Below are 72089 nucleotides of genomic sequence, written 5' to 3'. Positions count from 1 at the left end.
TGGTCCTGCCTCAAAGTGATGTGTCAGACTTTGTTGACTCCCCATGAGATGCCTTACCCTCTCTGAGGAGCGGGTGGGGTTGGGGGTGGGAAATGTAGGGAAAGTGGGAGGAGGAGAGGGAGTGGGAGTGGGATAGGTATGTAAAATGAGAAAAGATCATTTTTAAAAAATAAATTATTAATTTAATAAATGTATTGATTTAACTTAGTCTCTCAGCAGTTAGCTCATTAACAGTCAAAAATTCAAAGAAAACACAATAGTATACATAATCCAGACTCTCTGTGCATTTTCCATCTTTACATAGTTTATTTCTTTTATATTACTTTTACTGTCTCTTTAAAGACTTTGTTTTATTTTTTTAAAACTATGTGTTTTTTCTATAACTACCTATACCCATTTTCCTCCTTTCTTAAGCTTACATACATTTTTTTAACACACTGAGACTCGTTTAGAGGTTGATTTTTGTCTGAATCTGTCTTTATTGTGTATCTGTAATCTCTTTCTAATCACTGCTTTAAATTGTTAAGTGGGCACGGCTAGGAACAAAGTGGCAGCTTTGGCGGTGGACTCTGCCCCTGCTTGGCTTTCCATCATGGTGCGGTACCTGAGAGTCTCTCACGTCCCCCGTCCCCCCTCCCCCCCCCCCCCCCCCCCCCCCGCCCCGCAGCCCCGCCGATTTCAAGGGTTCGTGCGGCCCATCATGTAGTGTGCATCCAGCCCACACGTGTGAATAAAAGCTAAATACGCCACACAGCGTGCGGGTGATTAGTCTCTCTGTGTGAGACTGCCGAGACCACCACGCTGCTTAGCTCATGGCCGCTGCCAGCTGGCTCCATCTTGCAGGGAGCTGATGGGAGGAGACACGTCTCTGCGCTGCTGCTGGCAAGAGACTGTGAGTCTAGGAAGCACAGTCCAGCTCTGTTTCTGTGCATTTAGAGCCTTTTTTTTTTTTAAGCTTTCTCAGGCTCTATGGAAATTCAAGAGCCTCACGTTACTGCACTATTTGTAACTGGAGGTTTCTCTCCCGCCCGCCAGTTCCCGAATAACCGGTGTGAAGATTAATATTCATTACAGTTTGGCTAATGGCTCAGGCTTCTTATTAACTAGGTGTTACTACTTAAATTAACCCATTTCTATTCTATATTTTACCATGTGGCTTTGACTTGCTACTTCACAACTTGCTTTTCCAGCGGATGCTGGCGCCTCCCTGGTCTCTGCCTTTTTTTTCTCCCTGTATTTGGTTTGGCTTTCCCACCTAACTATATTCTGCCCTGTCATAGGCCAAAACACTTTTATTCATCAGCCAATAAAAGCAACACATACTCGCGTGCCCAGAAGGACATCTCCCATCATAGTGCCACTCCCTATAGGCCAAGAATACAAGCACATGAGTCTGTGGGAGCCATTCCTATCCTATCACCACAGTGCCTCAATTTGACACTCTTTTGTCAGACTTTACCTATTTTAAGTTAATAAAAACAATGAATGCAAAAGACCCTTGTTTCACTACCAGACCATTTTTTTCAGGTTCACTGGCCTTTGTGTGTCTTCTTTACCTTTTTTATTCCCTGTCTGTCTATTTCTGTTCTTATCAGTGGATTCCTATCTATTCTATCTCCCCTCACTCTGTGTGTGTGTGTGTGTGTGTGTGTGTGTGTGTGTGTGTGTGTGTGTGTAGACTAGAGCTCAACCATGGGTGTTGTTCTTCTGGACACACCCACTGTCTTTGAGCCTTCCTGACCTGAAACTGCCCATTAAGACAGGCTGGATAGACTGGAAGCCACAGGCAGCAGCTTGTCTCCACTTCTACAACACTGGGATTACGAGCTTATACCACCATGTTGGACTCTTGACACAAGGTCTGGGGTAGGACACAGCTCATGCTTGCACAACAAGCACCTCACCAACTGAGCTAATACCCTGTATGAACTCCACTAGAGAGATAGTTTGATATTGTCTGCCACTTCTCAAACAGCTTACTGAGACATAATGTATAGTATGGCATGCTGGAAAAAATATTATAATAGTGAGATTAGAAGATAAAATTTCACTCATGTCCTCCTCAAAGAGCATCAGGAATCTGGATCTTAAAAGTCATAGTGTTTTTTTTTTTTAAAGTCATAGTGTTTTGCCCTGATCAATGGAAGGAGTATATTCTACCCAGCACTGTATCCAGACAACTACAATTACAGTCCCTAGGCAACAATGTCCCTTCTCAGCACTCTCTTCAGAGCCTTGGCCACATCCTTATTCCTGAGAGTATAAATCAAGGGATTCAGGGTGGGAGTAATGATGCTATAGAAAACAGAACCAACTTTGTCTTGGAATGGAGTGCGCTGGGATCGGGGACTCATATAGGAGAACATGCAGGCACCATACCAAAGAGAAACCACAATGAGATGAGAGCTGCAGGTGGCAAAGGCATTTCTCTTACTCCCAGCTGAGCGCATCTGCATGACACTGTGCAGAATGAATCCATAGGATGTAGAGACAAGAATGATGGGAAGGAGAAGAAGGACAACACTGCAGATGTACACTGTGGTCTCATACAGAGTGACATCACCACATACCAGCTTCACAACAGCGGGATACTCACAGTAGAAGTGTTGGATGATTCTTGAACCACAGAAAGGGAAGCTCATCAAGATGGATGTGTGGATTAGGGAATTCACAGATGCACTCAACCATGACATGACAGCCATCATCACTCCCACTCTTCTGCTCATGAGCACGGTGTAGCGTAAGGGGTGACAGATGGCAACATAGCGGTCATAAGACATGAGAGCCAGGAGGATACACTCTGCACCACCAAGAGACAGGTACATGAAGTGCTGGATGGCACAGCCCACAAACGAGATGGACTTCTTGCCAGACAGGTAGTTGGTCGCCATCTTGGGAATGGTTGTGGAGACATGCATCAGATCCATGAGGGACAGCTGGCTGAGCAGGAAGTACATTGGTGTGTGAAGACGGGGGTCAGCACAGATGAGGAGGATGGTGAGGCTGTTGCCACTCACTGCAGTAAGAAACACCAGCATGATCAGGAGGAAAAGACAACGGGAGAAGAAGGAGTCATCAAAGAGCCCTTGAAGGACGAAGTCTTCCAGAGACGTCTGGTTCCACCCCCACATGTTCCTTCCTCATCCCCTGAGAGAACCAGGAGAAGACAGGAGTGTGATGCAGAAACACAACTTCAGAAATAAGTCGGGAAAAGAATTTTTTATTCTTTTTTAATTTTCATCAGGTATGGTTATTATATGTGCAGGGTACTTTACATGCGGACGTTATCTTTTTATTATTTTATGTTTATGGATATTTCTCCTGCCTGTATGTCTGTGAGCCACATGCATACAGTGCCTGGATGCCAGAACGGGGTGCTGCATCTCCTGGAACTGGAGTTACAGAAGATCATGAGCCACAATGTGGGTGCTGGGAATTGAATCCAAGTCGTATGGAAAATTAATCAAGCTCTTAACTGCTGAGTCATCTTTCTAGCCCTCAAATATGGACATTTTCAAACAAGCTTATATTTGTTTCTAATTATTTCACATCCCTAATTATTGAAATAGTTGAATCTTGAAATCATGACCACTCTAAAATCCAAGACTATATAGACTTCTACAAACATTCTGTTATTATGAAACACAGATACATCTAAGTATATGGGTGTCTATGCATACGTATTTACACTGTGTATTGCTTACTTGCTTTTCTTAGTCTTTATTGTTTTACAGTTTTCACACATTTACATGATGTTTTAGTCATTTTCACCCCTTCCTTTCTATACTTTAGTCTTCTCTGTCTCCTACTGGAACCCCCTTTTCTTAAGGAATCTCTCCCCTCCCCCCTCTTTCATATCTTTTCTTTGTATGTGAACCATGGACCTCAAGTGGGAGTTTATTTAGTGGAGCAAGGACAACTTATCTGTGGCTACACAGCTGAAGAAAATGACACCATTGTTAGTAGTCTATCTGGTGAGGCCTTTGGGCAGTCCTATCTGTGATGAAATCTTGAGAGGTCCAACCTTACTCAGACCTTGTGAGTTCCTTATTAGTTATTTTATCATACACTGCAACTCCAGAATTCCAAGCAGTTTGGTAATCTTACACATGCATCTGATTATAATGGGTCATATTGAAAAATATCGCTCTCACCTGCCATGGAAGCTAGGTAAGCAATTTATACGCAGCTGTTAGATTAGTCTGTGTGATGGGGCATCCTGGGGGAGATAGCTCATTTGGTGAAGTTTTGTCCAGGCCAGAGGATCCAAGTTCAATCCCCAGCATCTAGATGAGAAAATACTTGATGTGGCAACACCAACTGGAGAGACAGAGGCAGGCAGATCCTTGAAAATGGCTCACCAACTAACCTAGTCAATGAGGCCTAGGTCCCAGTAAGAGTTTTGTCTCAAAAACCAAGATAGATTGTTCCTAAAGAATGGAACCTAAGGTTGTCCTCTGACCACCACACTCAAACACACACACACACACACACACACACACACACACACACGTATATGCTTGTGCAATCTCATGCATGTACGCACATGCAAACTATAAGATGGGAAATCAGGAAAGGGAATCATCCAAAGGAATATCAGTTAAAAGGCATGTTAGAACCAACAAACTGCTCTGTAATCACACAAAACCCAATGTCTTTCTGCCTCTGGAATCTGTGCTGGGGCATGTTGCAGGGTTTGGGGAAATTCTTAATGGATCTTAGTGCACTTAACTATCTCAGAAGTCAAACTATCTAAAAAAGGATGATGAAAAACATAGACCATTCCAGAACCAGGTGTTGCTCTACACCAGTTAGGAAAAAAACACATGAATAAACTAAAAATGACTTGTTTCCTTCCTGTCTCTACATGTTCCAGGAATGTCCTCTGTGGTGGATCTTTTAGCCAGAAGCACACAAAAATGACAACTGGGAAATGTAACTCATCCAGCCAAGCTGACATTATAGAAACTCCAGAGTTCATCCAACTGTTGATGTGGAACACACACACACACATCTTCCATAATGCGGAATCTCCAAATGAATATACTATCACACACCCAAGCTCAAGCTGACCCTTTGCCCAGAGGACTACACAACATCCATTATTTCTATGTTGGGTGTCATGAACTCTAAGGGAGTCAAATGCCCTGTTTATAACCTAATCTTTTTATTTTGCTTGATGTACATGCATAACAATCACATGAGGGGTTGGAGAGATAGCTCAGTCAGTAAAGGGCTGGCTACACAACAAGTCCAGTCCCCAAGAACCCACATCAAAAAGACAGGAGTAGGACTGTGAGACTGTAAGCCCAGCCCTAGGAAAGTGGAGACGGGCTTTCCTGGGCCCACTAGCTAGCCAGTCTAGTTGAACCAGTGAGCCCCCCCACCCTGGTTCAGTGAGAGACTTTGTATCAAAATCACAAGGCAATAAAGCAGAAGATACATGACATTGATTTCTGGCCTCCACAAGCACACACACACACACACACACACACACACACACACACGGCTTCCCTTTTTTTTCTTTTTTTTTTTCTTTTTGGTTTTTCCAGTCTGGCTGTCCTGAGCTATAGACCAGGCTGTCCTCAAACTCACAGAGATCCATCTGCCTCTGCCTGTCAAGTGTTGGGATTAAAGTCATGCACCCCATCGCCCAGTGAACACACAGAATTATCCACAGAATGAATCATTGTATTTTAAGAAAAGGTAAGGCATTCTATGGTCATTGGGCCCCCTTTTTCTCAGGCACTCTTATCAACTCTCAATAAATCTATCAGTGAAGCAACAAAGATAAATATTTCACATGAATTTAAATGGACTTCTGTTCACCGTGGCCGAGCTGACCAAAGCCAACACTGATGACCCAGTCTGACAGCAACCAAGGTCACCATCAAGTTCCAATATGGCCCCATTCTCTAGGTAAGCATGTGGCTAAGTGGTAGCAGACTAGTACTCAGTGTGGAAGGGACAACCCTTTCTTCTTACCATAGGAGACGCTTTTTCTCTGGACTCACTTCCCATGTCTGCTGCTCTGCTGCCGAAGCGCCCTCCTACAGCACATGATTGCCCACAGCTTTGGTACTCCATGCAACATCACTCCTGACCAGAGAGCTCATTTCACAGAAGACCTAGTGTGGGAACTGGGATGCTCAGGGATTTATCAGTCCTGTGGGGCAGGGAGGGCTAGGCAGTACGTGTAAGATACGTTAATGTGGATACACACTTATGAACATGGAGGCCAATAATCAACCTCAGAAGCTCCTCAGGAGCCATCTACCTTGTAAGACAGGGACTCTTACTGGAACCCAAGGCTAGCCAGTTAGGCTAAGCTAGAAATCAGCCTGTTTCCAACTCCCTAGTGATGGGTTATAAGCACGTGCTACCACCATAATTTGATGTGAGTTCTGGGGATTAAACTCGGGCCCTCAGTCTTGTGCAACAAACCCTTTATTAACTGAGCCATCACCACAGCCCTTCATCAGTCTTACTACGGGACCTTCTGTTTCCTGATACAAGTAGTCTAATGGACTGATGGTGTCTGTTAAGACTCAATTGTCATGACTGCTAATGCAATGCTTTGTCTTGCAGGCACTGTCATCTGGAATGAGGTAAATATTCTACTGACTTATACTTCTGTTTCTCTTACAACACAGATTCACAGAACCAGACTCCAAGGACTCAGTGGATACAAAGAGGAATGAGTCCTCTCACTTATAAGGTCTCTAGGGGCCAGAGATAAGGCTCAGCTGGTAAAGGAATACTGCCAAGCCTCATGACCTGACTTCAGTGCCTGTGAACCACATGGTGGGAGAGAGAACTAACTTGGAAGAGTTGTCTTCTGACCTCCATATGCCCATGGTAGCACAGGAACAAACAAATGCAACACACACACACACACTACACAGAGAGAGACACAGACACAAAGAAACACACACACAAGTAAATAAAATGTAGTTTATACACACAGTCCTCCATCTCTTCCTTCACCAGGGTCCATTTCTATAAATCTCCACAGGAAAGGTGTTTCATCTATGCCTCTTGTCTCTCCTCCTACCTTAGAAACCTTTCTAAGTAATTTTTTCTATCACCATTTGTAACCCACCTTTTCCCTTTCTTCTCCAGAAGTCTTCTTTGTACTCTGACCAAATGTTTCCTTTGACTTGAAGCATAACTGACAACTAACTACCTCTGGCAAAGCTTTTCAGGATTCATCAAGCCCCAATGTTAGCTTACCCAGAATTTCTTCAGCAGGTGCTGGTGAGAAGAAGAAGCACAGAGGAGAAATGGAAAGGGAAGGAGGATCCGCAAGGGCATGCACATTGCCTATTGTTCATCCAAGAAACCTTGTCTTGTTCATTAGGCTTCCTTCTCCAGCCCTGGGAATTTCCATTTACTATTGAAGTGGAACAGAAGATGCTAATACAACACAACCATCATTGCACCAATTACCTGAGTCACAGCCTCACAGAAGCAGTAGGGCATGTGACTCCATGAGATTTTCACCACCCCTGCTCAGAACGAGCTCTCTCAGCCCACAGCAATGCAGATTCTAGATTTGACCCATTTTAACACCTACTAAGTCTTGGAAGCATCCAGATGTTGCCTTTGAATTTAAATATACAGCTCCACCACCTTTCATTCCCAATTTCTAAGCTTAGCCAACAGGATTTCTCACTAATATTTCCTCATTAAGATGCTACACATTTTATCAGCTTCATCATCAAAGTTTCCAAAGTCAAAAGAAAATCTGATTCCTATTTTCTGCTGTCCCATAGATCTTGGCATTAGCTCCACTGTTTGTACTCGTTCTCTATGTAACAAAAACCTAAATTTTTATTTTACAGACAGGGATCTCCGTCCTGACTGACAACTGTTTTCTCACTGGTAATCAAAACAGACTTGGCCTGACATGAGCCTGTCACAACAGAAGAGGAGCACCTTCTATGAGAAATGAAATGTTCCCCTTCCTGGAGGACCTATGATGTCAGCTAAGATGAACAGACATCGGCTGGGTGGCATCGGGGATTTTCACCCAAATGACACATCTTGGATCTCTTCTGGGAAATAATACTCAAGATACCAATTAATCTGTGTCCCACACATAGACATAAGCACCCCTAAAGATTGCCCTTGGAGTTTGTATATTGGAGTCAGGGGAATGAGATATTTTGGGAAAGTTAGCTCTGATAATAACATGGGAATATTCTCCCTGAGGACCAATGAACTGTGCAGACAAACACTTCTAGAGTCTCTGACTTGTTTTCCAGTTTTAAATCCAGGCCTTTGTCAAAACTGTACATTCAACCCTTGAAAAACAGTCTGAGAAAGATCTAGTCCAGCAGTTCTCAACCTTCCTGACTCTGCCCTCATATTGTGGAGACCCCCCAACCATAAAATTATTTCTTTGCTACTTTACAACTGTAATTTTGTGCTGTTATAAATCATAATGTAAATATCTGATATGCAACCCCTTTGGGGATCAAGACCCATAGGTTGAGAACCATTGGTCTAGTCTCTCTTATACAGTGGACCATTTTGAGAGTTTCTCCAGGGCTCCTATTATAGAAAAGAGGTCACAAAGTAAAGACAAGGCATTTCTGCCCTCACTCTTGATGATACTCTAGTTGCATAAGACACAGGAGTAAAATATGTCAAGTGATTTTTGTCAAGGAATAAAACAAGAGAATGTCACAGCCCATCACCTCTTTGTTTACTTTGATCTATTTCCCATACATTGACCTCCTTCTCATTATAAGGATAAGCTGAAGAAGCCAACATATGGGATCAGACTAAAGGAACTGTTATATAGAAACACAATAGATTTTTATTCAGCCATAAAAAGAACAAATGTATGTCATTTGCAGAAAAATGAGTGGCCTGTAGATCATGATAAGTGAAATAAACCAAACTCAGAAAGAAAATTTCACAGCTTCTTTTAATGAAGAATCTATATTTTAAATCTATGATATATATATATATATACACACACATACACATATACACACATTACACATACTTATGACATGAAAGCAAAAAGTGTTCTATTGTAGGGAATAAGGGCAACAGTATGGGGGGAGCAATAAGAGATACTAATGGGGTAAATATGAGTTAAATACAATTATATTCATGCATGCAAATGTCGTAATAAAACCCATTACTTTGTATGCTAACTAAATATAAATTAAAAGTGGTCATGGGCTGGAGAGATGGTTCAGTGGTTATGAGCACTTGCTACTCTTATGAAGGACCTGATCTTGGCTCACAGTACCCATGTCAGGTGTTCACAGTCACGTGCAACTCCAGATTCAAGGGATCTGATCCCTCTATCTCCAAGGGCAGTTGCATTCACATGAACAATGATGTGGGAAGGTCATTTGTCTATCTGTTGCTTTCATTGGTTAATTAATAAAGAAACTGCTTGGCCTGATAGGTCAGAACATAGGTGGATGGAGTAAACAGAACAGAATGCTGGGAGGAAGAGAGAAGTGAGGCAATCGCCATGCCTCTCCTCTCTGGGGCAGATGCAATGGAGCCAGCTGCCAGGTCAGACATGCTGAATCTTTCCCAGTAAGCCACCACTTTGTGGTGCTACACACATTATTAGAAATGGGTTAATCTGGGGGAGAGGGAGGGAAATGGGAGGCAGTGGCAGGGAAGAGACAGAAATCTTTAATAAATAAATAAATAAAATAAATTTAAAAAATAAATAAAAAGTCTAGGACAAGAAAAAAAAAGAAATGGGTTAATCAAGATGTGAGAGTTAGCCAAGAAGAGGCTGGAACTAATGGGCCAGGCAGTGTTTAAAAGAATACAATTTGTGTGTTGTTATTTCTGGTATAAAGCTAGCCATGCGGGAGCCAGGTGGGACGAAAAGCAGGCCTGCCCACAGCTCCTTCTACAGAACAAACCCTCGCGCGCGCGCACACACACACACACACACACACACACAATTAAAAGTTTTTAAATAAAGAAAATGAGTCTTTGTTACTCTGTCATAATTTGGATATTAAATGTCTGGGTAGCTCCATATTATTGCTAGTTCTTTGAGTAGATTAAATGTACCATCATCTTCCTTACACCAGAATATAGTATCTCTCTAGTTACGGCAGCTATTACAGCTGCATCATTCATTCACTTACTGGGCCACCACTTGATGAGTACCTGTTCCATTTTCAGAATTGTATTATTGGTTAGCATTTGTGGAGGGTTTAAGAAGCATGTGATCCTTTCCCCAATAGGGAAATAAATTGTCAAGAGCTTGGGGGATTTAATCACTACGGTCCAGATGGAAGTGATGTGAAGGAAAGTGGATACTGTGTAATGGGAGGAGTAACAACCACAGCAATGAATGGGGACATGACTGAGCTCAGTCACCTTCCAGGAATGTGAGTATCATCAGCACCTTATCTTCCCATCTTCCATCTTGTCTTGAGTCCCATTGTCTCAGACATCCCCAAATGAGAGTGAATTGCTACCTAGAAATTCAACAGACATCCTTATCCCTAAGTTAAAAACTCACTCTCACCGGCCTGAAGAGATGGATGAGCAGTTAAGAGAACTGACTGCTCTTTGAGAGAACCTAGGTTCAATTCCCATAAGCACACATGACAGCTCACAATTGTCTGTAGATGCAGCTCCAGGGGATCTGGCACACTCTTCTGACCTCCACAGTGACTGTACACACATGATGCACAGACATGCATGCAGACAAAACATCCACACACATATAAAAACAAAATAATTTTTAATTAATCACTCTGGAACAGGCTGAGGCACAGCTCTTATCTCGTCTTGTAAAGCACCCATCTGGTATTCTAGAAACCCTGTATTTGATACTTAACCCTGAAAAATAAAAGTAAACATCCCAAGAAGATATCTTCAACAGAGCCTCAACCTGATGGCCACTCTTTGAAGCCTTCAATGCCTACTTGCTGTACTTGATTTGGTCATAAAGAAAATATTTGTTTTAGTTACGGTTACTATTGCTGTGATGAAACACATGACTAAAAGCAACATGGAAAGGAAAGGGTTTATTTCATTCATATTTCCATGTAATAGTTCATCATCAAAAGCAGTGAGAGCAGGAACTCATAAAGCACGAGAAACTGTAAGCAGGAGCTGATGCAGAAACCATGGAGGAGTACTCTTACTGGCTTGCTCCCCATGGCTTGTTCAGCATGCTTTATTATAGAACCCAGGACCCACAATGCACTACCCACAATGGGCTGCGCCTTCCTACATGAACTACTAATTAAGAAAATGTCCTACAGGCTTACCTACAGCCCAATCTGATGAAGGAGGCATTTTCTCAGTTGAGGTTGCCTTCTCTCTGATGACTCTAGCTGTGTCAAGTTCGCATAAAGTAGCCAGCACAATGTCTTTAAAGAAGTGATGGATGCTTAAGCCAGGCGTGGTGAAACACCCTGTAACCCCAGTACTGGAAAAGTTCTAGAAGAAGGATTATAAATTGAAAACCACTCTGATCTGCTCATTCATCCTATGTGTCAAATAACAACAAAAAAGTGGCACCTAAGCTAAAATCTTCATGGTTAGGTATGGGTTATCGGGTTAAAAGGAGGTAAAGGGGGCCTGAAGATGTGGTCAGTTGGTAGAGCACATTAATCAAATCTTGGGTTCAGTTAGCACCACATAAAACTGGCATGGCAACAACCTAGATGCCCCTCAATGGAAGAATGGATGAAGAAAGTGTGGAATATATACACATTAGAGTACTACACTGCGGTAAAAAAACAATGACTTAAAGATGAATATGGGATGTACTCACTCATAATTGGTTTCTAGCCATAAATAAGGGTCACGGAGTCTACAATTGGTGATCCTAAAGAAGCTAAGTAAGAAGTTGAACCTAAGGAAAAACATATAGTTATCCTCTTGGCTATGGGAAGCAGACAAAATTGCTGGGGAGAAAATTGGGATCTTGGGGGTGGGGTGGGATGGGGGTAAGGGGAGATGGGGAGAGAAAAGGGAGAAGGGGAGGATGGGGGAACTTGGGGGAAAAGGAAGATTGGGATAAAGGAAGGTAGGATAGGGGAGCACGGAAGCACAATTCTTAGTTAAGGGAGCCACCTTAGGGTTGGCAAGAGACTTGAACCTAGAGTGGCTCCCAGGAGCCCAAGTCGAGGTCCCCAGTTAGTTCCTTGGGCAGCTGAGGATAGGGAACCTGAAATGACCCTATCCTATAGCAATACTGACGAATATCTTGCATATCATCATAGAACCTTCATCTGGTGATGGATGGAGATAGAGACAGAGACCCACACTGGAGCACTGGACTGAGCTCCCAAGGTCCCAATGAGGAGCAGAAGGAGTGAGAACATGAGCAAAGAAGTCGGGACCACGAGGGGTGCACCCACCCATTGAGACAGTGGAGCTGATCTACTGGGAGCTCACCAAGGCCAGCTGGACTGTGACTGAAAAAGCATGGGTTAAAACTGGACTCTCTGAACATGGTGAACAATGAGGGCTGATGAGAAGCCAAGGACAATGGCACGGGGTTTTGATCCTACGCAATGTTCTGGCTTTGTGGGAGCCTAGCCAGTTTGGATGTTCACCTTCCTAGATATGGACAGAGGGGGGAGGACCTAGGACTTACCACAGGGCAGGGAACCCTGACTGCTCTTTGGACTGGAGAGGGAGGGGAAGAGGAGTGGGAGGAGGGGGAGAAGGATGGGAGGAGGGGGAGAAGGGTGGGAGGAGGGGGAGGGAAATGGGAGGCTAGGAGGAGGTGGAAACTTGTTTTTTTTTCTTCCTTTTCTCAATAATAAAAAAAAATGAAAAAAAAGACTGGCATGGCAGTGAATTCCTTTGAGCCTAGCTCTCAAGAGGATAGAGATTGGAATATCAGAAGTTAAAGAAGATTAGGACTTCAAGGTCATCCTCAGCTGTATACTGACTTTGAAGCCAGCCTGGAGCTCTATGACTCTGTCTAAAAAAAAAAAAAAAAAAAAAAAAAAACAGGAGTGGGGAGGCAAGAAGGAAAAGGCGTGAACAGAGAACCTATTTCTCTTAATAATTTTTTTAGTTCCTATACAACTTCCTGTGTTTTCAGTTGTATAACAAACCTCCAGATGTTTTCCATAGTTGATGCACCAATTTGCATTTCCACCAGAAGGGATAAAACTTTCCCTCTTTCCCCAGCATTTATTTCTTGATGATAACCATTCTGACTTAACGAGGTGAAATCCTAGAGTACATCTAATTTGTATTTCCTGATGGCTAATGATGTTGACGCTTTTTCAAATATTTATTGGCTATTTGTAGTTTTTTCATTAACTGTCTTATTTGATTCATTAGCTCAATTTGAGATGGGAAAGTTATGGAATGTTTAAGTTTTACAGTACTTTATAAACTCTGGATAACAATTATCTATTAAGGTATACTTGGCAAAAACTCTTCACTGATGAAGGCTTTCTCTGTTTTGATGGCTTCCTTTGCTTTGCAGAAGCTTCTCAATCTTGTATAATGCCATTTGTCAATTCTTGGGACTACCTTCTGTGCTACTGGCATCCTCTTCAGAAAGCTCTTACCTACACCTATATTTTTGAAGTTTTACCTGTTTTCCCAGCAGTTTTAAATTTTCAATAAGGATTTCACCCGGGTAGATTTGGGTTTTGTGCAGGGAGAATCCAGTTCTACATGAACCAGGTTTTCTAATACCCTTTGCTAAGGAGGCTAAGCTTCTCCCTACTTGTTCTTGACAATTCTCTCAAAACGTAGGTAGCCTAGCTGCATGGTTTATTTCTGGGTCCTCTATTCTATTCCATTGCTCAGTGTGTCTGCTTTTAGTGCTAGAACACATTGACTAATCACTACAGTTCTGTTGCATAATTTGAAAGCAAGTATTATGAAACCTGAAGCATCTGGTTAGAATAGCCTTGGCTACCTAGTAGTGTGGTGTGTGTGTGTGTGTGTATATATGTGTGTGTCTTTCCACATTAGTTTTTTCTGCCATAAAGAATGTCATTGGAATTTTAACGTAGATTGCAATGAATCTGCACATTCCTTTTGGCAATATTATTCTACCGATCCATGAGCATTGAAGGTGTTTTCATCTGTATTCTTCTATCACTTTTCCAGTTTTCACTGTGAAAGTGTTTCACCTTGTTTATTTCTAGGCATTTTAAAAGATTTGCTTTTATTTTTATTTACATGAATGTGTGTGAGAGAGGGGAAAGATGGGGGGGAGGAAGGGAGAGAATATACCATGCGTGTATACTCAATATGGGTACAGGGAATTGAACTCAGGTCTTCTGAAGAAGCAACAAGTTCTCTTAACTGCTGAGTTATCTCTCCAGTCCCATCTTAGATAATTTATAAGTTATTTTGAATTGTGATATTTTCCAAGATTTCCTTTCAGTAAGTTTGTTATTGGTATATAAAAATGTTACTGACTAGTTCTTTGTAGATGGCTTGGTCAGTAAAGAACTTGTTGCACTAGGACGTGAGTTCAATTTCCAGCACTCACAAAGGGGGCTATTGGTGGTAGATGTGGCAGCATGTGCTTGTACTCCCAACACTGAGGAGGTAGAGACAGGAGAATTCCTGGTTCACTGGCCAACCATGCTAGTCAATCAGGGAGCTCCAAGCTCAATAAGAGATTGTGTCTCAAAAAATAAGTTGGAGAGGGAGAGAAAAACACCTGACCTTCACTTTGACCCCACCATGTACATTTGCAGAGAGAGAGAGAGAGAGAGAGAGAGAGAGAGAGAGAGAGAGAGAGAAATAAAATAAAGTCAACTTTTTTAAAGAATGGAATATAGAGTAACTTCTTTCTAGGTATCAAAAATTGAAATTAGAGAGTGTGGAACTGGAGGGATACTCAGTGGTTTGTAACACTGGCTGCCATTGCAGAGGACCCAGGTTCAGTTCCCAGCACCTACATGGTGGCTTACAACCACCTATAACTCAAGTTTTAGGGAATGTGATGCCCTCTTCCCTGGACACCAGACATGTGTGTGGTACACAAACATTCATGCAGGTCAACACTCAAACATAAAAGAAAAGTAAAACTTTAAATAAAAGTGTAGACGACCACGTACATGCATGGAATGAAGAAAAGGCTCTGGCAAAGCAGAGTCTTGTCTCGCCTCTGGTTTTTGATGTCACTAACTTTGCATTGGACAAGTGCTGTCTTCCATAGAGTGTTGTGTCTGCCTTCACTTAGTAACTTTTCTTCTTTGCAGATCAGTGGCCTCTACTGGCCATACTTAACTTTCCACAGTCTGGGCAGGCTCTCAGAACCTTCAGATGCTGCCCCCTGGGTTAACTAGTCATTCTATCTGGGCTGGGGAGTGATGGTGTCTGCCCCATGTGTTGGCATTGTGAGAAGTAGCAGGAACTGTACAGACAGAGGAGCTGTGTATTAATCAGCCTAGAGGAGGGAGGAATCTACAGATGAAGATGTGCATATAAGCACAGTGAGGGCATAAGAGGGCGTCGAATCCCCTGGAACTAGAGTTACGGGCAGCTGTGGTCCTCTGCAAGAGTAGCAAACACTCTTAACCACTGAACCATCAGCCCTTGAGTTACTTCTTATCAATGCATTGCCCTATGCTTTTTCTGTACTTTTCACACGCCCTAATACTACCTTTGTGATGTGGGAGTGATTTCTTATTAATAAAGAAACTGCCTAGACCCATTTGATAGGCCAACCCTTAGGTAGGCGGAGTAAACAGAACGGAATGCTGGGAGAAAGAAGCTGAGTCAGGGAGTCGCCATGATTCTCCCACTCCAGACAGACGCAGGTTAAGATCATTCCTGGTAAGCCAGCTCGTGGGCTACACAGATTATTAGAAATGGGTTAGATCAATATGTAAAAGCTAGCCAATAAGAAACTGAAACTAATGGGTCAGGCAGTGTTTAAAAGAATACAGTTTCCGTGTAATTATTTCGGGTAAAGCTAGCCGGGTGGCGGGACACAGCCCGCCGCTCCGTACCACAACAGAATGGCGCCCAACGTGGGGCTAAATCCACTTAAAAAACCTGAAAAGGCTTAAAAATAAGGGAGAGAGACTTTAACACAGATTTTTGCTGTTTGTTGGTGGCGTGCTGTAGAGAGATTTCCTGATTCGACAACAGCAGCAGAAAAAAAAGCTGCGTCATTTTAAAGTGCGGCTTCTTGGGACTGTGCCGCCAGTACAAACTCTGGCTTTAAAGCATTTCAATGGATTTTATGGGACTGGATGTTTGTGTTCCCGCTTGGGATCGGAAGGAGAGTGCTCTCAGCACTCCCCGCCTGCACCTGGGCAGATGGCAGAATCAGGCTTAGGCAGGCGGAAGAGCATGGTGAAAGAGACGTGTTTTCAGACTCCGCAGTGCTCTGCGTGTCAGATTTGGTTGTAACTTGGATAAAAAGAGTTTCTGTGCTGCATGCTCAGTCTCAAAATTAAACTGCTGAGTGCGGCTCCAATGAGGACTTGCTGTGTGCCTGGAACTGTGCACAGCTCAGGGGCACCAAATGGATCTGAGGCAGGAGCGGCTGCTCCTTGCTGAACTGTGCTGGTTGGCAGGAACTACCGTAATTACCATAATAACAGCACAGTTAAGGTTTAGACTGGGCAGGACACAGGTGGTACCGTATTACCTGTACATGGTGCAACTTAAGTTTTCAAGAAGTGCTTAACATTTTAAGAAATGCTCCTGGATAGTAAAAATATTACAGATTCACAATAAAACAGATTCAGACATAACAGACCTCATTGGATCACAGTGTTGGATGAATGTACATAGGCTTGAGAAAAAAAAGAATAAAAATATAGAAAATAAAGTAAATGTCTTAAAAAAAATGGTAAAGTCTTTAAAGACACAGAGTACAGATAGTTAAGAGATTAAAAAAAATAAAAAAAAATAAGCCACGTAAAAATGGAAAATTCACAGAGAGTCTGGATTATGTACATTGTGCTTTCTTTAAAATTTTTGACTGTAAAGGAGCTAAGTACAGAGAGACATTTCATTACATGGGCTGCTAAGCTAAACCAAAATGGATATAAGGGTATTACGATTTCAAAATTTGGGTTTAAAAATATGATGCTTTGGAGAGGGTCTTCTTTTGTTTTCACAGAGGACCAAACCCTGTGGATTTCTTCTATTACAATTTGGTATGATAGACCACGCCCTCCTAAAAGGTTGTTGTGAACATCTTCAGAAAATTGCTTCGCTCAACTGCCAACTAAGATGAAACTAGCACACAGGTTATACCATGAAAGACCTAATTAACGACGCCCCCATTCAGCAGAAAGCAGTTTAGAGAGAAAAAACGGCGCCCATGTTCCCAAAATAGTGTTTGTAAATGTTCTTTTACATTTAAAGGGGGAAATGATATAGGTATGAGTAATTTGCATTGGTGTGGATTTTACAGTCAATTTTGTTATATGTATATGTATTTCTGATCTTGATTAAGGTATTGTGATTGTGTAGTTCATTTAAAAATGTAATGTATAATTAAGAAATATAGGTTAATGGTTAATCATCAATAATAGTCAATCTTGTAGTCATGTTAGTTAGATTTTCTAGATATATAGAGATACATTTCAGTTAGATAGACATTCTTCATATCTTTCAAAGACTGCAGAATATGGCATTTAATGTTTTAATAACTTAGGACTTTTCATGACAATGAGACACTCTGCTCCTGGCGGCACCAATCTACTTCAAGAAGAAGATGGGCATCGAAGAGGATCCTTATGGAGTTTGATAGCCATTTGGGCAAGAAACTGCTCTTGCCTGGACTGTTGCATAAAATGGACACAGAGAACCCGCAGAGAGAGGACTGCTGAACTTGCCTAAAGGTGAGACGGTCTTTTGGGGTTCATGACTCATGAAAGAGTCTGCGAGACATTCTGCAGGACACAGCAGATAGTGACTGAACTGTCTTTGAAATTTCCTGCTTCATGGAAATGTCTGCTGGATACTATGGGCCTGAAGGCTGAAGATGGATGCCCCAACCATACAAAAGAACTTTGGGTGACTGTCCAGGCAGCAAGATGTCTCTGTCATTTCTAGAGTTTTCTTATTTCTTGTTTACTTAGGTAGTATTATATCCTTCTGGAGTCTTTGATGGAGTTGAAGAATGAATAGATAGTTATAGTTTTCCTTAGTTATGATAAAAGATAAAATAGATATAAATATTGTAACTGTAATTCTTGCTTGATAACTGTTTTGCTATATGTAATTTTACTATGTTAAAGTTAAAGCCTTTCTTTTTTGTTTAAACAGAAAAAGGGGAAATGATGTGGGAGTGATTTCTTATTAATAAAGAAACTGCCTAGACCCATTTGATAGGCCAACCCTTAGGTAGGCGGAGTAAACAGAACGGAATGCTGGGAGAAAGAAGCTGAGTCAGGGAGTCGCCATGATTCTCCCACTCCAGACAGACGCAGGTTAAGATCATTCCTGGTAAGCCAGCTCGTGGGCTACACAGATTATTAGAAATGGGTTAGATCAATATGTAAAAGCTAGCCAATAAGAAACTGAAACTAATGGGTCAGGCAGTGTTTAAAAGAATACAGTTTCCGTGTAATTATTTCGGGTAAAGCTAGCCGGGTGGCGGGACACAGCCCGCCGCTCCGTACCACAACACCTTTGTAAATTTCTGAAGCTCTTTCTTTCTGAATTGAAGGGTTTTTTTTTTCCTTATTCTGACTCTTTTCCTTTCCTGGATTCCCTGAAGCCACCTTCTACTCCACTGTCTTAATCAGAAGGCTCAAGGTAGATTTAAAAGCAAGGACTAGATAAAGTCATTGCCTAATGATAAGAAAAGCTCCTGTTGCCAAGGGTCTTACTTGTAAATACATTGCAAATCCCACATGCATTTATTTCTGATTATTTATATAGTTGGCGAATTTATTAATCTATGGTTCTCCAAAGAAACCAAACCAATAAGATGTCCGTATATGTACGTACCTGTGTTCTTGTACCTGTAAGAGATTTATCCTAAGGAATTGCTTCGCTCTAGTATGTGTAGAATTTAGGAGACATGGAGGTCTCTGTGCTCATAGATAAACATGTGGCACCGTGGGGTGGGGGCTGGGGGAGTGGACCTGGAATGTTAAGAACACAAGGCTGTTCTTTCAAAGGAAGGAATAAAATACCTGTTATCCTCCCAAAAGGTTAGGAGCAGATGGACCTTCTAACCTAGTGACCTTTGCACATTCTATGTGGTTGGAGACAACACTGAACCCTCTCCCAAACCTTAAGCTTGTTTTTCTCAGTCAGTCTACAGAACCTGCCTTTATGGAAGGCGTCAGATGTGCTTTTACAAAGAGTTTCAATGTAATCACATCCAATATTTATTTAGTGTACACTGTGCTTTATTATGCATGTGGGATTGAGTTAATTATCACCCGGAAAGCGCTGAACCCAACTGACACCTTTACAGACCAGCAGAGAGATGATCCACAAGAGACAAGAGGGCTCTGTTCAACATGGCTCAGTGGCCGGCGTTGGTTCAAACTTTGAGAGTCTGACCCTGAGTGGTTTGTTTCAGCCATATTTAAGCACAGCACAATTCGATGACGGTCATGGAGCTAACCCTCTAGAACTGGGAGCCTTAGATAAAACACTTTATTTTATAAATTGCCTTGGTCATGGTGGTTTAGCACAGCAATAGGAAAATAACTGAAACAGTAAGTCAGCAACACATTGAAATATTGGTCAGCTGTAATATCTTTCTTTTCTCTTTGCTTTGGGGAGTTATTTCTGCCAAGTGTAGGACTCTAGAGTAACAGGAATTTTTTTCTTTTTATACCTCAAAGATTCTGCTCATTTGCATTATTTCCAATAAAAAATGTAATTTCATCTTTGTCCTCTTTTTGCACGGTAAAAAAATAACTTGTAAGTGACTGGAGACACAAATGTAAAAATTAAAAGTATAAAATTCTTCGATGGAAACACAGGTGTAAATTCATAGCCTTGGGTCAAGCATTGGCTTTTTAAATGTAGCACCAAAGTCACAAACAAAAAACGAGAAAGCTTTCATGCTACCAACTCCCTGCTGGCCAGCTTTCCTAGCAGTCACCGTCTTACTCATTGTTGGGGGATGCCCACTTGTTTCCTGGCTGCCCAGACTCCCAAAATAATCACACAGAAACTATATTATTTGCAATACTGTTTGGCCAACAGCTTAAGCGTATTGCTAGCCAGCTCTTACATCTAGAGTTAACCCATTTCCATTATTTTATATTTTATCATGAGGCTTGTGGCCTACAGGCAAGGTTCCAGCTGGCAGCTCACGTCTTTCCCCTCTGGTGGCTACATAGCGTCTCACTGACTCCGCCTTCTTTCTCCCAGCATTCAGTTTAGTTTTCTCAGCCTAACTCTACTCTGCCCTATCACAGGCCAAGCCAGCTTCTTTATTCATTAACCGATAAAAGAAGCACATATACAGAAGGACTTCCCATACCAACTTAGGTATGAAGCCTGTGAGTTACCGCCATCAGCCTCACAAGACATACCTAGGCAGGCAACAGTGGTGTAGATGGTGTGGGAGTAACAAACTGCTTTCTGATTGGCTTAAGGATGCACTCCACAGGAAGAAACTCAAGCCTGATATTATAAACCTAGCCAAGAAACCATCCTGCGGAGCTCATAGGACCTAAAGAAAAGCCTATTACTATTAGTTTGATAAATTACAATAGTATCAAATGATCTTCTAAATAATTCTCTATACCCATAGATTCACACTCCCCACCAGAGAAACACTTTTTTTTGCAGTGGACAGTGTCCCATAACAGACTCATAGCTTACCAAAATGCAGACAACGAGTGTGGAGTACTCAGCCCCAAATGAGACATCCATATCACACCCTTGCCCCCAAAGCTTGGGTGACAGCAGAGAAGTGAGAAAGCAAGGTTTAAAAAGCAGAGCTCTGAGAGGTCTGCTATGAGACAACATCTTCTTAACATGGTAGGGACGTTACACTCGTGACCTCGCAGAAGCAGCGGTTGCCTTCACGGGTTCCCAGCACTCATCATTCCAGCATGGCTGAGCGATGGACTATCCGCAGCTGAGGAGCCATTAGCAGTTGATAGATGCTGGTGGAGGAAGAGTCATGTTCTTCACAGGTGTGTCATCTGGCCGGCTGACCATGTTCTGGTAGATGGCTTCATACCTATGCACGTTTGAGTAGCACTAATTTTGTACTCGGTGAGTTATAGACAAAAAAGAGGACATGAAATCAGGATGGGAACACGATGGGGGATCCAGGAGAAGTTAGATAGGGTTATGATCAAAATGCACCATATACATGTATGAAAGTATCAAAGAATAATATTAAAAGAACATTACTCAGAAAAAAATGAAAGACAACCCATGGAATGGAAGAGAATATTTTTAAATGACCCATTTAAAATAATTAGATAAGTATCTAATAATCATTATATATAAAAAGTTCTTACAATGCAAAACAACAACAAAAAGTAACCTGATTTTAATTGACAAAGGACTTGGTCTTTTTTACAAAGATATACAAGCAGCCAATAAACACGTTGTATGATTCCATCTCTATAAAACTCCAGGCTAAGATAAGCCATTAGAATAGAAAGTAGGTTGTGGTTGCTTATGTTTAGTGGAAAGACAGGAGAGAGAAGAAGTCAGAAATAATAGCTAATGTTGCAGGAGTTTTTGTTTTATTTACTGAGATGTTATTATTTTATTTATTATCATGTGTGTGTGTATGTATGCGCGTGTGTGTGCGTGCGTGCCATGGTATGGATATGGAAGTCAGAGGACATCTCGTGGGGGGTTGGTTTTCTCCCTTCTCCATGTGGGTTCTGGAGACTGATCTCAGATCATGAGGCTTGGTGACAAGTGTCTTTACCCACTGTGCCATCTCACTGGATGTATGGAGGAAGATCCAGTCACAGGGTTTTCTTCAAGCAAGCCAGGTAACTTTAAAACTCTGTAAGGCAGAAATCAAGCAGAAGCTCAGGACTTTACCAAATGAAAGGGCAGGCAGTACATGCACTAGTGTAGTCATCATGGTCTACTAGAAGGAGTCATGCAACTCATAGGATTAGGTGCTGGGAGATGTTTGCAGGGCAGTAACCAAAACACATCTGACTCAGCCAGGTATAGTGCCTTGTGCTTTGAATTCCAGCACTTTAGATGCAGAGACAGGGGGATCTCTGTAAGTTTAAAACCAGCCAGATCTACATAAGCAAGCCCAGGACAGCTAGGGTTACCCGTTTCATATACATATATGAATGCCTTGTCCACCTTGAGGAACTGTACCCCTAAACTGTGAACCAAAGGAAACACTTCCTCCCTTTAAAAGAATACATCTTGGGGCTGGAGAGATGGCTCAGTGAATACGAATGTGTACTATTCTTTCAAAGAAGCCTGGTTTGCTTCCTGACACCCACACTGGGCAGCTCACAAATGCCATTAATTCCAGCTCCAAGTGATCTATCACCCTCTTCTAGCCTCCACAACCACTTGTACTCCTGTGTATACACACACAGACACATACATACACACAATTTAAAATTAAGAGTAAATCTTATTTTAGAACGCATCGGCTTTGAGACTGGTTATCTACTTTGTAATATGGTGAGCTGTACACCCCAGAGGATGAGGGACCTACCCTGGGTGGAGGTCACCCACACAGAGACATCAGACGCAGGGACAGATGACTGTCATGTCAATAGGGTCCTCACCTGCTTCTCAAAACGGTTCTTTCGTCTCCACCACTGTCAAGTCATCAGCTGGGTCCTTGCACCTTACAGAGTTCTTTGAGGTTGGCAGGTTCTTTAAAAGGGGGAGTTTGTCCTTGTACATCCTCCAAAACCTCCCTAAACCCAAAAGTACAAGCTCCAAGGAAGTAAACAAGAGACAGGCCCCACTAATCCCAAACATGGTGTTGAGGAGGATGGTCTTCTCGGAGGGGTGCGACTGGAAACAAGTTGTGCTGCCGATACAAGGATCCTCACGACATTGAAAAGTGCTGGGCATCTTGAAGCCATACAGATGGTATTGAAGTCCCAAGGCTGCTCCCTCAAGGACCAGCCGTGCCCCAAGTTGTGCCACATAGGCCCAAAGAAGCTTGAGGCTTCCAGTCCCTGAGACATCCTTACTGCGGTCCCCCTTGCAAATCCGGGACTCTTGTTCCTTGTTCCCTTTGTCTGGTTCCTCCCAGTATCCAATCACATGATACATAGTGAAACCCACATAAACCACACTGGGTACAGCCATCAAGATGACTTGGAAGGCCCAGAAGCGCAGTGGAGAAAGGGGGCGGAAGACATCATAACAAATGGTCTTGCAGTCTGGTTGCCCTAAATGGCACATGAATTCGCTCTCATCATCACCGAAGACCCCAGGTCCACTGGAAACCAGAAGCAGGAGGCGGAATCCCATCAGCACCGGAAGCAGGAAGCGCCCCACGGGGGTGGAATGCTGGCTCTCCTTAGCCAACAGCTGCCTCAGGAACTTGCCACACATTCTGCCACTGAGCAGAGGACAATTATCAGAAAAGGTGTCCCACTCACTGCCCTTCAGGGGAGGCTTCAAATGTCTTGTTCACCTGCTAATCCAAGGATTTGCAAAGCAAGCTTTTTTGCTCCTCTCCAAAATTAATAAAACACCATATCGCCTACTTTGCAAGCCTACAAAGCAATGCCTGAGGTAATTACCTTTATAAACATAAAAAGGTTAACTAGCTCACAGTTGCGAAGGTTTGGACTCCGAATGGCATAGCACATACTTGGTGAAGGTCACTCATTGAAAGAACATGGCATGTCTTGGATAGCAATGAGGAAGAAACACATTGAGCAAAAAGTTTCTATACAAGAAGTGGGGGAAGATGAAGAGAATTCCATGATCCCTTTCAAGAGTACATTTTCATGGATTTGGGGGGGGGGGGGAGCAGTGACTCAAGTACCACACAAGTGTGAAAACCTACGCTCAATCCTCAGAACCCATGGGAAAATGCTGAGTGTGGTGGTGTGGACTTGGAATCCCACTGCTGGGAAGGCAGGGATAGGAAGATCTGAGCCAGCTGGAGAGCCTCCAACCAGCAAGAGAGCTTGATCAAAAAGTAAAGTGAATGAGTCCCAGAGAATATCTCTCTCTCTCTCTCTCTCTCTCTCTCTCTCTCTCTCTCAAACACACACACACACACACACACAAGAAACATGTCTTCAGTGAGTTAAAGACCTCCCATTAGGCTCCGCATCATACATATATATATATATATATATATATATATATATATATATATATATTATGTATGTATGGGTGTGTGTGTGTGTGTCTATGCCAGGTGTATGTGCATGCCTGTCCATGGAGACCAGAAGAGGGCATCAGATCCCTTTCAGCTAGAGTTACAAGTGATTGTGAGTCACAAGACATGGACACTGGGACTCAAACTCAGGTCCTCTAGAAGAGCAACAAGCACTCTTAACCACACCATTTCTCTAGTCCCAGACAACAGTTCTTTCAGGACCACAGCACCCTCTAATATCACAGCCCTAAAGGCCAAATCTTTTTTTTTCTAGCACTTTTTTTTAATTAATTTATTTATTTATTAAAGATTTCTGCCTCCTCCCCGCCACCGCCTCCCATTTCCCTCCCCCTCCCCCCAATCAATTCCCCCTCCCTCGTCAGCCCAAAGAGCAATCAGGGTTCCCTGCCCTGTGGGAAGTCCAAGGACCACCCACCTCCATCCAGGTCTAGTAAGGTGAGCATCCAAACTGCCTAGGCTCCCCCAAAGCCAGTACATGCAGTAGGATCAAAAACCCATTGCCATTGTTCTTGAGTTCTCAGTAGTCCTCATTGTCTGCTATGTTCAGCAAGTCCGGTTTTATCCCAGGCTTTTTCAGACCCAGGCCAGCTGGCCTTAGTGGGTTCCCGATAGAACAACCCCATTGTCTCAGTGTGTGGGTGCACCCCTCGCGGTCCTGAGTTCCTTGCTTGTGCTCTCTCTCCTTCTGCTCCTGATTTAGGGCCAAATCTTTTTGTATGAATGGACTTCTGTGAGCACACTCATCTAAACTAAGTTAATACCGAGTTTCTGGTTGGCCTTATTTACAAGGTAAAGAAATGTAAGTGAATAATAGGAATCTAGGTAGATGTCCTAGTTCATTAACTGAAAAAAAAAAAGCTTAAAGAAGAGGGAATCTATTCTAACTCACAATGCAGCTTACAAAATTACAAAAATTTACTCTTGCTCATCAAAGCAGGGACATAAAGGTGGCAGGAATTTAAACACTGCTCACATCATATCCACACTCAAGAGCAGAGTGAAATGAAGGCATGCAGGCTTAGTGATTCTATACTTACTTAGCCCAGAACCCAAACCCAGGCAATGATGCCACCTACTTTAAGGTTGGGTCTTCCCGAACCAATTCCCAATTCAGCCAATAAAGGCAAACTGCTTCACACACACACACACACACACACACACACACACAAAATCCGATCAGCAATCCCTCATTGAGACTCCCTTCCTAGTTGGTGTCAAGTTTACAGTTAAACTTATCACTACAGGGGCTAGAAAGATAGCTCAATGGTTAAGAGTACTTGCTGCTCTTGCAGAGGACCCTGGATCAGTTCCCAGCACCCACAATGGTGACTCTCAACCGTCTGCAACTACAGTTCCAGAAGAGCCAATGCCCTCTTCTGTACTCCATGATGGCACACATGTGGTGCACATATATACATGCATGCAAAACACTCACACACATAAAATAAAATAAATATTTTTTTTAATTTAAACCTACCACAACATGTATCGACTAGGGACTAGAAAGCAATGGGATGAAATAGCCAGAGTCAATGTCAGCATTTACTCTAGTCTAATGTTCTTTATGCCTTATCATCTCAGAAACAACAATTTGCCATAATTAAATGCCATAGGGTTTGGGGGCAGAGCATAGAAGTTCAAATGTCTAATCTCTGTTTTTTAAATGTTTATCTCCCTCTAGGGGTAACTATTATTGAGGATAAATTTCAGAAAAATCTCAGTTCTCTGGCCATAATACCAAGCTTGTCATCTTTATCTCTGCCTTCTTCAGTGCCCAAAAGCTGCTTCCAGCCATTGCCATACCCGACCATCTTCCCTTTCTCATTCCCTAATGATCATGTTCTGTGATCTAACTGTTGGTGTCCTCCCCAAAGTCAGATGCTGAAATGTGGTGGGGAGTTAACTGTGTGACTCAGTGGTAGAGCCCCTGCCTAGAATCCCCCAGTGAGGGGCTGAGGTGTGACTCAGTGGTAGAGCCCCTGCCTAGAATCCCCCAGTGAGGGGCTGGGGTGTGACTCAGTGGTAGAGCCCCTGCCTAGAATCCCCCAGTGAGGGGTAGGGGTGTGGCTCAGTGGTAGAGCACCTACTTAGAATTCCCCAGTGAGTTACTAGAGGTACCTGCTTACCATTCAAGAGGCCCTAGATTCAACCCAGAACCAAAAAAAGAAAAGCAACAAAAATAAGAAGAAAGGTATTTAAATCATGAATGGGGTTGCATGGGGTTATAAAAGATATTTGAGGGAGCCCTTCAACCCCTTCCATCAATTGATGACTAAGAGACATCACCATCCATAAGGAACAGGTTTACACCCAACACTTTATCTGCTAGTGCCTGCCTCTTGGACTTCCTAGCCTCCAGACTGGGAAAAATAAGTTCTGTGGATTACTAATTACTCCTTCAAAAATATTCACAGCAGTTTTATTATATTAAGATATTATGCAAACTTCTTATTCCAGAAAGCTCCACAGATGATTCTTTATCTTTTTCCCTTTTATGAGAATTTTATAGATGAGTACTGTATTTACATCATTTCCCCCGACTCCTTCCTACTTTGTCCATGTCCCTCAACTCCCTCTCAAAGTCATGGCCTCTTATTCTTTAATTGCTATTACTACATACATGTGTGTCTATGTATGTATGTATGCCCATAGACACACACAAACTGCTGAGTCCCATATGTATGCATGTTTAGAGATGGCCACCTGGGGTTAGATAACCTATAAGGTGCTTGCCCATGGAGAAGGCTAATTCCCCCTCTTTTGGAAGCCATCAATTGCCTGTAACTCTATCTAGGAATGTGGCCGCATGAGATTTCCCCCTTCCTCAGTGGCACATAACCTGGTATTATCATTTTTCAGGTCTTATTTAGCTTGTTGAGCTTTCTTGGGCTCATTAGAAGTCCTGGTCCTCTGACTCTTCTCGTCTTTCTGCCCCTGTCTTGTGAAGGGTTTCCTGAGCCATAGGTGTAAGACTGTACTGTAGATGCATCAACTGGAGCTGGGCCCCCTGCAGTCAGTGGCTCTCTGCATTATGACCAGTTGTATTTGTCCATCAGCTGCCAACAGAAGTTTCTTTAATGACAAGTGAGAGCTATGCTTAGTTGTGGGTATCAGGATAAGTATTTAGAATGGAGTCAGAGTGAGGGGAACCCACAGTTTCCACTTCCCTAACCCAGTGTGACTACTATCTGCAACTGTCTCTATTGTGCGCACATGCACATGTACCCTCACACACTTGGGGGAGGGGCACACATACCGTAGCATGCCTGGGGAAATCAGAGGACAAGGCTGTGGAGTCAGTTCTTTCCTCCTACCGTCCTGTGGCTTCAACGGATCAGACTCAGGTGGCTAAGCTTGTGTAACAAAGTGCCTCTACCAGTAGGCCACCTCGCCATCCTTCCTTTCTTCTATCTTCCAGAAAGGTAGTCCTACATCTGTCAAATACCACCATCCTTTCCGGAGCTAGCACTTCAGGCCTCTCCTTTCCCACTACTGCCAACATTTGATCCCCAGATTACGGTCCCTGTACTTCAAAACCCACTCCCTAATTTTGAAATAGCACAGTAGGTAAGATGCACCTCATAAAAGCATTTGGGTCTCAGTTTGAATATCCAGCACCCACATAAAAGCCGGGCATAGCAGCACTCTTCTGTAACCTAGGGCTGCTGAGGGGCAGGGCAGGAGGAAGCAAGGAGAAACAAGCAAATCCATTGGCAGGCCAGCCCAGCCAATCATTAGTGAGCTCCAAGATTAGAAAGCACCCCTGTCTCAAAAAGTACAGTGAAGACCAATCCGTGAAGACCCTAAAGTTAACATCTGACCTCCATGCACAAGGACACACAGACATGTGAAGAGTTACAAGCACCAGATACACACAAAAGGAGGGAGGGAGGGAGGGAGGGAGGGAGGGAGGGAGGAAGAAAAGGCAGAAAGAGGCCTTTGGCACAAGAAAGGGCCTCAGTAAGAAAGCGAGGAGGCAATAGAGTGTAAAGGGCAGTGAATCAAGAAAAAGCATGATATACATGTATAAAAATGTCATGAGGAAATCAGTAAATATGTATTATTAATGTAAGCTAATAAAACATTTCTAAAATCCATGCTGATTCTAAAGAAAATAAACTGAGGCATTATATAAGCACCCTTGGAAAAATAAAATTTAAAAGACAGAATTAATAAAGTAACAAAATGACACAAATATAGAACAAATTTGGGGTGTTTTTTTTTTCTTTTGAAAGTCAGGACAATAATAATAAAATGACCACTACAGTTTAAATATTCTGAATTCAAAAAACCTAAAAATCTCAAATGCTACAATCTGAAATATTTTTTACTTTCATGTGTGTGCAGTGTGTGTGTGTGTGTGTGTGTGTGTATGAGAGAGAGAGAGAGAGAGAGAGAGAGAGAGAGAAGGGTGGGATGCGCTACAGCTACAGTGTGAACGTAGAGGTAGACAACCCCGTGTCAATCCTTACCTTCAGCGTTGCTTGAGGCAGAGTCTCTTGTTTGTCACTGTGAACGCCAGGCTACCTAGCCTCTGAGATTCCAGGGATTCTCACCCACCACCGTACTGCAGAGGTTATAGACATGCACTACCACACCCCAGTTTTCATGTGAGTTTTGGGGATTCTAACTTGGGTCCTCATGCTTTCATAGCAAGCAGTTAACTCACGAAGCCTTCTTCCCAGCGCAAGAGAAACGGAACTGTTTTGAGTGCAAACACGATAACACAAGTAGCTAATTCTTTCCTGACTACCTGTGGTGGCTGTGATCAACCCCTAGTTCACTGAAACAATAGGAAAATGGATGGACCAGAAAGTCATCATATTAAACGAAGTAGTCAAGGCCCGGAAGTACATATACTGCACGTTTCTCTCCTAGGCAGGTCCCAGATGTTAAGTTTTACATATGTATACCTATGCATGGATATGGGTCATGAAACTAGAATGGGGACTATGCCTAGGGACCAGAAACATCAAATTCGAGGGGAAAGAGATCTTAGGACAGTGAGAAAGGAAAGGGGAACAGAATAGATCTGACATATGGAAGCAGAATGGGGGCTGATGAGGGGGACAAAGCCTAGCAGAGGGGTCAAGGGGGGAACTGAGGGAAGAAACAACAATAGATCAAAGTACACATGGGCATGCCATAATGAAACACATTGCTTTGTATACTAAGCTTCAGAACATAAATAGAGCTAAGATGTAGCTGAGTTGGTAGAATGTTTGCCTCCCATGCTCAAGCCCCTGGGTTTTATCCACAGCACAGCATAAACCAGGTGTGGTGCACGCCCATAACTCTAGCACTGGGGAGATGGAGGCAAAAATTCAAGATCATCCTCAATTTTATGCTGAGTTTAGGATTAGTCTGGACTAAATGAGACTATGCCTCAACAAACCAACAAATAAAGTGTAAGTGAAGTAACAATAGAAGACTAAAAATTGAACCAGGAAAGAAAACCCCAGAATTTGAGCAGATTTTCTAGTACCTAAAGAGATTATTTAAAATCCCATTTAAATGAGAATTTTTCAAAGCATCTCACCTACTTTTGGTGGTGGTAGAGGGGCTGGGATGGAGAGGGATGTCAGGATTCCACCAGTGACTGGATACATCCCAGAAAGTTAAGAAGCCACAGAGGGAAAGAACCCGTGAGAAGGGAGGAAACCTGGCAGTGCAAGCCTAAACTGATTGCTCCCACCTTCCTTCACCTGGCCTGGGATGCAATGTAGATGCTTCTCTTCAAAGTGTGGCCTCCAAAACCAGTATGAGTGGAGATGCAGAATCTTTTGGGCAATATCCCTGACTTCTAGATCTTATGTGAATTCAAAACTATCTCTAAGAAATCCTGAATACATCCACTCACAGACCTCTCCAGAACCCAGAATAACCTCAGATCTGCCCATGAACTTACCAGTACTTGCCTGGCAGCCCCAAGCAGAAGCGTCAACCACCGAGGAAAGTAGCCAGAAGGGATCCTCACGCTGGAGCCTTCAGGGTCCAGGCTCTTGGGATGGCCCTGCCTTCTGCAGCCGCCCACTCTTTCGCCTTCTCTTTTTCATTCCTGGCAGGCTCCCTGCCGCATAAAAGAATTCCAATTAAAGGACCCAGTGCTCCAGGCATGAACTCTGGAGAATGAGTCTGGTGTCGATGGTACAGGACGTATCCTCTAAGTGAATGGGGATAGGGACTTTTGAGGTCATCTGAATGGAGAGTGGTTTATTATGTACATTATATTGGTTAATTGTCTTGGGATGTTTGAGCTCACTGAGAAGCTGCCTGTGGAAGTGGAACTGTCCTCTCCCATCTCAGACCCAAGTGTGTTTGTCTCGTGTCCTCCAAGGCCCTTTGTCTAGGGAAGGACTGCCTCCCAGACTCTGTGACAGGGAGGGAAGGGAACAACAAACAGCTACAATAAAAGCATTGTAGCCTTGCAAACAGCTAGAGGGAAAATGAACGGTTGGAAGGCACAGCAGAAGGCACCATTGGGTACCCCATGACACAAAACTACCTAGAATGGGAGGAGAGCTGGAAGTTCAGACAAGGGGAGCTCAGCCATTGAGAGAGAGCTAAGCAGAGAACGCCAGCTGCCTGCCTCGACTTCCCTAGTCAGTGTCTGCTGAATCCTGTGAACACCCAATCTGATGATGCTACTTCTAGCTATTGTTTGCTCTTTATTTTTTTTCTCTTTAATTTTTTCTTTTTGAGATTGTATTTTAATTGTAACTTCTCTTCCTTCTCATCTCCCTCCAAACCCTACCACATACCATTTTCTATCTCCTTCAAATTCATGGCCTTTTTATTTCACCAACTGTTATTACATGCATGTATGTTTTTATGTGTACATATATATTGCTAAATATAACCCCTAGAGTCCATATAACATTACTAAGGTGTATGGTTTTTATGGCTGACCATTTGGTACTGGACAACCATTGGGAGCGCTCTTCCCTGGGAATGGCCTCCTCTCCCAGCTTTACCCAGCTACCTGTAGTTCTTCATGTAGGGTTGTTCTTTTCCTTAGAAGCTTCACTAGAGGGGACACCCTGCTCTACCCAGAACTCTGTCTGTGGGAAACCCCAGTTGACTGTGTCTCCCCAGTCATTTCCTGCTGTATGTTTGTAAGTCCCAAATTTGATGATGTTCATCTCGGTCCACCTATCACTTCCTATTTTACTTTGATTTTCTGTATGCTTAACAAACTCACTCATTCAGAACTGAAAGTGTGTCCAAAGTACCCAGAGAATAAGCTTACTCGTGTAAGAATGTGCCTGTGTGTTGGAAGGAATACACACCAGGGAATGCAAGCCTGGTCAAAAGTCTATGCCTGGGGAGGTCATAGGCCCTAGTAGGAAACCTATTACTGATATGTTGCTAACCAGACATGTAGTCAATCTGCATAATAACTATTTATGTTCACTACATGGATCTTCACAAGATTCTCTGCATAGATCTTATAGCTTTCAGCTTCATATTTTTATGGGATTTCTGGGTGAGCTAATGGGCCTCAAATTCTTGTGCCTGTCTTGGGGCTCTTTTTCTTCTGTTGGATTGCCTTGTCCAGCCTCCGTGAGATGATTTTTGCTTCATCTTATTATATTGTATTTTGTCATTTTGGTTGTCATTTCTTAGAAACCTTTTTTAGTGATACAGAAAGAGAGTGGATCCTGAGGGGAGGGAAGGTGAAGAGGAATTGGGAGGAATGCAAGGAGGAGAAAATATAAACGGAATACATTGTACGAGAAAAAAATCTATTTTCTTTTTTGTTTGTTTGGTTGGTTGGTTGCTTGCTTGCTTGATTGGTTGGTTGGTTTTTTGAGGGGTTTTTTTTGGTTTTTTTCTTTTTTTCTTTTTTATGGGGGGTGCAGATTTCAAGAAAGAGTTCTCTGTGTAGGTTGGCTCTCCTGAAACTTGCTTTTTAGACCAAGCTGGCCTCAAACTCACAGAGGTCTGCCTGCCTCTGCCTCCCAAGTGCTGGGATTAAAGGCATGCACCACTACTGCCTGGCAAGACTCTATTTTCAATAAAAGGAAAAATATTTGCATTTTTTCTATATATATACTCTACTACCTAGAATAGTGCTACCCTAGGTCAGAGAAGCTTCTTTTTTCTGTGAAAGATGGTTATACAGAGACTCGTTACTATTCAAACTGCCCAGAGTGCTCAACCCTAAACAGGACATCTATATTGTCTCCTCCAAAACCCAGGGAACGCCTCAGAAGAGGGGAAGAAAGATTGTAGCAGTCCAAGAATGGAGAGGAACACTATAGAATGCTGTCTTCTAGACGTGACACCGCAAACATGAACTCACGGTTACCTGTGCAAGATTTGTACACAGACAAGAAAGAGAGAGAGAGAGAGAGAGAGAGAGAGAGAGAGAGAGAGAGAGAGAGAAATGTACCAAAGGGACTAATTAGGAAGAAGAAGGCCTAAGTGGGAGATGAGGATAGGCAAGTGAGTACAATGTACGCATTATGTGATTGTCAAAAAATTTAAAAGGGAGACTGGAAACAAGGCTCAGGGTTGGTTAAGAGCACTGGTTGCTCTTGCAGCAGACCCAGGTTCAGTTCCCAGGACCCACATGGCAGCTCACAACCATATATAAGACTCCAGTTCCACCGAAGGAAAAACATATAGTTGTCCTCTTCGCTAAGGGAAGTAGACCAAATTTCCGGGGAGAAAATGGGATCTTTGGGGGGGGTGGGTGGGATGGGGGTAAGGGGAGATGGGGAGAGAAAAGGTAGAAGGGAAGGAGGGGGGACCTGGGAAACGGGAGAATTGGGATAAAGGAAAGGTGGATAGGGGAGCACGGAACCACAATTCTTAGTTAAGGGAGCCACTTTAGGGTGGGCAAGCGACTTGACCCTAGAGGGGCTCCCTAGTGCCCAAGATGAGGTTCCCAGTTAGTTCCTTGGGCAGCTGAGGATTGGGAACCTGAAATGACCCTATCCTAGAGCAATACTGACGAATATCTTGCATATCATCATAGAATCTTCATCTGGTGATGGATAGAGATCAAGACAGTGACCCACACAGGAGCACTGGACTGAGCTCCCAAGGTCCCAAGGAGGAGCAGAAGGAGGGAGAACATGAGCAAAGAATTCGGGACCACGAGGCGTGCATCCACCCACTGAGACAGAGGAGCTGATCTACGGGGAGCTCACCAAGGCCAGCTGGACTGTGACCGAAAAAGCATGGGATAAAACCGGACTCTCTGAACATGGCGAACAATGAGGGCTGATGAGACACCAAGGACAATGGCAGGGGGTTTTGATCCTACTTAATGTGCTGCCTTTGTGGGAGCCTAGCCAGTTTGGATGTTCACCTTCCTAGATATGGACGGAGAGGACCTAGGACTTAACACAGGGCAGGGAACCCGGACTGCTCTGTGGACTGGAGAGGGAGGGGGAGAGGAGTGGGGGGAGGGGGAGAAGGGTGGGAGGAGGGGGAGAAGGGTGGGAGGAGGGGGAGAAGGGTGGGAGGAGGGGAAGGGAAATGGGAGGCTGGGAGGAGGTGGAAACTTGTTTTTTGTTTATGTTTTTTTTTCTTCTTTTCGCAATAAAAAAAAAAAAAAAGACTCCAGTTCCAGGGGATTCGATGCCCTTTTCAGACTTCCCCCAGACCCTAGACATGCATATGGTGTACATACATACATACATTCATACATACATACAGGCAAAAGACATATAAATAATTAAGAAGACACATAAAATAAATCCAAAAAAATTAATGAGTGTTTATGTGTCCATGAGTACCCATGTATGTATATTGTGCATTTATGTATGTGTATGTGTGCGTGTGTGTGTGTGTGTGTGTGTGTGTGTGTGTGTGTATGATTTGCTTCTTGTCCTCAGGTAGTCTTTGTCCCAGAATTCATGGTGACTTCTCAATGTCCTCTTGGCTGAGAGAATAGAGCAACTCTTAAAGAACTATGGGAATATACTCCATGTCCCCTCAGCAGCTCAGAAAGTTGAACCCGTCTCCCGCAGCCCAAGTGAGAACTTAGACACCTGCTCCATACCCCTTCCTTCCTGCATCACTTCAGCCAGGATCCCCTCCAGAGATACAGCTAAGAAAGGGGAAGAACAAAATTGGGCATGCAGAGAGGCTTAATCCTGAACTTCTTTCATAGGAAAGAAAGTAAACATATCTGATTTTATTCTGTTAAAATTCCTGGTTGGCTATTAGCAGTCTACAGCGATTCTTAGCCAACTTACCCGTACAAATTACAAATATTGGGAGGTATGTATGTACATGTTCATGGGTGTATAGATGCATGTGTGTGCACATGTATATGTATGCATGCAGAGGTCAACCTCAGCTGTCATTCCTCAGGAGTTATCCACCTTGTGTTGTGAGACAGGTTCTCTTGCTGGCCTGTAACTCACCACCTAGGCCTGACTGGCCAAAATAAGCCCTAAAGATCTGCCCATCTCTGTCACCTCAGTACTGAGATTACAAACACACACCATGCCCTGTTTTTTTAAATATTTATTTTAGTTGGATGTGGTGGCACACACATTTAATTCCAGCTTTCAGGAGGCAGAGGCAGGTAGATCTCTAAGTTCAAGGTCAGCCTGATCTATAGAGCTAGCACCAGGACAGCCAGGGCTACACAAAGAAATACTGTCTTGAAAAAACATAAAAATAAAATAAAATATAGTTTGTAATTTTTAAGATGTATTTTTAATTGAAAAAACTTCATACACTCTATCCTGATCTCACGTTTTCCCTCCCACAACTCCTCCCAAATCATCCCTACCTTCCCACCCACCCAACTCCATGCCTTTCTCTCTCTCTTGAAAAAACAAAAACAAAAAATTAAGAAACATAATAATAATAACAATAATAAACATGTAAACCAAAATACACAAGCAAAAGACCAAGGAGACATAAAAGTGCCCAAACAAAGCAATATGACTACAAAAATACCACTGAGCTCATTCTAAGTTGGCCAACTTCTTCTGTGTACCGAGTCTGCCCTGAACCGTGGTTACTATGCTCTGTGAGACTTCATGGGAGAAAACTGATTTTTCCTTTGCTTGTGAGTATCAGTTGCAGATAGCTTCTTAGTTAGGGGTGGGAGCCCTTGTTTACTTCCCCCTCCCATGGCTGGGACCCCATCTGGCTAGAACCCGTGCAGGCTCCACTCCCAGGGTTCTTTGGTTTTGGTTTTGTTTCTTTTTCTGTTTTTGTTTTTGTTTTGCATGAGTTCTGGAGCTCAAACCTGGTATTCATGCTCACAAGGCAAGCATTCCATGGATGGAGCCACCTCCCCAGGACCCTCTTTTTTTGTTTGTTTGTTTGCTTGCTTGTTTGTTTTCATGTAGTTTAAGCTGGCTTCACACTCCATCTGGCCAAAGAACTGTTCCTCCTGCCTCCACCTCCCAAGTACTGGGATTACAGACTTGTGCCACCGTGCCTGGCTCACAAATACTTTTGAATCACAAATATTCTTCTAAATCTAGTGAAACCATATTGTAACATACATGCAAAATAAGTAAATATATTGAAGGCGTAAGTCACAAACAATGCCACACCAGTTTGGAATTATGATTAATAGGGTGGTATTTATTTAAGGGGAAAAACTTACAGATCACAGCCCTCTGCGCAACCAGGAAGGGAGTCTAGTCGCCCGTGGAGCAGGAAGTGAAGAGAGAGAGCAGAGGGAAGTGGCCGCTTTTTTAAATGGAGAGAGACCACGCCCCAGTGGGCTGGTATCTCAGCGGCTATAGGCTGGAGGAGTGGGAGGACCTCCCGCAACACCTCCCCCTTTTGTTTAAATAAGAGAGTTCTAAACCTACTATGAAATTATATACAATAAGTACAAATATCCTATTCTAACTAGCTTAGGTCTTGTATAATAAATAACTTGGCCAAGTCATGAGAGAAAAGTAACTACATCTATATAGTCTTCAACCCCATCAAAGATCTGAGAAGGGAAATAATGTTACCTGGATAATTAGGAAGTTCAGTAAAACAACTTCCAAAACATGCAACAAATCACAGAGACAACTAGCTACCTGGGCAATCACCCAAAGTCACGTTAGGAGCGTTGAAGCAACCAACTTCGGCTAAGGCCTAACATAACTGACATACCATTTTCAAAGGCAAGCAACTTTTCAAAACTATCTTACCCTGTCTTGGCAGGATATGACAGTCCTGTTTTATCCATTGATGCACGCTCTGTATCTCTGTCAGTGGTTGAGGTATGGGCATTTCTTTGCCCAAAGGCCAGTTCTGCCAAAAAGAAAGGCTCCAGGTGGAGTGTCTTTGGTGCTCAACATTCTCTCGGGAATAGAGTGGTGTTGCCGGGAGCAATTGTGTCTCACTACCACAAAACTCTGAGTTAGATTAAAGGCCATTTTCTACAGCTCTTTGAAGAAATTGAAGCTTATCTATCTATACTGAGTATAATCTCTATATATCTAAAGAACCAGATTAGTCTAATTAAAAATGACAAACTTAGATGACTATTAATCTATATAATTCTCAATATCTATCTAACTTAAAGACTAAGAAAATAAACGACTGTGAAACAAATGAGGACAATGACCTCCAAATATAAACAATGTACAAATATACATTGCAGTAGGTAAATATATATCAATACACAAACATTATATAAGTATCTTAATCAGAGGTAGAAATGTACACTGCAATATGGTAAATATATACAATATATATATATATATATATATATATATATCAATACAATATATGTCAATACATAAAAAAATGTTTTAAACAGAGGTAGAAACATGCATGCATACAATAGTCAATATAATTTAACTTTGTATCAATATACAAGAATCTATACCAATATATTTGTCTAAAAACAGTAAATCACAATTAGAAATCTATTATCCCATCGTCCCTCTTTTTTTTTTCAAAATGATCCCTGAGCTTATAAAATTCCTCCCCCAACCCTCAATCATATACTAATTATAATCAACCCCTAAATGATGTCCCTAACCCAAGGGCAAACTTTACTGGGAGAGGGGACATCGTCCTCTAGAATTACTTCCAGCTGTCATGGGGGCGACGTTCTTTCTGGGGGATCCTAAGAAAGTAAAATGATGGTTAAATTTCAAGATCAATGTCTTTTAAAATTGCAAATAGACTCTGAGTATTTTGTGCAGGTCTGGCCAAAATGTTGTATAAGATGTGCACCATTTCAGCTAACCAAGTTGGAACTGTCTTGTGCAGCTGGTACCCAAAGCAGGTCTTGTAGTAGCGCTATCAGTATCATGACATCATATCAACCAGGTGGAGTTGTTGTTATGAGGCCCCATCTTCCTGGAAACTTCAAATGTCACTTCAGGAAAAACTCATTGTTCATTATGAAAAACTTAAACATTAATCATATAGACATATATAGACATATATATATATTCAATGAAAGGCATGATAGATATATTCAATGAAAACTATGATAGATATGAAGAAAAGCAAAGATGTTTTCTAAACTCATATTTCTTTCTGTCCCACATCATGGCTCTTGACATGAGACAGAAACTCCAGAATCTCTGGATTTTTCTCTTACTAACAGGCTTGGAATTGGAGAGGGACTGAGCCAGAGTCCAACTTCAAAACCAGCTTCATAAATTTAGAAATATGGTTTAATATTACTTACACAACCCATTCAGTTTTCTTGATATTTCCTATTGGGCAGGTATTTTTCCATCTGTCAGTATCCAAACATCCAGGGTCCCTTGAATTTCTCAAAGATGAGTGTTTTCCTGTGGAGGTAAGAACAGAACCCTGCCCCCATTCTATATGTTTTTCTTACCACCTGTATGAATATCATCATTGTGGATGAGTTGTCATTTCTCCTTTCCAAGAGGTTTCTCCTCTTCGAATCGAAACTTTATTAATTTTGATGGTATCCACAATTTTTCTTCTCCTGTGGAAACAAGAGCAAAATCCCTTCCCCAACGGAGCACATCTCCTGGCTTCCACTGAGAGGTCAGCACATCTTTGAAATAAATCGGTTGATTTAGTTCAGCAGACTTTTCCATTATCCAATGTCTTTCTGGTGCTGTCGTTCCTTTCTCATTAGCGTAAAGAAAATTCAAGGTTAGGGGAGCTGAAGAGATGGCTCATTGGTTAAGAGCACTGACTGCTCCTCCAGAGGACCCGGGTTCAATTCCCAGCACCCACATGGCAGTTCACAGCTGTCTGTAGCTCCAGTTCAAGAGAATCTGACATCGTTATACCAATGTGCATGAAATGAAGTTAAATAAAGTTTTAAAAAAAAAAGAAAATTCAAGGTTAATAAAGCATTATGTAATCTATTTCTGGGGGTATTTTCAGTCCCTTTCTGTTTGTTCAGCATATCCTTTATAGTACGATTTGATCTTTCTATAACTGCCTGACCTGTAGGATTATTTGGTATACCTGTAATGTGTTTTATATTATAATAATCAAAAAAGTGTTTCATTTTCTTAGATACATATGCTGGACCATTATCTGTCTTTATTTGTGCAGGTATACCCATGATGGCCATAACTTCCAATAAATGTGTGATTACTGAATCAGCCTTTTCTGAGCTCAGGGCAGTAGCCCATTGAAAACCTGAATACGTGTCTATGGTGTGGTGTACATATTTTAATTTACCAAATTCCATAAAGTGGAACACATCCTTATGCCAGATTTCATTTCTCTTAGTACCCTTTGGGTTACTCCCTGCAGGCAACGGTGTTTGATTATAGAAAGAACAAGTAGGACATCTCTTTATAATGTCCTTAGCTTGTTGCCAAGTAATGGAAAATTCTTTTTTTAGGCCTTTACTATTGACATGATGCTTCTTATGAAATTCTGAGGCTTGCAACACACTTCCAATCAATAATTGATCAATCTCAGCGTTGCCTTGGGCTAGAGGACCAGGCAGACCTGTATGGGACCGGATGTGTGTTATGTACATCAGACAAAGCCTGTTCCTGATTATGTCTTGTACCTGGATAAACAATGAAGTCAACTTTCTGTCATCTGGTATAAATTCAGCGGTTTCAATATGCAAGATAACTCTTTCTGCATATTGTGAATCTGTAACTATATTAAGAGGTTCTTTAAAATCCCTTAGCACCATAAGAATGGCATATAATTCTGCCTTCTGGACAGAATTATAAGGGCTTTGTTCCACCTTACTCAATTCATCTGACTTGTAACCTGCTTTCCCTGATTTATTTGCATCAGTATAGAACGTATGGGCTCCAGTTATTGGAGCATCATGTACAATTCTGGGAAGAATCCAAGAAGTTCTTTTTATAAGGTTAAGTCTACCACTTTTGGGATAGTTGCTATTAATTTCTCCCAAAAAATTAGCACAAGCTCTTTGCCACGGTTCATTGTCTTCCCATAACTTTTTTATTTCTTCAGTAGTAAAAGGCACTATAATTTCTGATGGGTCTATACCTGCTAGTTGACAAAGTCTCAGCTTACCTTTTATAATTAATTCAGAGACTTTTTCCACATAAGTTTTTAATTTTTTACTTGGTTTATTATGTATAAATATCCACTCTAAAATAATATCTTCCCTCTGCATTAGAATCCCTGTAGGAGAAATTCTGGAAGGCAATATGACTAGGATGTAGCTAAGATTTGGGTTCACCCTATCCACATGTACCTCCTGTAATTTTTCCTCAATCATTGTCAGTTCCTTTTCTGCTTCAGCTGTCAGTTTTCTTGGACTATTCAAATCTTTATCACCATCTAAGGTTTTGTTTAAATGAACTATTAGATCAGGTGTTATCCCAACAGCTGGTCGTAGACTGGAAATGTCTCCTAACAATCTTTGGAAGTCATTAAGAGTCTTTAACCGGTCTCTCCTAATTTGTGCCTTTTGTGTTTTAATTTTCTCTAACCCTATTCTGTAACCTAGGTCATTAATAGAATTTCCTCTTTGAATCTTTTCAGGGGCAATTTGTAATTCCCACCTAGGCAAGACTTTCTTTACTTCTTCAAACATCCTTTCTAAAGTATATTTATTTGAATCAGATAACAAGATGTCATCCATGTAATGATAAATTATGGACTTGGGGAATTGTTTACGAATTATTTCCAATGGCTTACTTACAAAATATTGGCACAATGTAGGACTACTGATCATACCCTGTGGGAGGACAGTCCATTGATATCTCCTATTAGGCTGAGAATTATTATAAGTAGGCACTGTGAAGGCAAATTTTTCTCTATCCTTTTCTTATAACGGTATAGTGAAAAAACAATCTTTCAAATCAATAACTATAAGAGGCCATCCTTTTGGTAACAGAGAAGGCAAAGGAATTCCAGATTGTAGTGGGCCCATAGGTTGAATTACTTTGTTAACAGCTCTTAGATCTGTCACCATTCTCCATTTACCAGATTTCTTTTTTACAACAAACACAGGAGAATTCCAAGGGCTGGTTGATTCTTCAATATGGTGAGCATCTAGTTGCTCTTGCACCAGCTGTTCCAATGCCTGTAGTTTATCTTCAGCTAGAGGCCACGGTTTGATCCATATTGGCTTCTCAGTTAGCCATTTTAAAGGTAGGGCTGTTGGTACCTCTAAAGGTTTGGTATTTGCTGTATGTTCTTGTACAGCCTGAATGGCTGGTGACCTTTTTCCATAATACCTCATCATATCCTTCCCAGAATTATGAGTTCCTGAAACTACAGGAATGTTAATCTGGGTATTCCATTGCTGTAGCAGGTCACGGCCCCATAAATTTATGGCAATATTGGCTATATATGGCCTTAGTCTTCCTATTTGCCCTTCGGGCCCTATGCATTCAACCCATCTTGTGCTTTGTTTTACACGAGGTAGAGTTCCAATTCCCAGGAACCGAACATCTACCTCTTGAAGAGGCCAATTCGGATGCCGAGATTCTGGGGTAATGATACTTACATCCACACCTGTGTCTAATAAGCCTTCAATAAAAGTGCCATTTATACAGATTCTTAGCTTTGGTCTTTGATCATTAATAGAAGTCTGCCAAAATATACGTTTATTCTGTCCTACTGGGTTTTTTGACTCATCCTCCACACGTAATTCATCATTTAGACCAGTATTACTTTTTACAGCAGAAATTGGAGCTTTTAATTTTCTTGGTGAGGCATGTTCTCCACTGTGACTGGGAATGACTGGGCCACTGTTGGCTTGGGGGTCTGCGAGAGGCCCCCCAAGGAGTTTCCCGATGATATCGGATTGCCCTGTCTGTCTGTTGTTGACCTACATTCGTTGGACCAATGCCGGCCTTTACCGCATCTCCTACATATACCTGAAGGCCGAGGTCTCCTATTTTTGTCATTCCCAGAAGAGATATTATTCCTAGAAATTCTTTGCCTGCAATCCCTTTGCAAATGTCCTAATTTACCACAATTAAAACACCTGGAAGTTTGATGTCTCCTCATTGCTTTGGAAATCGCTTCTCCTACCCAAGATTCATCATTATAGCTAAACGTCTCAACATTCATTGTATGCTGAATCCATTCATCCATAGGTGCTGATCTAGACTTTAAAGGCCCAATTATCTTTTTGCATTCTATGTTTGCATTCTCAAAAGCTAGGGATTCAAGAAGTATTCGTCTAGCTTCTGGGTCGGTTACCCCTATGTCCAGAGCCTTAATTAATCTTTGCAAAAAGTCAATAAAGGGTTCTCTCTGTCCCTGCCTAATTCTGGTATATGATTCAACCCTTTTTGCTGGATCTTGTATCCTATTCCAAGCATTTAAAGCTGCTTGGTGACATAGAGACAATACTTCATCGTCATAAAGATCTTGGACCAGCCGGGCAGTGGTGGCGCACGCCTTTAATCCCAGCACTTGGGAGGCAGAGGCAGGCGGATCTTTGTGAGTTCGAGACCAGCCTGGTCTACAAGAGCTAGTTCCAGGACAGGCTCCAAAACCACAGAGAAACCCTGTCTCGAAAAACCAAAAAAAAAAAAAAAAAAAAAGATCTTGGACCTGTGGATCAGCATATTTTCCTGCACCAAGAATTTGATCTTGGGAAACCTCAACACCTTTTGCTCTTCCTTGCTGTTCCATATGTTTGGATTCCTCTCTGAAATAAATTCCAAACATCAAGGAAAGTCCATTATCTAAAACTGCAGACACTAACTGATGGAAATCATGGGGGGTAGCTCTAGCATTAGAATCCCAAGTCCTTATCATTTCCTTTACATATGCATTGTGCAAGTCAAAATTAACAACAGCTTGCTTAATTTCTTTCAGATCATTCATTGCTATTGGCGTCCATCTAGCTTCTCTGACTCCCTTTGAGCCTTTAGAAGTTGACGCTTTGTCAGAATTAAGTATAGGGTATGTTGCTAGAACCCTGGGTAAGCCAGTTCTAATAGCTGGTGTTGGCATTGTATCCTGTCCTTGTGCCTCCTTACTCTGTTCACCAGCTGCAATAATTTCTCCAATCTTTTCAAATCTTTTTATCATTGTCTCTCTTAAATCCTGAATCTCCCGACCTGTATATATTTCCAGTGATTTCACTGAGGTATCAATTTTTTTGGCCCCCATTCTGCACCTGTGATTCCAAAGCTTTAATTTTTTCCTTCAAAGATAACATGTCCTCCTTAAACTTTTCTTGTATATCATGTAGATTCCCATCTTGGAGGTACATTCTGTCTGTTACCTTATCAAAACTTTGTGATAAAGTCTGAAGGTAAAATTCAACAGCCTGAACCCTTTCAGGTAACTTTCTAGTACCCTTGGATATGGAGTCAATTTTGTCTGTCATAGTATCCACTTGTTCAAATAACCTCTGATTTTCAATAATTTTAATCCTGTCAATTAGTTGTTCATTATTAGTTCATAAAGATTCTATCATTCTTAGGAGTGCCATATTCTTCTGTTCATTATTAGTTCATAAAGATTCTATCGTTCTTAGGAGTGCCATATTCTTCCTTAATGATAGACTATGGAAAAGAAAACTGAAACCTAGTAACAAGCAAATTAAGGTATCCCCATAATCATATAAACCTTGTATTATGTAATCCATTGTATTAGTAAATATAAATTTACTAATCCATTGTATTAGTGAAAACAAAGCAGTAAAATTTGCGTTAGAAATGAAAACTGCCATATTACCTATTATCCAGCAGGTGGCGCTGTTGCCAAGTCGCGATGAAAACGGGGTCCTGTTTCAGTGCCTTAGTAGATGTTAAAAACTGGAAAATGCAAGTTTCTCAACAAAGTAAATGTAATTAAATCAATTCCAGAGACGGAACCAGAAACCCAGAATCCAGGGGTAGAGAAGAGCAACCTGGAAGCCGCTTATGCCTCCACGTGACAGAGTCACCCTGAGGGGTTGCAGCTTTCAGCAACCGTGTGCTCTGGTTCGTGCCACTTAAGAGCTGTACTTACAAGGGAGATTTAAAAACGACTCAGAAAAGAGCAAACCACACGGGCAGAGACTACACAGGCCTGTGGAGTTTAATTCCACGTGGGGAGGCAGACGATAGGGTGCGTGGGTACTGGAAGTCAATCTGAGGTGTCTAAAGAGAAAATATAAAGAACTGCTGGCTCCACGCACAAGACACAAGCCACAAGGCCGCCGCCAGCAAGGCTGCCGCCGCTGCCAGGCACAGGCCGCGGCTGAGGAAGGGAGGCTCGCATCAAGCCGAACTCGCAGCCAGCAGCGGGGGGGGGGGGGGGGGGGGGGGGGGGGGGGGGGGGGGAAGGAGAGGTCCTAACACCAAACGTTGGGTGCCAACTGAAGGCGTAAGTCACAAACAATGCCACACCAGTTTGGAATTATGATTAATAGGGTGGTATTTATTTAAAGGGGAAAAACTTACAGCTCACAGCCTTCTGCGCAACCAGGAAGGAAGTCTAGTCGCCAGCGGAGCAGGAAGTGAAGAGAGAGAGAGCAGAGGGAAGTGGCCGCTTTTTTAAATGGAGAGAGACCACGCCCCAATGGGCTGGTATCTCAGCGGCTATAGGCTGGAGGAGTGGGAGGACCTCCCACAACAATATATAATCAATTTTTAAAGCAAATTAGTCTAGTCCTTTGATGAACTCGAGAAATAGCTACCAATCATTAGCTTTAATTGTGCTCATCTTTACTGAGCCAGCCATTCAGAGAAAGACGCCCTCGGAAACAACGTGATGGCACTCCATTCTCTCTAAGGCACATGCATCCGTGTGGGCATGTGTGAATGGGCACCTGTGTGTGAGCTTGGCACTGACGCTTCATGGTATTCCTACCTCCTATCACTCACTCTTTGAATGTCCACAGACAGAGAAGGGTAAATCCTACTCTGAATTTATTACTGTATTCATATTTCATTTCTCCAGCTCCTGTGGGGGTTTTTTTCTATAACAAATAATGTTAGTGAATCTGGTGTAGACCTAAGTCTTTGATGACTGTAAGTTTGCACAACATTGCGGACGGAGAGGACTGACCGTTGGAAGTTGTTCCCTGACCCCACACACACATGCACTCACATACATACACACACAAATGAATGAATGAATGAATGAATGAATGAGAAGAAAGCTTAAGCCAAATGTGTTCTTTCTCATTATCCCAGAATTTGGGAAGTAGAGGCAGGAGAAGATCAAAAACAGAAGATAGATGAGAAGGAGAGGGATGAGAAGGAGAGGGAAGAGGAGGAGAGGGGAGGGGAGGGGAAAGACGGAGAGGGGAGAGGAGGAGAGGACAGGGTAGGGGAGAGAAGGAGAGGGAAGAGGAGGAGAGGAAGGAAGGGCAAAGAAATCTCAAGGAAGGGAGGGAAAAAGGAAGGGAGGAGATTAGAGAAGCAAGCTAGCTAAGGTGTACTTACTAGATACTTTTCTCAGCAGTCACAAATATTACCTCATTTGACCCTCATTCCAAGCTTAGGAAGTGGATTTTAATGCCACTCCCAGGTTATAGGAAACTAAGATGTGAAGGAGTTAAAAATGACCTGAATAGGTCACTGAAACAGTGAGTAGAAGAGGTAAAATAGAAACAAGTCAAGGTTTACTGAACCACTTCTTCGGAAGAGTCCACGGAGTCAAGTACACTGCAGCTCTGCTCGTGGTAAGCAAGCACTTAGACACTGAGAACTGTGACCCCACCATTTGGGGTCACACAGATAGCCCAGCCAGAGAGTTAAAATGTCTGCACTGGGGGTGGAAAGTGGGGTGATGCCCAGGGCCCAGGCAATAAGAACGTTTTTCAGTGATGCATGAATTTCTCCTGATTCCTCAATGGCTCTATTTATAAATGCCCACAGCCCAGGTCAGTGTGGGTTTCAGGAGAGGAGGCTACAGTTGGCACTGAGGGCTGGAGGGAGCGATGTTCCGCCTATTTATTTCTAAGCTGCTGTCGAGACGTTAAAACGCCAAGACAAGCATCTCTTTCAGAGTAACTTTCTTTGGCTTAGTGCCAGGAAGCTCTCACGGCACTGCTTTATGCCACCAACAATGTCCTTGCTGTCCCTCCTCTTCCCACCAGATGAGACCAGCCTCCTCCCACAGCCAGATGTTCGTGATGTGTGCCAAGACCCTGGGTAGCCGGGTACTCGGGGAGCAGGCATCACCCATGGGTAAGGAGTGCAAAGAAGCCCAACAGCCTAGAATAGCATTTTTCAGCCTGTGGGTTGCGACTCCTTTAGGATCAAATGACCCTTTCACAGAGGTCACCTAAGACTATCAAAAAGCACAGATATTTACACACACACACACACACACACACAAGCAGGACTGGAGAGGTGGCTCAGAGGGTAAGAGTGTTCATTGTGGGAGCATGAGGACTTGAGTCTGAAATCCCCAGCACCCACATGGAAAAAAAAAGTGTGGTTATGCATTCTTGTAGCCTCAACACTGTCTGGGGTGGGTAGAGAGTAAAGATTTGGGCTCGCTGGCTGCCGACTTGGCTTCAGGTTCAGTAAGACGCCCTGCCTTGGAGAAACGTGGCAGTGAGTGGTAAGGCAGGGCATTCAACAGCCTCTTCTGGCCTCTGCACAGGCCTGAGCACCTACACACATGTGCACTTACACAATCTACACACACACACTCCTACCTTTACGTTCCCAACATGCACAAACACATCCTTGGTGTGGGGGGAGATGGTACCCAGAGCCGAGAATTCTACCAACTGAGCTACATCCCCGCTCCAGCGATTTTATACATGTTTAAGGGGAGAGCTATAATTTTTTAAAGATTTATTATGTATTGTATGTATGTATGTGTTCTGCCTGCATGACAGAAGAGGACACCAGATCTCATTTTAGATGGTTGTGAGCCACCATGTGGTTGCTGGGAATTGAACTCAGGACCTCTGGAAGAGCAATCAATGCTCTTAACCTCTGAGCCATCTCTCCGCCCCAAGAGATATAATTTTTTAAAGCATGCCAGGCTGCAAACTGCACTGCAGCAACCAAAGTTGGGGAGAACTGGGATAGAAAGCAGGGAAGGAACTCCAAGCAGTTTCTTCCTCACCTCAGCTCCAACCAAATCCCTTGGAGACTAAAGGGTGGGTTTAAGGGTGGATGCCAAGGGGATAATAAAGGATGGTTCCTCTAGCAAAGCCACACCAGAGGTCCAAGAGGAATCCAGGGTGCAGGCTCTCCTCTTCCCTCACTGAGCAGAGCCTTGCATGGAACTTGGGACCCCAGGACCAAAAGCCTCTATGACACTGTTTTTGGACAGACAGCCTGCCAACGGGGATCCAGCAAAGCCTGGTGGTGCAGGCCTGTAACCCAGCAGCTCAGCAAGCCGAGGTAGCAGGAGCAGTGCAAGTGGGAGACTAGCCTGAGCTGCATGAGCTTCAAAATAAAAGGGAGAAGAGGAAGAGAAGGAAAAGAGGAGAAAATAAGGTGGTGGGGAAGAGGAGGAGGGGAGAAGATGAAGAAGGGGAGGAGAGAAGAGGGGGGGAAGGGAGAGAAAGGAAGGAGGGTGATCAAGAGGACAAAGGGGAAGAGGAGGAAGGAGGAGGAGAAAAAAGAGATTAAGGATATAAGTCAGTTTTAGATGGCACTTGACTAACTTGTACAAGCCCCCAGGTTCCATATGAGTGGCTGGGCTTGGAAGATTCTGCAATCATCTAAGGTTATTCCCTAAAATGTCAAATCAGGAATCATAAATCCAGGCAAAAGTACATACCTACACCACCCCCACACCCCCACGGAGGACTTTGCCTCCTGACGAGTGCATCCTGAGAGCATCGGTTGCGGTAAAATTACACCACACTGTTCTTTCTAGCTCTCAGGCCTTGGAAGTTGTCCTGGTCCCAGTCAGGATATGGCACCACCTAGCGACCACTTGGAGAAGTTACAGTGAATTTTTTTATTGCTTTTTTTCCCCCCTTTTCCTAGCAGTTACAGCAAGCCCACAACCAAGGCCAGATTGTCTTTGACTATTCCCAAAACTGCACCCTTACTAATATACCGCTCCGTCACAGATGAGTTGGCTGACTCAAGTCAAAGCTCCTTTCAGCCGCAAAGAACACCAATACCTGCAAAAGGTGAGCAATGAGGGGGAGAGAGGCATAGGATTGTCCCCTAGTGTGGGTGCTCCTCAGGGTCCAGAATTACAGGCCAGTAAATTGACCTGCTGCTGTTTTCAGAACACCTGCAAAAGACAGGAGCACTGTGAAAAAAAGAGCCCTATGGACTGAGGCACCAACTGAAGCTTGTGTATCTTTCTTGGCCAATGGGGGAGGGGTAGTGAATGTTTACACATGTGTGTGTGCAGGCGTGCTCACCCATGTAGGCATTTGTAGAAGCCTGAGTTCAACTTCAGAACATCTCCCTCAATCACTGCTCCACCTTATTGCCTGTTTTGCTTTAGGCAATGGGGACTGACTGTGGAGCCCTGGTCAGCCCATCACTTGCTATGGAGATTAGGCTGGCCTCAAACTCACAGAGATCCGCCTGCCTCTACCTCCCAGTGCCAGGCTTAAAAGTGTGTGTCACCAAGCCTGGCTCCTTGCTTGTTTTTAAGCCAAAGTCTGCCACCGAACCTGGCGCTGGCCAGCTAACATACCTGCCAACAAAGCCTCCAACACCCCTGCCCGCACATTCCTGTGGTGATCCTGGGTCTGCCCCCTAGTGCTGGATTACAGATGTGCACAGTCACCCAAATTTTATATGGGTGCTGGGGATGTGAACTCGAGTTCCCAAGTACTTTACCCACAGAGCCATCTCTCCAGCTTCAGCTCCTGCATTCTTGAGATGCCAAGCAAGGACACGCAGGGAGCATAAGACATACGGGAAACTGCCTCTTCCTCAAACATCCGCTTTTGAGCGGGGTGGACCATTATCTAAATGAGTGGAGGTGGGGATGACAAGTCGATTGTTCCCATCGATTGAAGTGGGGTTACATCAGAATGTTACCAAAACTGATCTTTGATGACTCTTCCCCATGGTCCACAATGAAGTTCTGTAGGAGACACACTGGCCTCCACCAGCCTCCAACTCTACCCACGTATCTGGTGTGGCAGAAGGCTTCTGAGCTGAGCTTTACAGATGAGATCTCAGTGTGACCTCCGAAGATCAGGATGAAGTGTGCTCTTTGCTGACTGACCCTGGAGAGCTGTGGGTAGCCCATTAGGTGATGAAACCAGAGTCTAGGCAGTGTGGTTTGTTCTGCCTCTGCGATGCCTTAGCCAAAGCTGCAGGTGGGAAAGATGGCTTCTCCCAGCTTAGCTGCAGAGGGCGTGGGTATGTGGGCACAGAGAGATGCATAAAAGCATAAACTGTCATCTGGGGAGACAGCTGTCTCTACAGCGCTTGCCGTGTAGATATTAGGACCCAAAGTCAAGCAAGCAGCCACATATCTGTAATCCCAGGAATAGGGAGGCAGAGACAGGAGGATACTCGGGGCTTACTGGCCAACCAGTCAAGACAAACACGTGAGGTTCCGATTTGGTGGGAGGTCCTGTCTCGATATAAAGTGGGGAACAACTGAGGCAAACATAAGACATCAACCTCTAGCCCTCACACATATGTACAAACGCATGCACAACACACATACACACACACAGCATGCAGTCCCAGCAGCCCACATGGTAGCCCAGACACTCTCCTGAAACAAACAAACGGCCCTGCAGACGAGCTACTGAAAGCAAACATTAAAGGAGCAATGCTTGCAACACCCATAAAGGTCAATAGCAAAGGAAAAAAGCAGGTTTCACAGCACTTGTGGTATTCACTGGTGGGAGGAAACAGTAGTCTCGTCTTCAGCTCCAGCCCAGGATTCCAGAAGAAACCCTGACTTAAAGGGTACCTAGAGTACACAGCATGAAAGTTTGCTTTATATGGGACAGGGCACAGATAAGGCAAAAGAAAATTCCTCAAGGGAAAAAAAAGAAATGGTTTTGGTTTCTTATTTACAGCGTCTTTAGTTCTCCCTTTTCTCTAAGGATGTGGGAAGTATTACCTCTGGAATAACCCTAGGGACTGGGGGAGATGAATACGTGGGTAACATGCTCACTGCACAAGTGCAGGGTCCTGAGTTCAGATCCCCAGAATCCACAGAAAGTCAAATGCAGTAGTTCACATCTGCAATCCCAGTGGTTCCTGATGCTTTTACTTGCAGAGAGATGGGAGTCAGACAGGAGACACCTCAGAAGCCACTGCACAGGCCAGCTAGCCTGGTGTATATAATAGTGAACAGAAAGACACTAGATCAAACGAGATAGAACCAGTACTCAGTGCTGTCCTTGAGATCTGCATGCAAGTAGTGGCAATGCTCACACACACAAACACACAAGCATGTGCACACCACCCACTCACACACACAAACACACAAGCATGTGCACACCACCCACTCACACACACAAACACACAAGCATGTGCACACCACCCACTCACACACACAAACACACAAGCATGTGCACACCACCCACTCACACACAGAGAGAAGGGAGAGAGGAGGAAGGCTTTTTAATATTTGGATTAAAAGAACAAGGTTGGGAACACTGAGGAAGATAAGAAGGTTTAAGACTGAGTAAGAGTTAGCCACACTAACTAGAAAAAAGAACTGGCCTCTAGAAAAAAATAAAAGCCCATTTTGCAGGGTCCAGAAGGTGTCCCCAAACCCCTCCTGCATAACACATGAGCAAGGCATGCTTGCCCTTTCCCCTAGTACACTTGGTGATTTTTTTGTATAGTCATACCTTATACATATTCTTTTTTATTTTTTATTTGTGTTTTTGTTTGTCTTTTGAGACAGGGTTTCTCTGTGCAGCCCTGGCTGTCCTGGAATTCACTCTGTAGACCAGGCTGTCCTCAAACCAGAGATCTACTTGTCCCTGCCTCCTGAGTGCCGAGATTAAAGGTGTGCACTACCACCACCTGGCCCTTATGCATCTTCTTGTGTCTAATGTACCTAGTAGTAACAAACTGAACCGTACGTAAGGACAATCTCTAAAAAATCATCCACTTACGGGCAGGTGAGAGGGTTCAATTGGAAAGATGCCTGCTGCCAAGCCCGATGACCGGAATTCAATCCTCCCAAATTGTGGCAGGAGAGAACTGACTCCCACAAGGTGTCCTCTGACCTCCACGTGTGTGCTGCATACACACACCCACACACATACACACAGAAACAAATATAGAGAGAGTCCTCACCCTATTCCAGGAGGAGACCACCTCAAGGAAGGAGAGATAGGGTGAGACTCCTAATTCCAGATACTGACAGCAGCCATAGCCACCAGCTTGACCAGGGACCCTTCACTCTGGTGGTGTGCTCTGATTTAGCTTACTTGCCTGTCTGCTAAAAAATAACCCGTGAAGGGTAACAAAGATAGCTCAGTGGGGAAAGGAACCCGCACTGCCACACCTAAGGGACAACCTGGAAGAAGGAGAGAAACAACTGCAAACTGTCTTCTGTGTGGCACACACACACACTTATGCAACACATATATGCACATACACACACAACACACACATATATACACACACATACAGACAGACACATGTGCACACAAATACACACGTACATACACACATACAGACACATGCACACACAAACACACACACGTATGCATGCATGCACACTCACATACACACACATGCGCATGCACACACACAGCCCTGATAAATCGTATTACTGAAAGGACAAATTAATGAAAGGATCAAATACAATTAGTGTGATCCGGACTCTAAATTCTCACAAACGCAATAAAGCATAGGGTTTTGGTCTCATTTGAGGTCTTGAAAACTGAGTTAGGGAGTAAAGGTGCCTGCTGACAATCCTGGTGACCCGAGTTCAATCCCTGAGAACCACGTGACTGAAGGGGAGGACTGAGTCCTGAAAGCTATTCTGACTCCACAGGTATGCTGTAGCATGCATACATGCACACACATGCACACACATGCACATACATGTAAGCGCCTTGCTACGGGACAGACGTTAGCAAGTCGGGCAAGGGGATGGAGATTAAAGAACACAAGAGACGTGTGTCATTCGTAAAGAGAGAATGCAGAATGCCGTTTATTCAAGCTTAGAGAAAACCTTATATACCTAACTGCTGCACAATGGAAATCCTCCAGGCAGGTGGGACATTACCAGGCTCAATACGGGGTGGGGGGCGGGGGGACTCCCATATAGCTAACCACCAGGGTGGGCAGAGGGAGCACAGTAACAAACGAGATGTTTTGTCAGAAACTGCAACAAGATGTTTTGCCAAAAACTGCTAGCTATCCTCAATATGAACCCTGGGAGGAGGGTTAGACCTGTGGGCCCTACACATATATACTATACAAATATAAGTAATTAAATTTATTTTTTAATGTATTTCAACTGGGTGTGGAAGTATATGCCTTTAATCCCAGTGCTAGGGAGACAGAGGTAGAAAGGTTCCTGGGAAATTGAGACCACTCTGATCTACACAGAGTGGTCTGGTACAGCCAGGCCTACATAGTGAGAAACTGTATCTAAAAGGAAAAAATTCAGGCTCAGCAGGGAGAGACATTGTTGCTAGCCTGAGGACCTGAGTTTAATATCCAGGGCCTTCCACATGGTAGAAGGAGAGAACTGACTCCTGCAGGTTTTCTTCTGACTCTGGAATGTGTACACACACACACACACACACACACAGATGATGATGATGATGATGATGATGATGATGATGATGATGATGATGATGAAAAAGACAGACAGAGAGAGAGAGATAGAGGATGGATAGATAGATAAATAGACAGACAGACAGACAGACAGACGTGATATTGGTTACTTTTCTTATCGCCATGACAAAATACCTTTCAAACAACTTGAGGAAGGGAAGGTTTATCGTGGCTCAGAGTTCGAGGACATGCTCCATTGTGGAAGGAAGTCATGGTGGCAGGAGCATGAAGCAGTTAGTTACACTGCATCCACAGTTGGGGGCAGAGACAGCTCACTTTCTCCTTTTTCATTTAGTCAGAGACCCCAGCCCATGGGATGGTACCATTCACACCCACAGTGGAGGTTTCACAGTTCAATTAGCCCAGTCTAAAAAACCCCTTATAAAGATGCCAGAGGCTTGTCTCCATGATGGTTCTAGGCTTTGCCAAACTGACAGTCACATAAACCACCACATCATCCAAAGAATTCAATGCATCCCTGTTGAAGGAGCTGCGGGCTGCTTCCTGCTGCCCTGCTCCCAGCCGCCTGGCTAGCTTATGCTCCAAAATAACAACACACAAACTGTATTCATTTAAACACTGCCTGGCCCATTTCTATTAATGTGTGTAGCACCGAGGTGTGCTTACCGGGAAGATTCTAGCCTACGTCCATCCTGGGACGGAGCTTCATGGTGTCTGTCCCAGAGAGCAAAGCTATCGAGTCTGAGCTCACTTCCTCTTCCTCCCAGCATTCTGTTCTGTTTACTCCACCCACCTAAAGGCTGGCCTATCAAATGGGCCAAGGCAGTTTCTTTATTAGCCAATGACCTTCCTCCATCACATCCCCAGTGCTAGAAGCAATAAACCTGCTACCAAGAGAAAACCTGAATAAACCCTCTAGTATGACTGCTTCACAGTGGCGATACATTATTAGTTACCTGCTGGTTTGCTGTGGATGACCACCAGACTGAAGCCACCAGAGGATGGCTCCTCCCTGTCCTCCCGTTCAAAGTCACTTTCCTCTGTGTCCCACAGTCTTCCTGCCGTCTAGGGTAAAGTAGCCTACTGTTACCTTCCATGTTCATTAATGAAATGGCTAACCTCTGCCAACATGACTGGATCATTAGAGAGCCACCTAGAAGACGCGCAGCTTAGTGACTCTTTCCAGAGTGTCTTTCCAGAGGGGTTTCCACAAGACCCAACCTGAACGTGGGTGGCACTACACCTTGGGCTGCGGACTTAGACTGAATTAGAAAGAAGAAAGTGACCTGTGATTCCCTGTGATTCGCCCCTGTGATTCCTGACCTTGGGGGCAACATGACCAGCAGCCTCACACACAGCTGGAGACACTCGTCACACCAGAGTGAGCCTTCCCTCCTTAATTTGCTTTTGTCTGGTATTTGTCAGCAGCTTGTGAAGCAGCTCATAAAGTAATGGCAGGGTTAGCCATTCCTGGAGAAAGGATCTATAAAGGACTGATAATTTTATATATATACATATATATACATATATACATACATATATATATACATATATATATCCTACCCGGACACTTGTCTTTAGATTTACAGGACCCAGAGCGCCTGGCATCCTACAGATAACAGTCGACTGTGCAAACCAGACATGGGAGTGCATGCCTGTGATCCCAGCATTTAGGAGGGAGGTGGATCAGAAAGAAGTTCAAGGGCAGTCAGAGCTGCATTAGGACACCTAGTCTCAGAAAAGAAAGGTAGGAAGGAAGGAAGGAGGAAGAGAGGGACAGAGGAAGGGGCTGGGTTTCCTGAGCCCCTACCCACTCTGTGAACAGTTTTTCTCTCTATGTGCTTGCTGTATGTATGTTTCCTCACCCCTAATAAAAAGCCTTTCTCTACTGACTTTAAAAAAGAAGGGAGGGAGGGAGGGAGGGAGGGAGGGAGGGAGGGAGGGAGGGAGGGGAAGAGAAGGAAGAAATCAAACCACCCCAAGTTCCCAACTATCCTAGATTCCATAACCACCATGATGTCCTCCTGTGTAAATGCCTCCCCACGAGTCCCTTTAAAAAGCCTTGCACCTGCAGCTCTTTTGGGGGTGGTCTTTTTGAGGGGTCCTTGCCAGCAGCAGCCTCCACCGTCAATGGCTTTCTAGCCTTCAAAGCAAAGCTAGTGGGAGACTACACCGTTCAATCACATGACTTAAAAATTAGTGGCCTGTAAAGTCAGCTAAGGGGCTGGGATGTAGTTCAGTTGGCAGAGTGTAGTTCAGTTGGGATGTAGTTCAGTTGGCAGAGTCTGGCATGCTTGAAGCCCCAGGTTCCATCCCCAACACCACATCCGCCAAGTGTGGTGGCTCATGCCTGTAATTCCAGGGCTTGGGACATAGAAGCATTAGAATCATTATCGGCTACCTAGGAAGCTGGAGGCCAGCTGGGGGTATGTGAGATTCTGTCTCAGTCGGTCAGTCAATGAAGTCTCCTAAAAGCAAGGGAAGCTGGAGGGTGTATTTCGGTTTTCCCTTGATTTCACAAGATGTAATCTACTGTAAGCACTTTGGACATATTCAGAACTTTACAACATGGTCTTATAACACCCAAAGCCTCCCGCTGACACCAGCATAGGGATCTCACCGCATATGTAAGAGTAACACACTTTCTCCCACCTTCCACCCTGCTGCTGTTCTTTCACCTGAGGAACACACAGGGTTTCAGTCCTGAGACTGGCTTTCTCAGCTCTCAGCAGCTTCTGTGCGTGAAGTCTGTGATCACACCTCTGCCCAGCCGGTTTCTGCACGTTTCCAACAGGAACTCCTCTCATGGCTCTCCCATTGGCTGGGGAATCACCTCCCCTGGGCAGGACGCCAGACTCAAGGAAAAGAGCCCAATTTCCTGGGCAGACTGTCTTCCCAGGCACTAACGTAGCAATGGTGCCTGTCCTGCTGTCCCTGCCTCTCCTTCTGGGTCCTGCAGTCCTTCAGGAGACAGGTGAGTGGCAAAACAAAGGAAGGCTGGGAGAGAAGCCAAGGGAAGGCAGAGGACAGAATACTGGGCTGTAAGAAGGATCCCTCGTGTCTCAGGGATTCCCATATGTACAGTGGTAATGGGTTTGTAAAGTTGCCAATTAGCCTAGCTCACCCTTGTAGAAGCATCCGGGAAGTCACTGGAGTTGTGTTAAATAAGACCTTAAAGAACATGAATCTCACAGGGGTGGGTCTCGGTCCTGCTTCAGTGTGACAGTGACAGACTTGTTGGCTCCCAACAGGAGGCCTCACCCTCCCTGAGGAGTGGATTAGGGATGGGGGAGATTGATGGGGAGGGGGAAGAGGGAGGAGGGGGAACTGGGATTGGTATGTAAAATAAAAAAGAAGATTGTTTTTAAAAGGAAAATAATAATTAAAAAAAAAGAACATGAATCTGACTGAGGGCTAGCGATGTAGCTCAGTTGATAGGGTGACTGCTGGGCATGCATGAAGCCTTGGGTTCACGACTCTAGCACCACAAAAACCTTGTATCTCATTCCTGTGATCCCAGCACATGGGAGCTGGAGGCAGGAGGATCAAAGGTTCAAGGCAAGCCTGCACTATATAGTGGATTTTTTTTTTTTAGAAGAATTGAGACTCTGAATCTAAAATCCAGATCAGGGCTGGAGAGGTGGCTCAATGGATAAAATACTTGCTGCATGATCTTGAGGACTTGGGTTCAGATCCTTAGAACCCATAGAAATCCAGATGTGGTCACATCTGTCTATAATTCCAGCTCTCCTAGGCCAAACCGGAAGGCAGAGCAGAAGAATCCTCAGGAGCTCATGGGCCAGCTAACACAGCAACAGACAACATGGAAGGCAGAACAGACATCCAAGCTTGTCTTCTGACCCTCATGGACACTGTGACATTCCCATGAACATGCACCCCCACATACACACACAAGACTTTTTTTATTATTCAGATGGGGAAAAAATATACCCAGAGAGGTAAAGTGACCTGCCTGGAGTCAGACAGTGAAACTGAGTAAGAACCACAACGGAGTTTCCTTTACTCTCGCCTCCCCCTCTTCCACGGGCTGGACACACTTGTCTGTCTGGGGGGAAATGAAAGGAATCCCAGGAAAGCATACAGAGGCGTGTTGGAGGATTCTATGAGGAAGCCAGGGCCTTCCTCCACAGTGAGACGAGGCAGCAGAGAACCAGAGAGGTCGGCAGCTCCAGCACAGGGAATGAGCTGTTCCGTCCGCTGCACACAAAATTTTGGATGACAACTTCTAAACTATGCCAGTTTAAAAACTTGGTACATTCCCAGAATGTTGCATAGTTATTCGTGTCTGCTTTATAGTAAGGCACTGAGTTTAGAATGTTAAGCATATTCGAAAGGGGCTGGAGAGAGAGAGAGAGGGATCAACGCTTAAGGGCACTTGTTGCTCTTAGTTCCCAAAATTCACGTGGCAGTTTATAACTTCCTGTAACACTAGTCCCAGGGGTCTGACACCTGGCCTCTATGGGCACTTCACACATGTGCAGTGTGTAAAATTTTTTAAATAAATAGTTTTAATATTAAGTATATTCTATACCAAAAATATGAATTAGTACAGGATCTCTAGAGAAACAGAACTAATGGTATAGACGGACGGATGGATGGATGGATGGATGGATAATATAAACAGGGATGGGTAGACAGATGACGGTTGTATGAACAGATAGACAGGAAGATGTAGATAGCTGATGGCTAGATGGGTGAATATATGACAGACAGAAAGATAGAGAAATAGAGAGATAGAGAGAGATAGTAGATAGTGGATGGATAGATAGATAGATAGATAGATAGATAGATAGATAGATAGATACAGACTGACAGATAGAGAGGCAGATCCCTAGAGTTCATTTATAGGCCAACCTGCTGCCTGGACTGATGAACTACTCCAGGTCCAGTGAGAGACCTTATCTCGAAAAACTAAGGTGACAGACCAGAGAGATGGCTTAGCAGTAATAGTATTTAGCAGCAAGGCTGATAACTAACTTTGATCACGGGGACCCACATGGTAAAGAGAACCAACCCCCTCAAGCTGTCCTCTGACTGTTACACATACAGTGGCGTATGCATGCATGTGTGTGCACAAGTCTCTCTCACACACGTACACACATAAATACAATTTTTTAAAAGAAGATGAAGAGTGATGAAGGAAGACATCTCAACTTGACCTCTGACCTCTACATCATGTACATGTGCTCACACCCACAAGAACACATACATACATCACATACAATACACACACACAAATAACTTTATATGCAAATTAGAGGATACAATGTAAACAACACAGAACAACTCCTGACATGACATCCCCAGTACAAGCAGAGACCCTTCATGAGTGAGCCCCCAGCGTGTGAGGTGGCAGGAAGAGCGGTGGATGAAGAAGCTCCATGGCCAAGTCCTCCTTCCTGGGTCTCTGCAGTCTGCAGTGGGCCTTCTGTGCATAAACTCTGCCCCTGAAAATTTTCTCCTCTCCTGCAGGGCCTTACTCTCTGATTTTCCTCTACACCGGCTTGTCCAGGCCCAGCAAAGGCTTCCCCAGGTTTCAAGCCACTGCGTTTCTCAATGACCAGGCCTTCTTCCGCTACAACAGCAACAACAGGAAGGCGGAGCCCCTGGGGCCTTGGAGCCAGGTAGAAGGAATGGAGGACTGGGAGAAGGAGAGCCAGCTTCAGAGGGCCAGGGAAGAGATCTTCCTCGTGACCCTGAAAGACATCATGGACTATTATGAGGACAGTGCAGGTCAGTGAGCTATTATAGACCAATGAGATGGAGTGTTTACCCTGAGGCAGCCCCTTAGCCCCATGAATATGAGTGGAAAGAATTCCACCGGATAGAACTAGTCACACACACACACACACACACACACACACACACACGGGAGGGGAGCAGGAAGCACAGGTAGATGCATAAGTTTATCTACAACCCCACCCCCTCCACTCACATCTACCTCTTCCTTCCCCATGGCTATTACTATCCTATCCTTGCTCCAGACCTCAGCCCTTAAAGGAAGAGGTATCAGAGTCACTCCTTCCCCAGGGATCACTGACCTTTCAACCCCATGCTCCCATCCACTTGAGAAGGTATCAGATTCAACACTATCCCCATGGAAAGCAATAGAGAAGCATCCCAGCATCCTGTGGGCTCTGAGTGTGCATGCAAGGGTACACATACCTGCACACACACACCCATGCACTTACACCACACACACACACACACACACACACACCGCAATTATCTAATTAATAAGAAAGAAATTAACAGTAATTTGAACTTACTGACCACTTACTCTGTGCCAGGCTCAGGCACGAACACATTTAATGATCAAAATAACATCTTCAAAGATTATTGTCACAGTTGTCATTTCGAGGATTTTTTTAAGCGTTTCACTTAAGCTTACTTATATTTCATAGCTCATTTAACAAGGCAAGTGGGTGGAGCAGGGAAAGATCTGGAATTGAAAACCAGATAGCTAGAGCCTAGAGCCTGTGCCAACAGCACCACTCAGGACTGGGTAAACACTCACTGTTGTAATCAGACTGACCTGTGCTAGGTAGGTCATTCTATATAAGGTCACTGTCCATAGGCAAGCGGATAAAGGCTTTAGAGGTTTGGGGTAAACCCCAAGGATGGTGGTTGACCAGTAATCCCAGCATCCAGAAAGTGAAGACAGGGGGCTTGCCATGTGGCAGCCTGTGCTACATAATGAGATCCAAGACAGCCTGAGAAACAAAATGAGGCCCTGTCCCCAAAATAAACAAATCAATAAGTCAGATACTAACCACTGGAAATAGGGAAATGATCAAATTACTTAGAGAGTGATGATTTGAATGCAAATGGACCCCTGACAAGTAGAAACTCCTATAATCTCTAAGAAACCACGGATAATTCCTGTATAACTTGGAAATGCTGTTCAGTGTGATTACGTTTAATCCTGAAGAATCCCACTAATGCAAGCGGGTTCATTAGATCAGATGATGCAAAAAAGCTTGAAATCGGAGCTCTTGCCTAGCACACAAGAGGCTCAGTCCCAACTACCACATAAAACTGGGAACAGGGTCCCAGCACTAGTGAAATGAAGACAGGACGGTCAGGAGTTCAAGGTCATCCTTGCTACCCAGAGCATCTGACCCTGTTAGAAAGCAACAGACTTGGAATCTGCCCATAGTTTATGAAATTCTCCAGCTATAAAGAATACAGTTACACTCCGAGTGGCCTGAAATGCCCAGTCAAGCAGTTTGTTCCTCTGCTGTGTGCCTGGCTAGCGGCACAAGATACAGAACTGAGTGTTCAGATGTCCCAAGCACGAAGGAATGAAAGTCGCTCAGCTGGAGCTGGCACCCGGCTGACTGACTCCCTGTGGGGTCGGGGAGGCTTCAGGGTCTCACACCTTCCAGGGAATGTTCGGTTGTGAGCTGTCGAACAACAGAAGCAGTAGAGCGTTCTGGAGGTATGCCTACGACGGACAGGATTTCATCGAATTCAACAAAGAAATCCCAGCCTGGATCCCCTTAGACCCGGCAGCTGCGATCACCAAGCAGAAGTGGGAAGCAGAAAAAGTCTACGTGCAGCGAGCCAAGGCTTACCTGGAGGAGGAGTGTCCTGCGATGCTGAAGAGGTACCTGAGCTACAGCAGATCTCACCTGGACCAAAAAGGTATGCACTGCTTTTATGACCTGCTCCAAGTACTGAACTGAAAATCAAGGTGATCCCAGGCTCAGGGTGTCCCATCAACCCCATCAGTCCCTTAATCCCCCAGTTTTCCAGTGGAAGTCTCATCTACTAAGGTTCAGGCCTTCTGAAGACATGATGTGAAAGCCAAAAGGAAATGTTCATCGAAATTTCAAGTGGTAAGAGCTAGAGGGTATAGCTCAGTTTTAGAGCACTAGAACCTACCAGTGAGGGGCTGAGTGTGACTCAGTGGTAGAGCACCTGCCTAGAATCCCCCAGTGAGGGGCTGGGGTGTGTTTCAGTGGTAGAGCACCTGCCTAGCATATACAAGAGTCTGGATTCAATCTTAAACATACACACACACACACACACACACACACACACACACACACACACCAAAAAAAAAATCAGAAACAAAATTGATTCAATGGCAAGGTTCCATAAATAACCCTCACTTAATAGCACATGGTGTAATCCCAGCACTCAGAAGGCTGAGGCTAGAGGATTGCCATGAGTTCAGGGCCAGCCTACAAGACAAGTACCAAGGCAGCTATATCCTGTCTCTGAAAGGGGTGGGAGGGATGGAGAAAGAAAGAACTGGAATTCAGCTTCAGCTGGCACTCCAATTCCATATTTCAGATTCCAAACTCCATAGCAGTTCCTCAATACGGTGATGTGTCTTGTCTTGTTTGTAGCAAGGAGGTAGGTGTATAATACATCTGGTTAGAAAAGATGAACAAGCAGGAGCAGAATCAAATGCCCCACGCTGAGACTTCCACTGGAAAACAGCTAGAAAGACTATTTAGAAAAGGAAAACACTTAATGGACAGAGGTGTGGACAGAACTGAGGAGCTGAGCCGAGATGGCAGGGGGACCGTAAAGCACACCCAAGACACTCAGAATCTGGGCATGGTGGGAGGTTCCAGTAATCCTAGCACTCAGGGCAGGAATATCACAAATGCAAGGCCAACCTGTCTCTATGTATTGTTAGCTGTGCATATGTATGATGTGTGCATGTATGCATAGCTGTATGTATGAGAGTGTATGTGTATGGTGATGCATGTGTGGAGATAAGAAGACAGCCTCAGCTGTTGGTCCCCACCTTCCACCTCATTTGAGGCACCAGGCTAGCCTGCCATCAGCTTCCAAGTATTTCCCCGTCTCTGTTACCCATCACCATATATGAGCTCTGGGAATAGAGATATTCATGACTGCATCCAACTTTTACATATATTCTGGAGATTCAAACTCAGACCATCATGTTTGCACAGCAAGATCTTTACCCACGGAGCCATCTCCCCAACCCCGACTCAGTCTGTTGCCAACTGAAGTCAATACACCATAGCATGAGGCAGGACATGAGAGGGTAGCTGTGGCATATACCCTAAGGTAACAGGGAAAGCTTGGGAGAAGGCCTAGACCTTGTCAAGCTTCACAAAGGTCTCTTGGAGGGGCCAGATTGGATGGTCATCCAGGCAGTTAGGAATGAAAGCGTGGACGGAAAAAGTCCACCTTAAACTCCCAATGTGCTCACGTTACCCCTCCACAGATCCTCCCACTGTGACCATCACCAGTCATCCAACCCCAGGAAGAAACAGGATATTCAAATGCCTGGCCTATGACTTCTACCCTCAAGGAATTAGTCTACACTGGAACCAGGCCGGCAAGATGCCAGCATCTGAATCAAGAGGTGTTTTTCCCAGTGGAAATGGGACGTACCTATCCTGGGTGGAGGTGGAAGTCCCTGCTCAGGACAGAGACCCCTACTTCTGCCATGTGGAACACAGTGGACTGTCCCAATCTCTCTCGGTGCAGTGGGATGAGACAAAAGAGCAAAAGCCGAAAGCAAGGTGGCAACTCGGCCTCAGTAAGTCACTCTCTCTGCGTGACGTGAGAGAGAGTTGAACTTCAGAAGCCATTGTCACCCACAAGCCTTCCATGGGCAGCTGTACAACAGCCAACAAGAATCCAAGGAACAGGTGTGGGGACAAAAGACTTCAATACCAAGCACTGAGTTTACGCTCAACGTCAAATCACCTGATCTTAAAAAACTCCTCACTGATTGACCTGTAAGCCCTCACAGTGCCCCTCATGCCTGGCACTGTATAGGAAGGTGTTTTAACCTCGGAGATTATAAAAGTGTGAGTTGACGTTCATGTGTCCTGTGTATTTATTTATTTATTCATTTATTTATTTATACTCTTTTGGGGCCTGCCACCCAGCTCCTAAAAAAGTACACAGAGACTTAATCTTGCTTATGAATGTGCAGCCTTAGTTTGGCTTATTTCTAGCCAGCTTTTCTAACTTAAAATGAACATGTTTCTCTTCTTCCATGTTTTGCCTCTGGGCTTCTCAGCCTTTCTTTATTCTATGTCTTTCTTCCCTTCTTACTCTGTGACTGGGTGTGTGGCTGGGTGACTGGCCCCTGGTGTCCTCCTCTCCTCCTTTTCTTGCCCCTCCTTCTTCTCCTTCTTCTTTTCTAGCCTCCATTTCTCCTATTTATTCTCTCTGCATGGTATCCCCACCTATTTCTTCTGCCTAACTGTTGGCCATTCAGCTCTTTATTATATCAACCAGGTGTTTTAGGCAGACAAAGTAACAAGTCTTTACAGAGTTAGGCAAATGCATCATAAAAGAATACAACCCATCTTTGCATCATTAAACATATATTCCACAGCATAAACAAATGTAACACATCTTAAACTAATATTCCCCAAGTCCTGCTCCCACACAGTTGATTCATGGGAATATTCTCATTCACTCAAAGATGTCTTCATTTCATTTCTGTTGCTGTAAAATGATGAGCTGACAAAAGCAATCTCAAGAGAAAAAAGTTTTATCTGACTTATACTTCCAGGGCTCTGTTGTGTGATGCTATTCCTGGGGAGACGTGAACAAACGTCACTAACCCCAGTTAGGAAACCAACTACAGATTAAAGAAAGGATACCACCAAAGGCCCACTTGGTGAACCGATTAGTTGGAATTATTTACATGAATATGGATAAGGGGTTACTTACAAGAGCAGAAATAACTCAGACAGTTTCGTCACCAAAGTCCACCGCAACATGGGGGACGGCTCGTGAAAACTGGGAGCCCTGAGGCCACTACAGTAGGCTGCTCAGTAGTCTGAAGTGACCTTTGCAAGTTAGCTCAGCCAGTCAGAGCCTCTCCCAGGCAACAAGACTGTTCTATCCTTCTTCGAGGAAACTCCATTTGTCTGCGATTGCTCACATAGGCTTGGAGAGGGTGGTGGCCTAGTAAGTGTGATCAGTTTCAGTGACGTCCTGAAGCTAGTGAGTTTGGTTTACTTCCTGAACTTAATGAGATCCCCTGCAGGATAAAATATTTTTGCACCACTTTTGACCATCCTTTTTTGACCTCCCTTTTAGCATTCTGTGTCTTCAAGATGCAAGTTTGGGGGCTGGAGAGATGGCTCAGCGGTTAAGAGCATTGCCTGCTCTTCCAAAGGTTCTGAGTTCAATTCCCAGCAACCACATGGTGGCTCACAACCATCTGTAAAGAGGTCTAGTGCCCTCATCTGGCCTTCAGGCATACACACATACAGAATACTGTATACATAATAAATAAATAATTAAAAAAATGGAAGTTTGTAGTCGTGAAAGAAATTACTAAACAGCAGTTGTAGTCCATCACTGTGGAGAAGCCAAGGCAGGAACTAATCACTTCCACAGTCAAGAGCAGAGAGAGAAATGAATGTGTGCATTTCTACAGCTGTTTAGTACCCTCTCTGCATTTATACAGTCCAGGGTCTCCTTCCTAAGGAATGGTACCACCCACAGTGGCTAGAGATCTTCTCACCTCAATTAACATAATCAAGATAATCTGAACAGATATGTTCAAAGACTCGTCTAATATGGGCAATCCCTTCATTGAGACTCTAGGTTGTGTCAAATTGGCAAATAAAACTAATCAATCATAAGGGTTGTCAAAGCGGCTCAGTAGGTAAAGGTGCTCTCTGGGACCTACATGGCAGAAGGAGAAAACCAGCTCCTGTAACCGGCACATACACCCTTCTCCCTCTCTCCCTCCTTCCCTTCCTTCCTCCATGATCTCCCTTGTGCTACCTCTCAATTTTATCTGATAGCCACAGATACAGCCATGGCTCTGATAACTCTGACTTTCAAAAAATCTGCATATTCAAGGCAACTCTATGAATTTGAGGCCAGACTGGTCTACACAGTGAGTTCTAGCACAGCCAAAACTACATAATAAGACCTTGCTGAAAAAAGAAAGAAAGAAGAAGAAAAAGAAAAGAAAAGCAGTCTACACAAACAGACCTCTGTACCTCTGTTTCCTTAGCAACCTTTCTACTTGTGAGACCTCCACTTTCAGTCTTCCCCTTACATTCTAGCCTCAGGACACACACCTGAGAAGCACATTCTCTCCAGAGCACACCCAGAAAGATCAGGAAACAGGTTTGATTTTCTTGGACTCCCTCCAAGTCCATTTGAGCCTATTTTCTCAACTGAGTCACCCGCTGCCATGCAGGCTCAAAGGCTGAGCTGAATCTTCACTTAAGTTTTGATGAAGCCCCACCCATCTATGCCTGTGTCCTTCTTCCATGTCCAACTAGGATTTCCTTCCTATTCAGGCATGCTAGCACTCACCTATGATCCCAGGACTTAGAAGGTTGCAGAAGGAAGATTGCTGCAAGTTTGAGGTCAGCCTGGACTATGCATGCTAAGTCCTTGTCTCAAGAAAAGAAAACAGAAAAAGCCTTTAAGAACCTAAACTGATCATCCTGGGCTTAGAGCGCTCATAAAATGCACAAAGCCCTGGGTTTCACACCAGCATCACATAAAACTGGGTGTGCTAAGGCATGTCTGTAATGACAGGCTGAAGATCATCCTTGGCTGGATAGCACGTTTGAGACCCACCTGGGCTACCTGAGACATGAGAGGGGATGAGGGAGAGAGAGACAAAGACAGAGAGACAGCGTCAGCATAAGCAAGCCAGAACTGAAAAAGACTGAAATATGACACCTGGCCATTTTGACAAGAGAGATGTGAGGGGTGAGGGGTGTTGGCAGGGGGAGGGGGCAGGACCTCAGGAGACTAAGTTCTTGACAAATGTCTTAGAGGAAGAGAGCGACACAGGGCCACTCAGAAGCCCATATCAAACTTCCTGGAGGGAGTCAGGTTTCCGAGGGGTATGAAGTATTAACGCAGCTTAGGAGTCAAAACATGGCTCCTAACCAACTGGGTGTGAGATGTTTGAGAAGGGGCAGTCTCACAAGTCTGCCAAGCGACATGATGTGTGAGCAGGGTTGGGCCATAGGCACAGATTTGGAACACCTGGAGGACAAAAGAGTCCCAAGACCTAAATGTGGAACCTCTCATGGTCACCTCCAGCACCTCTGTGCCAAGTACCACAAGCAATACAGGCACGCTGGTGCAAAACCATTGTCCCTAAACTTGGTAGGCTTGGGAGGCTAAGGGAGGCAAAAGGACTAAGAGTTCAAGGCCAACTTGTTTATCTCCAAAGGGAAAAAGCAACAGCAACAAATTCTTCTCTGGACAAAACCAACTTCAAGTGCAACTGGAAGGTGCACCAGCTTGGGAAGGCCTCCTTCAATGGTTCATTCCAGTGTGTGTGTGTGTGTGTGTGTGTGTGTGTGTGTGTGTGTGTGTATTTGTAGGGGTTTTGTTTGCTTGCATGTATATCTGCAAAACATACATACAGGGCATCATTTCCCTGGAACTGGAGTTGTGGATGGTTGTGAGCTGCCATGTGGGTGCTAGGAATCAAATCTGGATCCTCTGGAAGAGGTAGCTGAGCCATCCCTCCAGCCCCATCCCTCTTAGGTAAGTCTTAACATCCTTGGTATAACCTTGACTCTCTGGAGCATTCCTGTGGTGATAGCTCCCTGGTTAGGGAGTGGGTGATAAACATCAAATCACATTGAAGACTTGGCCAAGTACAACTCTGTGTCTGTCTGTCTGTCTGTCTCTGTGTTGTGTGTATGTATGCTAGTTAGTTTTATGTAAATCTGATGCAAGCTAGAGTCATTTGAGACATGGGAACCTCAACTGAGAAAATGCTTTCATAAATTCAGGTTACAAGCAAATTCATAGAGCATTTTCCTAATTAGTGATTGATGTGGGAGGTACTGTGGATGGGGCTACCTACCCCTAGGCTGGCTGTCCTGGGTTCTGTAACAAAGCAGAGTGAGCAAGCCATGGAGAGCAAGCCAGGAAACAGCATCCCTCCACGGCTTCTGCATCCACTCCTGCCTCCAGGTTCCATACATAGCAAAGAACTGTGTCTCATCATGGCATTTTCATACATGCATGTATCACTGTGCTTTGCTCATACTGCCCCGCCAGCCTCCCCTGTCCCTCCTCCCCGCTTCCTGCTGCTCCCCTTCCTCCCTCATATAGTCCTTCTACTCTCATATCACAGATATACATGAGAGAAAGCAGAGAGAGGAGAGAGGAGAGAGGGAGAGAGGGAGAGAGGGAGAGAGAGAGAGAGAGAGAGAGAGAGAGATTTTGCACATGAGAGAACAGGTGCAATATTTTGTCTTGCTGCATTAAAAATAAATTTAAAAAAAATAAATAAACCTTATTTCTATCTCTTCACCTCTCCCTGGCCCCCTCCTTTCTTCTTTTGATAAATATTTTTAAGATGTATTTATTTATTACAAATACAGTGTTCTGCCTGCATGTATGCATGCAGGTCAGAAGAGGGCACCAGATCTCATTACAGATGGTTGAGAGCCACCATGTGGTTTCTGGGAATTGAACTCAGGACCTCTGGAAGAGCAGCCAGTGCTCTTAACCTCTGAGACTTCTCTCTAGCCCCTTGATAAATATTTTTTATTATTTTTATTTGTGTGTGTGTGCATGCTCGTGTGTGTGTGTGTGTGTGTGTGTGTGTGTGTGTGTGTGTGTGTGTATCATCTGTGTTTGAGTGCCTGTGGAAGCTATAAGATGGCATCAGATCCCCTAGATCTGGAGTTACAGGCAGTTGTGAGCTGCCAGGTGTGGGTGGCAGGAGCTGAACTCGGGTCCTCTGGAAGAGCAGCCATCTCTCCAGCTCTCCTCTCTTCTTACTGCATAGAACAAATATCTAGTGAGCACTTAGTGCCCTCATTACTTGGGGAAGGGAGGAGCGTTGGTAATGCAGCTCAGTGGCCGAACATTTGCATAGCATTCCCGAGGTCTTGGGTTCAATTCCTAGTACCACAAAAATTTTAAGAACAAAGTAAAATGTGTTGGGGAGGGGGCTCGGTGGGTAAAGCATTTGCCGCACGAGTCTGACAATCTGAGTTTGGATCCACAGAACTCATGTCAAAGCTAGACAAGGCAGCACACACATCTGTATTCCCAGTGCTGCAATAGAGAGGTAGGAGATGAAGACAAAAGAGTCTCCTGAAGCTTGTGGGCCAAGATCAATACAGGTGTAGTTGCCAGGATACAATAAGGTTTGCAAGCTATACAGAGTACACAAGATTAATGTATAAGACCTATTGCCCTGTCAAGCCTTCATGCTTCTTTGACAGCCAAGGGAACATACAGAGAAACACAAGTGACCTGAACGTTTCACTGCCTGAAGGAAGGCATTGGTCTCTCGGGAACAGGAAGATACATTATGCCTCAGGAGCCATGGACTCTTCACCTGACAAACCTATGAGGCATGCCTCTCAAGACAGATAGGCCAAGCCAACTCCACGGTTTCCGGCAAACGCCAAAGATTGCCCTCTGACTTCCACATGCACACTGTGGCTGTGCGCACCTGAATCCAGTCACACAAATGTGTATACACACACACACACACACACACACACACCAGGCACATTGCATATAACCTATCTACATCTTCTCATACACTTTAAATCATGTCCTGATGACTTACAATGTAAATGTTGTGTAAATAAAATGCTATTCTATCCCGTTTGAAGAATAATTACAAGAGGGAGTATTACAGGTGCAGTCATTTCTAAAATAGTTTCAATTCGTATTAAGTAGAGCTTGCAGATTAAGAAGCCATGGTTACAGAGGATAGAGAAATTCCCAGGGCAGTCACTGTCCAGATTCTCAGCGTAGCCTGTCAGGACCAGCCTGCAATCCAGTCCATTCTATTTCTCTCTCCAACCCTCCTCACATTATTGTAACTCAGGCCAACCTGGTGCCTTCTACAGAGCCCAAGCCATTTATCCCCTTTGTGGCCAAAAAGCAGAAGTCTTGGCTGGGTCTCCACAGCCATGACAGGAATCTGGAGGTAAAGTCAAGATGGCCAAGATGGCTCCTCCCATCTCTCACATTGCTTTTTGAAATTAGTACGCGAGGGCTGGGCAGGATGCCTCAGTGGGTGAAGATGTTCATGGCCAAGCCTGATGACTTGAGTTCAATCCCCAGAACCTCTGTGGTAAAGGAGAGAACAGACTGTACAACAAGGCCTCCTGACCTCCACACAAGCACGCACTCACACACACACACACAGATAAACGTTTTTATGGAAATAAACAAATTAGCATGCAAGGTAGTGTTGTGTGATATTTTGATCACATTCTGACAATAAAGTTTGCTTTGAATCAGAGGGCAGGGATAGCTACTAGCTGACCAAAATTAACCATAGGGGGTTTGGAGCTTAGAGAAAGTTGCCCCTTCCTGGATGGAGAAACAAATGAGATAAGAGATCACTGGTCACTTCTCTGATTATTCGAGTTCTTACCTTGATATCTGACTGCCAAGTTTTTACTGATAAAGAATAATTTGAGAAACCCTGTCTCGAAAAACCAAAAAAAAAAAAAAAGAATAATTTGATAAACACTTCAAAGTAGTAACTAGCAAGCTGGTTCCATTTTCTCCGTGTATCCTATGGCGAACTCAGCAACACTAAGCAAGGATGGATGTGTCTCTGGGTATAATATGGAGGTTTTGGGTATGACTAGGAACTCATACCTCCTTGGACATCTCAACTACTACTCTGTACCTGGTATCTAGCTGAAGTACTCACTGTTTAGACCAGAACCAGAGGAGGAAACTGAGTTAATGTCACAACAAATGCTACAGGCACCTCCAACATTCTTCCACTGCTGAATTTTCTAAAGGGGTCCTCTCTGCAGAGACAAGCACTCATTGAAAAGGTCCCGTTTGGGAGCCGTGTTCCTCCCTAGTGGAAACTTTGGCCCACATGCCTCACACACATTAACACCACCACCTCATACCCGGAAGTGGAAATGCCTTCCAACCAGGGGATTCAGAACTGCTATAGAATATCCTTTAAAAACAGATGGAAGCCAGGCGGTGGTGGCGCACGCCTTTAATCCCAGCACTCAGGAGGCAGAGGCAGGTGGATCTCTGTGAGTTCGAGGCCAGCCTGGTCTACAAGAGCTAGTTCCAGGACAGGAACCAAAAAGCTATGGAGAAACCCTGTCTCAAAAAATCCAAAAAAAAAAAAAAACAGATGGAATTCTGGTCCAGTTGTCATCAGAGAGGCTTCTTCCGGTAGCAGAGCCTGTACAGAGACCCACAGTCAAACATTACGCAGACTCTAAATTGGAGGTCTCCATTTAGTGTCTCCCCTCGGAGATGAGTGAGCCCTGCAGGAGAAGGGGAGAAAAGGTTGTGGGAGGGGATGGAGGACACCAGAAGAACATGACCCATGGAACCAACCAAGCAGGACTCACCGAGACTGAACCAGCAAGCACCCGGCCTGTATGAGTCTGCACCAGATCTTCCGCATATATTATGACTGTTAGCTTCGTGTTTGTGGGACTCCTAACAGTGGGAGCAGGTGTGTCTCTGACTCTTTTGCCTGCTCTTGGGACTCTTTTCCTCCTATTGGGTTGCCTTGTCCAGCCTTGATATGAGGGCTTTTGCCTCGTCTTACTGTATTTTGTTTTGTCCTGGTTGGCTGTCATCTCTTTGAGGTGTGCTCTTTTCTAAAGAGGAAAAGGAGAGGTGGATCTGGAGGAAAGGGGGGTGGGGGAACTAGAGGAGTGGAGGAAGGGGAAAGTGTGGTCTGGATGCTTTGTATGAGAGAAGAATCTATTTTCAATTTGGGGGAAAAAAAAGAGCTGGCAGAGAGATAAAAGGACCCAGTGGGCTGAACTAAGGAGTCCTAACTGTACTTTCTCCCAGATCCCCTGTAATGGTTAATATTGATTGTCAACTTGACAGGAACTAAAATTCCCTTAAGAGACTCTGGACTCCTCTGTGACAGACTGTCCACATTAGGTTAATTGCAGTGTCTAAATGTGGGCAGCACCAGACTGAAGAAAAAGGACATAGTGAGCTGAGCATCTGTCCTTCCCTCCCCACCCTATTTTCCCTCACACCCCGTTCCCCTCTCCTGCTCTGCTTCTTGATTGTGGATGCAAGATGACCTGTGGCTTCAAGCTCGGCCGCCTCCAAACCAACCCTCCTTCCTGAAGTCGCTGTTGCCGGGTATTTTTCACAACAACGGGAAAAGTAACTGTTGCATTCTGTTGGGACACAAGTCCCTGGATGCTCTTTAATGCAAATAAGGAATATCTCCAGGCACCCTCCTCAGAAAACAGAAAACAGACTCTGCCTTAAAGGTAGATTCTGTTTGCAGTTTCACATTATGGCCACTAGATGGCAATATAGCTCCTGCTGTGGATTCCGAAAAGTTAGCGAACTCCTAAAAGCCTATGAAGTAAACATTAAACTATCTCTCAATGATTTCTTTTCTTTTTCTTTCTTTCAGCAAGTGCTTCTTTTAGCTTATGACTTGCTGAGTTTAACTAGGTTTGATTGCGTGAGCGTGGGCTTGTGTGACGACACTTTTCCTGGGGAGACCTAACATGCATGTCTGTTCATCCCAGACAGGGAAGCCCCTACAGACCAAAGTACGGACACCACCAAAATTGGAGAACCGATGTGTCGTGCTGGGGCTATTTACAGGAATGTAGGTGAGGGGTTACTTACTGGAGCAGAAATGCCTCAAAGACAGCGGTGTCCCATGAGGAACTACATTAAAGGGTCTCAGCACTAGGAAGGTTGAGAACCACTGATTTAGGTCCTAGATTTTAGGGGATCAGAAAAAGTAAAGGACAAAGAGGAAGAGGGGAAAAAGGAGATAGGCAGGCTTTCTTGGCCATTTTCTCCTTTTTCTTTCTTTTTTTTTTCTTTCTTATACTTTTTTCTTTTTGTTGTTTTTTTTGTATGATTTGATCTGGGTTTTGTTTTGTTTGTTTTTCAGATTTGTGTTGAAAGTGACCTTTTGCTCTTATTTTGGGAGTTTTTACTGTTGTTTTTTAGGTGTTTGGGGGAGGGGGGAATTTTTTTCTCATGGAGCCCAGGCTGACCTCTAACCCACAACACAGCCTAGGAAGGCTTTGGGCTTGAGATCCTCCTGCCACCTCCCAAGTCCTGGGATTCGGGTGGTCAGTCATCAGTTTTCAAGTACTCAATACATGATTATGGACGATGTTCACAATGCTGTACAGCAGAGTTCCAGGGTTTACCCATCGCGTCTAACACTTTTGGAGCGACATCTTCCCATAGTCAACAACTCAAGGCAAGGATGAGACTTGAGAGAGGCTGTGCAGGACACGTGACTTGTCTATTAGAATGAGATTAAAACTCGAACTTAGGGGCTGGAGAGATGGCTCAGTGGTTAAGAGCATTGCCTGCTCTTCTGAAGGTCCTGAGTTCAGTTCCCGGCAGCCACATGGTGGCTCACAACTATCTGTAATGGGGTCTGGTGCCCTCTTCTGGCCTGCAGACATACACCCGGACAGAATATTGTATGCATAATAAATAGATAAATATTTTAAAAAAATAAAAATAAAACTCGAACTTATTAGGCAGGCACGAAGTATGATGGAACTATCATTTTCCAAGAGAATGCCTCTTGCCTTCAGAGACCAGACTTGTCCTGGACCTTGCAAGCAAGTTAATACCATGCCTGGGGATCATTCAGAACTGTGTACCTGTGTACCCAGCCTGTTTAACTTGCCTAGGAGAACAATGTAACTGACTTACCATGCCTTGTACTTCCGAACTAATCAGCCTTTACAACCTCAGCTAAATGCATAGCTTTAATCTTAAATTATGTACTCCCCCATGTCCCTGACCCAGAATGGTGGGGGTGCGGGTTGTAATCATTGCTGAAAACAACCTTCAACAAAATAAATACACCATAAATG

General features: G+C 44.0%; 3 protein-coding genes across 3 annotated transcripts; 1 reads left to right on the top strand and 2 right to left on the bottom strand.

Moving 5' to 3' along the window:
* Window positions 1-2195: 2195 nt before the first annotated feature.
* LOC121445885 (olfactory receptor 2AE1-like) lies at window positions 2196-3131 on the bottom strand. Its single transcript, XM_041648050.1, has one exon. It carries the CDS (start codon window positions 3129-3131, stop codon window positions 2196-2198), a length of 936 nt encoding a protein of 311 aa, XP_041503984.1.
* Window positions 3132-20295: 17164 nt separating this feature from the next.
* On the bottom strand, window positions 20296-30480 carry Gjc3 (gap junction protein gamma 3). The gene is made up of 3 exons (XM_041648717.1): window positions 30168-30480; window positions 22674-23464; window positions 20296-21916 (listed from the first exon to the last, which is right to left on the bottom strand). Exon 2 carries the CDS (start codon window positions 23455-23457, stop codon window positions 22681-22683), a length of 777 nt encoding a protein of 258 aa, XP_041504651.1. The 5' UTR covers window positions 23458-23464; window positions 30168-30480; the 3' UTR covers window positions 20296-21916; window positions 22674-22680.
* A 24638-nt stretch (window positions 30481-55118) lies between these two features.
* On the top strand, window positions 55119-62096 carry Azgp1 (alpha-2-glycoprotein 1, zinc-binding). The gene is made up of 4 exons (XM_041648833.1): window positions 55119-55237; window positions 57757-58017; window positions 59656-59931; window positions 61496-62096. The coding sequence occupies exons 1-4, from the start codon at window positions 55177-55179 to the stop codon at window positions 61849-61851; spliced, it is 954 nt and encodes a 317-aa protein (XP_041504767.1). The 5' UTR covers window positions 55119-55176; the 3' UTR covers window positions 61852-62096.
* Window positions 62097-72089: the final 9993 nt, after the last annotated feature.

The sequence above is a fragment of the Microtus oregoni genome, unplaced genomic scaffold (genome assembly GCF_018167655.1).
Source record: "Microtus oregoni isolate MIOR12 unplaced genomic scaffold, Mior012 000003F_ref0000135, whole genome shotgun sequence".
Taxonomy (NCBI): domain Eukaryota; kingdom Metazoa; phylum Chordata; class Mammalia; order Rodentia; family Cricetidae; genus Microtus; species Microtus oregoni.
The sequence above is the reverse complement of the archived record's forward strand: the minus strand, read 5'-3'. Positions and strand labels throughout refer to the sequence as shown.

What these genes read in the sequence shown, in the direction of transcription:
- LOC121445885 (XM_041648050.1), bottom strand. Translation starts at nt 3,131, where the DNA reads ATGTGGGGGTGGAACCAGACGTCTCTGGAAGACTTCGTCCTTCAAGGG.
- Gjc3 (XM_041648717.1), bottom strand. Translation starts at nt 23,457, where the DNA reads ATGTGTGGCAAGTTCCTGAGGCAGCTGTTGGCTAAGGAGAGCCAGCAT.
- Azgp1 (XM_041648833.1), top strand. Translation starts at nt 55,177, where the DNA reads ATGGTGCCTGTCCTGCTGTCCCTGCCTCTCCTTCTGGGTCCTGCAGTC. An exon ending in TGCAGTCCTTCAGGAGACAG is followed by an intron (nt 55,238 to 57,756) that starts GTGAGTGGCAAA and finishes CCTCTCCTGCAG; the next exon opens with GGCCTTACTCTCTGATTTTC. An exon ending in CTATTATGAGGACAGTGCAG is followed by an intron (nt 58,018 to 59,655) that starts GTCAGTGAGCTA and finishes GGGAGGCTTCAG; the next exon opens with GGTCTCACACCTTCCAGGGA.